Genomic DNA, 72,089 nt, shown 5'->3' with positions numbered 1-72,089 from the left:
AAAAATTGAAGTAAAAGGCAAGTACACACTTAATATGAACTACAAAAAAACAGTCTCAAGGGCTTCCATTCATAGTGGTGAAAACTGATGCAAAACCCATTCTTGGAATTAAAGCTTGTGAAAATCTGAAGCTAATCAAGAGAATAATGATTGCCACCACTGATGACATCCTGAGCGAGTATAAAGATGTGTTCCAGGGGATTGGTTGCCTAAAATGAGAACACACCATCAAGATTGACGAAACTGTGACACCCAGGAAAATATCACTAATGCTGAGAGACCGACTGAAAGCAGGGTTGGACAGAATGGAGAAACTTGCCATTATGAAGAAAATTGAAGAATCGACAAAGTGGGTTACTCCAATTGTAATTGTAGAAAAATCAGATGGGAATCTGCAAGTCTGTCTGGATCCCAGAGGCCTAAACCAGGCAGAACAAAAAGAGCATTACCGGTTGCCAACAGCAGAAAAGGTCACATGTAAGCTAGCTGATGCTAAATACTATTCAGTCTTGGATGCGAGTTCAGGCTTCTGGCAGGTCAGGCTGGATGAACGCAGTTCCTATCTCTGCACTTTCAACTCCCAGGTCAGGTGACCCCCTATTGCGTACAGAGTGCCGTATAGTATCAAACACTGAAGTCCACTACCACAATCAACTATTATCATGACACAACCTAGCAACCCCGTGTTCACTGACCTACACTGACCTAAACTTAACGTCTTGATTTTAAAATTATCTTTGTTTTCAAATCTCTCCATCAACTCGCCCTTCGCTATCTCTATAATCTCCTCCTGCCCCACAACCCTCCCAGATATCTGCACTGGTCTGGCCTCTTGAGTAGGCCTGATTTTAATTTTTCCGTGATTGGCAGCTGTGCTTTCAGCTACCTAGGTCCTAAGTTCAGAAATTCGCTCCCTAAACTCTCTCTTCTTTAAGGCATTCCTTGAAATCTACTTCTATGACCAAGCTTATGGTCATCTGACCTAAAATCTCCTTATGCTTCTCAGCTTCATATCTTGTTTCATAAAACCACTGGCTTGGGACATTTCTTTATGTGCAGGAGCTACATAAATACATGTTGTTGTTGTTCCTTCTCTCCAAGGTTTAATGGATATATTGCAAAGTTGGCACTGCAACCAGCAGGACAGAAGATTTGTTTTGATTCTTTCGTGGGAAATGAGCGTTGCTGGCTACACCAGCATATATTGCTCATCCCTAGTTGCCCTTGAGAAGGTGGTAATGAGCGACCTTCTTGAACTGCTGCAGTCCGTGTGCTGCAGGTACATAGAAACATAGAAAATAGGAGCAGGAGTAGGACATTCGGCCCTTCAAGCCAGCACTGCCATTCAATATAATCATGGCTGATCCTCTATCTCAACACCATACTCCCACTCTCTCCCATATCCCCTGATGCCTTTAGAGTCTAGAAATCTATTTCCTTCTTAAATATATTCAGTGGCTTGACCTCCACAACCTTCTATGTTAGAGAATTCCACAGGTTCGCTGCCCTCTGAGTGAAGAAATTTCTCATCTCAGTCCTAAATGGTCTACCCCGGGCCCTGACACTGTAAGACTGTACACCCACAATGCTCTTAGGGAGGGAGTTCCAGGATATTGACCCAGTGACAATGAAGGAATGGAGGTATATTTCCAAGTCAGGACAGTGTGTAGTGTGGCAGGTAACTTGCAGGTGGTGGTGTTCCCATGCATCTGCTGCCCTTGTCCTTAGAGGTGGAGGTCACATATTTGAAAGGTAGTGCTGAAGGAAGCTTGGTGAGTTGCTGCAGTGCATCTTGTATATGGTACACACTGCTGTGCGTTGAAGTGCAGGGAGTAAATGTTAAGGTGAAGGATGTAGTGTAAAGGGTTACTGTCAATATGTAAGTGAGACAGTTCACATAATCTTGGGTAAGTGATGTAAGATCACATGACTATCATGATCAGATTCTCTCCTACAGCCTGGTGGCAAGGATGAAGTCTCATTTTAATGTTATTATTCTTTGTTACGTTTTTGAATAAAGTTGATGTTAAACCCTACCTCAGAAGACTCCAATAATTGTCATCAACAACACCTCAAACATAAGAACATTGGATGGTGGCAGCAGGTAAACTGACAGCAAGAAACTGAACGGGCAGAAATCGAATAGCACGTGAACAAGCAGCAGATTAAAAAGAAGAAAAGAAATGAAAAAGGAACAGAATGGAGAAGTTATTGCCCCAACTGATTTCTTTGAGCAAGTTGCAAACCCAAACTAACCTGAAGTGCAGCTGAACTGGCGCCGAAGATTTGCAGGATACTGCACCACATTGGGACACACTACAAAGCCATGCAAGGGGAAGGTCAGTACACTTCTGCACACAATGGGTGGTTGTGCAGACAACGTCCTAGTCAGACAAGGAATTGATGAGGAAACTGCTGCATACAATGAATTAATGAAAACATTTGATGCCTACTTCAGTCTGAGGAAAAATACCATTGTTGAGCGAGCAACTGGAGTGGTTCATTTATTAATAATCTATACTGGCTGGTAGAAAGTTGTGAGAATGGCAACTTAAAGGAAGGATTAAGTTGAGATAGAATCGTTTTTGGAGTCTTAGATGAAAACTTGTCAGATCTCTTGCAGTTGAGGGATGACTTAACACTAACCAAATCCGTTCAGTTGATTAGGTTAGGAAACAGAATCGTTCAATATTTCGACTCATTTGCAAAACAGCCCTGACTCAGTGGTGCTTGTTAACTTTCAGAGTAAAAATGTGGCTGTACAGAAACAGGGGAAGCGTGAAGAGTCTGTGGCAATTGTCATAACAAAGTGTTATCAGTGTGGCCGGAAAAGGCAACATCGATGCGGAGATTGTCCTGCCAGAACTCCAGAGTGCTAAATTTATAAGAAGATGAATCATTTTAAAGCAATGTGTTATAGCAATGAGTTTACATTGCAGAAAAAAGAAAAACCCTCAAAGATTTGCAAAATCCAACAAATTGAAGACCTTAATGATGTAGAGCTGCTGTTCTTGGGTGAGATTAAAGGGTCAACGGAGGTTGCTGGGGTGCTGAAATTTAAGTTGAAGGACATAAAACATGTTTTAAACTGGACACTAGAACTGGATTTTTGGTTCTCCCCAACATTGAACCATGGTTAGAGTGGGATCTTCTTCAGCCATCAAGCGTACAACACCATGGGCCAGGAGGCAAACAACTTAAAGTCACGGGACAGATGACTGCAACATTTCAATAGAAAGAGAGGAGAATTATCTGAATCTTATAAGTAACCCAGAATTGGAATTGTTCACTTTTAAACAGAAGAGGTCGTACAGATTTACAATTGATCTTCAGAGTGGAGGAATTGGAAAACCAAGAGCATCTTAAAGATTTTCAGAGCAGGCTTTCCACAATTGCTTGAAGGAAAACAGCTTATCACATCAGCTTCGTCCCGAAGCAAAGCCGGTGCATTTGTTTACACCGAGGAAAGTTTCTCACCCACTCCTGCAGCAGGTAAAGCAGGCGATTGACTCAATATTATGACTAGGAGTAACTTCACCTGTAACAAAACCCACAAGTTGGTGTTCAGGTAAGATTCCAGTGCCAAAATCAAATGGATCACTAAGAATCTGTGTAGATCTCATGCAGTTGAATAAAAATGTTGAAAAAGAAATTCATCCAATGCTGTCTATGAATGAGAGTCTGGCAAAGCTGGGAACGAGTTCGATTTTCACTCAGCTGGACGCGAATAGTGGCTTTTGGCAATTACCCTTCTCAAGGGCAATTAAGGATGGGCAATAAATGCTAGCCTAGCCAGCGAAGCCCACATCTTGTGAATAAGCAAAAAAGAATGAGGAATCCAATTTGTTTACAACTTTTACCATACCATTTGGGAGATATTGCTTTAAGAGATTACCTTTAGGTATCACGTCTGCACCCGAGATTTTTCAGTGGACAATGACCTGTATCCTGGAAGGATTGGAGTGAGTAATTCGCCACATGGATAACGTCCACTAGAACCGAGCATGATGCCAGAGCAAGAACTGATAACACAAAGGGGGACTTACCCTGAATAACAAATGTGAGTTTTCTCAACTGGCTATTAAATTCCTAGGACATATTGTAAATGGGTCAGGAGACAGTGCAGGTCCTCAGGAAACTAGAGTGATCTAAGAATTTCCACATGCTTGAAATATCACCAAGCTCCAGTGATTTACGGGGCTGGTGGGGAAGTTCTTACTCAACTTTGCAAACATGAATGAACCGTTACGTCAGCTGCTTAGACAAGAGCAGGCTTGGTGCTGGGAAGAAGCCTAATAAATGTTGTCTGAAAGAATCAAGGAAATGTTAATATCACTGGACACGCTGGATTATTATGATCCAGTACTGCCTGTGATTGTTGCCACAGGTACATCATCGACTGGATTGGGGGTGGTACTTTTCCAGATGCAGAGAAATGGTAAACATAGACTGATGTACCATGCATCTGATGCTTTGACCGAAACAGAGCAAAGCTATGCAGTTATTGATAAAGAAATCTGAGCTGCTGCCTGGGTTCGCGAGAAGCGTGTAGACCATGTGTCTTCAATTCACCATGGGTCTTCAATTCACAATTGAGACTGAGCACCAACCTTTGGTTACTCAATTGAATGTGAAGGAATTAGCAAAGATGCTACCAAGGGTGCAAAGATTTTGTATGAGTTGATGAGATTTGATACAACTGAGTTTGTGCAAGGAAAAAAAGTCTACAGCAGATGCGTTGTCGCACATTCCTGTAGCAAGGCCTGAACAAGGGGATAGAAATTTTATTGAAGAGATGGAGACCTTTACTTCACTAATGACCAAATATCTACCAGCTACAACACAATGCTTAAATGAGGTGAAAAGTGCACAAATATCAGAAGAGGAATGAGATCAAATTCATGAGCACCAGATCAGAAGATGGCTGGAATAAACACCACAAAATCCTATTCTGAGGCAATATTTTAAGCAAAGAAGACACCTCAGTGTTGTGGATAACTTGCTGATTTACGATGAGAGACTGATTATTCCTAGAGCCCTATGACTTGATATACTTCAGAGGTCACTTTGATATCACGAAATGTCGCGCTAGAGGGAGAAATTCTGTGTGGTGGCCAAGGCTCTCCAAATCATTAGAAGAGTTGATATCCAATCGCATCATGTGCGCTATCCATTGGCAGGAGCAGAGGGAACCACTGATGCTATCCTCATTTCTATGCAGACCATGGGAACGTCTGAGGGTGGATCTTCTTGAGCTCAAAGGGTGATAGTGGTTGACTACTATTTAAGGTGGATAGAGGTAAAAGGTCTATGTGTCATACATCTGAGGCTGTCATTGTATTGTTGAAAGATTTTTTTGCCACACATGGGATTCCAAGCCTCATCATTTTGGACAACAGCCCAACAGCTCCCAGTTTGCTAGTGAATACTTCAGAGAGTTCACTGAATCTTATGGGTTTGCCCACATGACTAGTTCACCAAGATACCTGCAAGTTAATGGTGAGGCTGAAAGGGGAGTGTGGACAGTAAAGGCTTTATTAAAAATGAATGATGACATTAACCTGGCACTGCTAAGTTTTCATTCTACCCCACTCCAGAATGGTCTGGCTCCATGTGAGCTTTCAATGGGAAGGAGGCTGAGGACTCAGCTTCCTGCTCTTCTGCACACACTTATGCCGTGTCTGACAGCAGCAAATTTGGACAAGGTGAGGGAGAAGGAGGATGAGTACCATTCCAGTCAAATGCGGAACTAAGTAATCAGCACAGAGTACACAAACTACCAGATCTCCAGCCTAGAGATTCAGTGTGGATTCATGAACAAACTCATCAAGGCCAAGTTCTTGAGAAAGTGCCACATCTGTGATCCTATCTTGTGGAGACAGAGGATATAGTGTAGTATAGGTATAGTGCAAAGGAACAGGAGTGCCCTAATTTCTACAAGGAGGTGACCTTCTACAGAGTTGACCAGTTCTTCAGGTGACCTGGAAGATAGCCTGATTGGTGAACTTTATTCCTCTGACAATTCTTATACTGCCCAACTGAGACCGAGAGAATGCATAGAGGCCTCAAGTTCGCAATCCTTTCTGAGAGAGCTGAGAACTCAGTCAGGTAGACTGGTCAAACAGCCATAGCGTTTGCCTCTGTGAATCAGAGATGATGCCCAAGTCTTGGCCGGGGGTGGGGGGGTGGGGGGGGGGGGGGGGAGATGAATGTAAAGGGTTAATGTGAATATGTAAATAAGACAGTTCACATCAACTTTGGTAAGTGATGTAAGATCACATGACTATCGTGAGTGGGTTCTCTCCTGCAGTCTGGTGGCAAGGGTGAAGTCTCATTCTAGATGTTATTTTTAAATAAAGATGATGTTAAGCCCTATCACGGAAGACTCCAACAATAGTCATTAACAACACCATGAACACAAGAACATTAGAGTGGATGGAATGCCAATCAAGTCGGCTGATTTGTCCTGAATGGCATTGAGCATCTTGAATGTAGTGGGAGCTACACTCATCCAGGCAAGTGGAGACTATTCCATCATACTCCTGACTTGTGCCTTGTAGATGGTGGACAAGCTTTGGGGAGTCAAGAGGTGAGTTACTCACAAGATTCCTAGTTTCTGACCTGCTCTTATAGTCACAGTATTTATATGGCTGGTCCAGTTCAGTTTATGGTCAATGGTAACCCCCAGGAAGTTGTGGATTCAGTGATGGTAATGCTATTGAATGTCAAAGGGCAATGGTTAAATTTTCTGTTGTCGGAGATGGTCATTGCCTGGCACTTATGTAGCACAAATGGCACTTGCCACTTAACAGCCCGAGCCTAAATATTGTCTGGGTCTTGCTACATGTGGACACAGACTGCTTCAGTATCTAAGGAGTCATGAATGGCACTAAACACTGTGCAATTATTGGTGAACACCCCCACTTCTGACCTTATGATGGAGGGAAGGTCATTGATGAAACAGCTGAAGATGATTGGGCCTAGGACACTACCCTGAGGAACTCCTACAGTGATGTCCTGGAACTGAGATGACTGACCTCCAGAAACCACAACCATCTTCCTTTGTGCTAGGTATGAATCCAACCAGTGGAGAATTTTCCCCCCGATTCCCATAGATTCCAGTTTTGCTAGGACTCCTTGACACACTCAGTCAAATGCAGCCTTGATGTCAAGGGCAGTCACTCTCACATCACCTCTGGTGTTCAGCTCTTTTGCCCATGTTTGAACCAAGGTTGTAATGAGGTCAAGAGTTGAGTGACTCTGGCGGAACCCAAACTGAGCATCAGTGAGCAGGTTACTGCTGAGTAAGCAGTGCCACTTGATAGCACCATCGATGACCCCTTCCGTCACTTTGCAGGTGATTAAGAGTAGACTGAAGGGATGATAATTGGCTGGTTTGGATTTGTCCTGCTTTTTGTGTACAGGACATACCTGGGCAATTTTCCACATTGCCGGGTAGATGCCAGTGTTGTAGCTGTACTGAAACAGCTTGGCTAGGGGCATGGCAAGTTCTGTAGCACAAGTCTTCAGTGCTATTGCTGGAATATTGTCAGGGCCCATAGCCTTTGCAGTATCCAGTGCCTTTAGCCATTTCTTGATATCATGCAGAATGAATTGAATTGGCTGAAGACTGACATCTGTGTTGCCAGGAGGCTGAGATAAATAATCAACTTGGTACTTCTTGCTAAATATGTTTACTTCAGCCTTGCCAAGCTGCCTCAGCATTGTAAATGAGGGTTGTCATGGAACCTCCTCCTCCAGTGAGTTGCTTAACCACTATTCATGGCTGGATATGGCAAAGTTTTGACCTGATCCATTTGTTGTGGGATTCCTTAACCCTGTCTATTGCATTCTGATTTCACTATTTCAGCATGCAAGTAGGCCCATGTTGTAGCTTCAATACGTTTCTTTTTAATTCATTCATGGGATGTGGGTGTTACTGGCTAGTTCAGCAATTATTGCCCATCTCTATTTGCCCTTTAAGGGTCAACCACATTGCTGTGGGTCTGTAGGCCAAGTTAAGGACAGCAGCAGATTTCCTTCCCTAAAGGGCATTGGTCATCCTAAGATGGGTTTTTATAGTAATCAGCAAAGGAGACAATCTAGATTTTTATTGAATTCAAGTTTCACCATTTGCCATGGTGAGATTTGAACTTGGGTCCTCAGAGCATTACCCTGAGTCTCTAGAATATTTGTCCAGTGTCAATACCACTATGCCACCACCTATGTTGGCATCTCATTTTTAGGTATGGCTGGTTCTGCTTCTGGTCATGCCCTTCTGCATTCCATTGAACCAGAGTTGTTCCCCTGGCTTTGTAGTAATGGTACAGTCGAGGATCTACTGGGTCATGGAGTTATAGACTGGGTTCCAAATAATTCTGTTGCTGTTGATGCCCAACAGTGCCTCATGGATACCCGGTTTTGAGTTGCTGGATCTGTTTTGAATCTATCCCATTTAGCACGGTGGTAGTACCATAAAAAATGATGGAGGGTATCCTCAATGTGAAGATGGGACTTCTTCTCTAGAAGGACTGTGTGGTGGTCACTCCCACCAATACTGTCATGGCCAGGTGCATCTGTGACAGGTAAGGTTGGTTAGGGTGAGGTTTCTCCCTCTTGCAGGTTCCCTCACCTCCTGCTGTAGACCCAGTCAAGCATTATATCCCTCAGAATTCAGCCAACTCAATCAGTAGTGGTGCGACAAAGCCAGACTTGGTGATGGACATTGAAGTGCCCCACCTAAAGTACATTCTGTGCCCTTGACACCCTTAGTGCTAGGTAATTTCAGAGGGCACTTAAGAGTCAACCACATTGCTGTTGATCTTGAATCACATATAGGTCAGACTGGGTAAGGATGGCAGATTTCTGTCCCTACAGGCATTAGTGAAACAGATGGGTTTTTATAACAGTCCAGGAGTTTTATGGTCACCATTACTAAGACTAACTATTGTCCCTAAAACATGAAAGAGATCATAAACGGTTTAAATCAAATCTTACACTTTTGCTTATTTAAAAAATGAACTTTGCTGAACCAAAATATGGCTGCTGCAGGTCACATGATTCACAAATTGGCTACAGTTTCTGGAAATTTTCATAGCAATTACAGAACAAAAGCTCACCCCACATCCTTGCGGAATCTCACACCTCTTATTGTGAGGGCATGTTACAATCAATGAAACCAGGGACAAGCAGATGGTCTGTCTCACCAGCCTGGTCCTAGAATAAAGGGACAGCCATCAAAACTCGTTATACCTGCAGAGGCACCAATAGCCACCATCTATCTCCTAAGGTGAACAATGGACCAAGGGCATAGGAACTGCTTGTTAGCCTGCAACTAACTCATTAATGGGCAACAACACATGGCCTAAGCTTCTGGCCTTTGGGAAGTTTTAACATTACATTTCTAGACTTGCAACTCAGTCTGCTGTTTAACCTCCAGCCTACAAATATCAAAGCAGGTCTCCAGGCTGACCATTAAGTCTAAGCCTCCTCAAAGCCTATTTCTCTATATTTCTCCGGAAGATTCCTGCCATCACCTGCCAAGCAGACCAAGTCTCTGGTATACCAACCTCATCTCATTGCATTACCATCAACTTTAAAGGATTTCCGCAACTCCTGGTTCAGTTAGCTGAACCCGCCTGAACTGTAACTCCTCTGTGAAGGAACCCTCAATGCACTCTGACTTTCTGGCAATCACATGAACTGATATCCATATCTATGATGCTTTATCTTTTAAGTTGTTCATAGTCATAAATTTCTTTCCTATTGTGCTTGTGTGTGTATGAAATTGTGACCAACCCCCAGGGTTGAATGTATGAATAAACAATACTTCTGATTTAGCTCTAAAGAGGGTTTGTTACGAGTCACTTTAAGAATTGACCTCAAAAACTGAGGATCTGGGGAAACAAACCACAATCTATTTCAAAAATTAAAATTCCTCTGCCTACAGACGGACAGTGAGAAAATAAAGGAGTTCATGTATGCCTCTCTTCTCTGTCCATAACACAATTAATTTCAGATTTATTGATTAATTGAATTTTAACTCCGCTAAAGAGTTAATTGGGGTGTCTGGATTATTATTTCAGTGATATTATATCACTATGCCGTCATCCTCATCGCATGATGCCCTTCCTTGCACATCCCACAACCACCACCACCAACCCCTCCAGCTCTGGTTATAAGGAACAGATGCCCCTCCACAGGAAAACTGATGGACTTCTTGAACTGGTACGAACTGAACAGCACTAAACCACACACCTGTTTCCGGGTGATAACATGACAGTGAAGAGATGAAACCCTTCTCCCACATAGAGCTGGATGTGCAAACTGGATGTAGAAAGTGTATTATAAGATAGGAAAATAATATAACATTGACTAAAATAGTCTTTGATTCGCTTCTGAAATGCGTTGATCCAACTCTTCCCCAGAAGAGGTTAAATTACTGTATGCCTGTAAAGGGGGTGCTGTTGCATAATGGCATTGTCAGTAGTAATATAGTAGGCCCAGAGTAATGGTCTGGGGACCCAGGTTCAAATCCCATCATAGCAGATGGTAAAACTTGATTTCAATTGAACAAAAAAATCTGGAATTAAAAGTCTGATGATGACCACAAAACCATTGTCATAAAGACCCCCCTGAACAAGGGCAATTAGGGATGGGTAATAAATGCTGGCCTAGCCAATGATACCCACATTCCACAAATAAAAGAAATTGGATAAGCTCCACTAGTTGACAGATAAAATATAGAACAGGGAATTGGAAAGGTTTTTATATTTAGCAGAGGGAAGGATTATGAATGACAGGAAACAGTATTTGAGGTATCAGTGGAGGAGAGAGTTGTCAGCTCCCGGGCCGTCAAAGGAGTAAAGAGAATGGTGGAATTTGTAGAAACGAGTATAGCGTGTAAATGCAAAGAGGTCATTTTCAACAAACAGGACATCACCACACGCCGCCATTTCCCCATAAGACCATCTCCCCATATTAGAAATGTCCCAAGGGAATATTGTGGATCGGTGGGCACGATGGGCTGAAGGCCTTCTCCTGCCTTGTTACTCTGCTGTCATATATTTTCCACTAAGAACCGAACAGTATTTTTAAAAAAAAAAATCTCTTAATAACATTTGGCCATGTTAATTCCATTTATTTTGAGTGCATTTTCCTGCTGCTTTCTCCATTCTGAGGGTTCCAGCTTTCAGATCAGGAGCATTGTTGCCCCAAGATCACTGTAGTCACAGCTATTAGAACAACAACCCAAACTCTTTGCTCCACCATAGATACTCCTTGAGCTGTAGTGGGCGCCGTTGTTGTTTCAGGATTTCTGGATGTGCCTTCTGGTTCTGCTGCACTGTTTCTACGTGTGAATAAATAAGGTGCCTCCTAGAGGGAATATGAAAAGCAAATAAAAGTGATTTGGATAACTCATGACATTTATTTTTGGATTTGAGTTATTGCTTATATTGATTGCAATATTGAGCAATCCTAATTAAGGTGAATGTCAGATTAAAGGCTTCTGTTTTAGATGGAGCACAGATTCTCGGTGTGAAAATTAAAATAAATATGCAAATAAAAATTTGTATACTTTATATCTTGGTTTGTCTGGATAGGAAGGTTGCACATGCACTTATCTACCTAATTTGCATAACAACTACTGTATTAGAATCAGAATTTTGAAATCCATCATTCACCCTTTAGTGCACTTCAAATATTTTATAATTAATTAGAATGAATGAAAGTACTCACCCATTTTAGGAAAGGTTTTTTTCCATTTTACACTGAAGTTTTCTATGGTGTTTTAGGATAAAATGAATGCTATGGCCTTAAATAAGGCTTCTTTCATTATAACATCACAGATTATGCAAGGAGATAGACACATTTAAAACAATGAAAGTGTTGTATAGGGTATATAGAAGCTGACTGTTTCCATGTGGATGAGGGATCCAGAATGAGGAGCCACGGATACAAGATTAGAATGTAAGGGACTTAGAACAGAGAGCAGGAATAACTTCTCATGGAGAATTCAGAGGCAATGCATTTCACTTCGGGGATAGTGGTTGAGGCAGAAATTATGTCAATGTTCAGGATTGGATTAGATAGGTGGATGAAGGAGAAAGGGATAATTGGGTATGGGGACAGGGTGATTTGTGGAGTATATGCCCTCGTTGGCGGGAGTGGGGGGGGGGGGGCACGCATCAACAATGGACCAATTGGGCAGAATGGCCTGTTTCTGTGCTGTAACTCTGAAGTAGTATACCACATATTCATACTGAAGTGAATTTGGTTTAACTGGAAAGTAGTTAGCAATCACTTTAATCAGTCAAAGAGCTGTAACTTGCTCTTGGGGTTCAGATCACAACCCAAGGACTGGGAATGAAGCACAAAAGACTCCTGAAAGTCATCTGAACCGCTGATACAACCCTGTGTTACAACTGTCTAGCATGTTTAGTTCTAAGGTGTAGGAAGAGCACCAAATTGAAGGCAAATGAGTGCTTTTTGTGGTGAGTTGTTGCACACTTTGGCTGGAATTTTATCAGCAGCAGGGGCCCTGACAACAGGGACAACGTTCCCTTGGTCATTCATGGGACATCCAGCTGAATTTTTCAGTGGTCCGGCAACTAATTAGATGCTGTTGGGGCTCCTGTCCCTTTAAGGGACGTGTACCCGCTCCCTATTAAGAGCTGCTGGCCAATTGGCTCACCGACAGGTCAGCAGTCTTAGCAGTGCCACTGGGAGTGATGGCAACTTCTGGGACTGCAACTGGAAGAGCAGGATGCCATTGAAGGACATGCCTTCCCAACAAGGTAAGTGGGGCTTGGGGGCACCCAAGCCAGTAAGGTAGGCCCTGGTGAGGGCAGGAGGTGCCATTGCCTGAGGGATGGACAATGCAGCCAGGCACAGCCCCTCTGTGGGCCACAGAGTGCCTGAATAGGTGGTTCCCCCCCCCCTAGCTTCACCAGGCAGTCTCCCCTGGTAATGGGTCCACCTGTCCTTGGTAAAATGCCAGTGGCAGTGAGAAGAAGCCATTAGTTGGCCATTTAAGTGCCTCAATTAGCCCCTGGGTGGGAGTAGCATCCTCCACCACACGCACCATTCTGAAAATATCTTGGCTGCAGGAAGGCGATGGGCTTTCCACCCTACAGCTTCCCTCTCCATTTTAGGGGCCACCCATGCCTCCCTGCCTATCCCTAGGCCGCTGGTAAAGCCCCACCTTAAGTGTGAACTAGAAGCAGTTGAGGACTGTTACAAGTAGTACAGCTATAAGTGGTTGCCAATAATGTTTATTACGCCACTATATGAAAGCTCTTTACTTACGGAACTAGGACACTTCAACTTGATTCGGTCATGGGTGAAATTGTTGTAATTTTGCTTGTACCCAATTTGTTCCAGCTGCAGAAAGTGGAATAAAGAACATTTAGTAAATAGAATTCTCTACATGTGTCTGACTGAGAATGGGGAGAGAGACAGGTGTTAAAAAAAACATTGAGACAGGTTCATTTGTATTGCGAGTTAAATAACTGCTATTTTTTTCTTAAAAACAAGCAGTGCAGGTCCAGTTCCCGAAGCTTGTAAAATCTGAAGGTCAGCAGCCTGAGAGCTCCATTGGTGGAATATGAACATTTAACTAGAGTAGGGGGTCTGCAACCTGCAGCTGAGTCGCATTAACATGAGAAAAACTTTGTAAAAAGTTGCGTTTGCTGCCAACACTGTGCGTTTAAAAAAAAAAATTCAGTCATAGGATGTGGGTGCTGCTGGTTAGGCCAGCATTTATTGCCCATCCCTAATTGCCCTTGTTTAGAGGGCATTTAAGAGTCAACCATGTTGCTGTGGGTCTGGAGTCACAAGTAGGCCAGACCAGGTAAGGATGGCAGATTTCCTTCCCTAAATGAAAGAAATTAGTGAACCAGATGGGTTTTTATATTCATCATTTCATGGTCATCTTCAGACTTTTCATTCCAGATTTTTATTGAATTCAAAAATTTCACCATCTGCCGTGGTGGGATTTGAACCCAAGTCCCCCAGAGCATGACTCTAGGTCTCTGGAATACTGGTCAGCAAAAATACCACCATACCACCATGCCACCACCTCCCTTAAGTGCAACTATTGATATGGCCGCCATCTTTATAGGGAGCAATGTGCAACAGAGCACATGTGCGTCTGTCATCTTTATAGAATCACAGAATTTTAACGGCACAGAAGCAGGCCATTCGGCCCATCATGTCTGCACCAGCTCTCCAATGAGCATTATGACCTATTGACATTGCCCTGCCTTTTCCCCGTATCCCTGCACACTGTTTCTATTCAAATAATCATCTAATGCCCTCTTGAATGCCTCGATTGAACCTGCCTCCACCACACTTCCAGGCAGTGCATTCCAGACCCGAACCACTCGTTGTGTGAAAAAGTTTTTTCTCACGTCACATTTGCTTCTTTTGCAAATCACTTTAGATCTGTGCCCTCTTGTTCTTGATCCTTTTACGAGCAGGAACACCTTCCTAGGGGGCAATACGCAGCAGGGCACATGCATTGCCATCACTGGCTATGGAATTGCAAATATTACAGCACCGGCAGCATCAAGTTAACATCTCTTACTGAAGGGAAATAATCTCTTTATAATGCTTGCAACTTTGGCCTCCCCGCAGTTTCTGAATCTCCCGCTCCGGAGTCTCTTCCCCTTAATCCAGATCTGTCACTGGGAACAAACCCTGGAGCTGCAAACAGAATTGTGGCCATCACCAGGTGGATCAGAAGCCTCCCCTTCCTCCCCATCCTGATCCCAGGGAACTGCGGGGAGGTCAAGACCCAACTGTCCGCCTCAGGAACTGGGTGAACGGCTTCAGGATCCAAATAAGATCTAATGGGCACTGTGTCTCCTGCAAATGACACCATTAAATTCTGTGCGTGTGCACTTGACAGGTAACGGTGGTCATCTTGCATTGGCAGGAGACACAGTGTGAAAAAAATTAAATCAAGAAAAGTAAGCCGTCTTTATATTGCAGGGGGAAAAGGCTGATCATTATGCTGCACTTTACAGTTTCAAATGATAATTTAAATGAAAATCATCATGCTCTAAATAACCTGTTTGAGTGGTATAGCTACACCACGGTTATGGATAATGCCTTTGGTTTGAAGAACAGGCTTTAAGGTCATGACCAGTATTGTTTCTAATGTGGCTCAGACAATAAGTTATTCTGAACCTGCTATTAGAAACTATTTTTTCTTCACGAGAATCAAAAGCCAAAATGTTATCTTAATTCTACACATTTTAAGTTAAAGTTTGTTTTAAAGGTGACTTTACTGACAAAATTATAGTGGAACAAAACGTCAAAAATTGTGATATTTAGAGTTAGGTTTGTTTAAATTTTAACTTTTTTCAATTGATACAGAAATGCCGGATTTTTGTCCTGCAGCTCCCAATGACTTTTATTTTAGGCAATTTTTTTTTTAAAAAGGCTCTTCAAATGAACAAAATTGCAGACCCCTGAACTCAAGGAAGGGAAATTAAAATCGTAACCCCAGTCAGTAAATAGTCAGATACTGTGATAGAGGATGGGCAGGGGGAAATAGTTGTCTCTGCTAGCACCCCACCCTGGTTCACCGCTTTCCCCTACCACCACCACCACCATCACCACGTAGACTAGTGTCTTAGAATCTGAACCACAGCAAGATTAATATAATGTAGCCATTGCTTCTATGAAGCAAACAGGCACACACGCTTGACTGGAACTGCAGGCCAGAGCAGTGAAGCTACAGTCCTGTAACTATCTAGGATCACAGGAACAGAAGTTGGCCATTCAGCCCCTGTTTTGCCATTCAATCAGATCATGCCTGATCTGTATTATTTACCTGCCTCTGCTCCATGTCCTTTGATAACCATGTTTAACAAAAATCTACTGATCTAAGTCTCAAAAACTCCAATTTTCCCAGTATCCACAGCCATATGTCTTAAGGAGCATGTTAAAGGAGGAAAGAGAGATTTAGAAGTGTAGAGTGGGAATTCCAGAGTAGGTCCGAGGCAGCTGCTGGCATGGCTTCCAAAGGTGGAGTGATTAAAGTCGGGAATGATCAAGAGGCTGGAATCATAGGGCAGGACATTGTGCTCATCGGGCAGGCGCGCTCCTGACCCAAACGAGCATAAAATGACATGCGATGATGTCAGGCGTGTGTCCTGATGTCATAGCGCACACACATGATGTTCCAGCTGGTGGGCGAGCGCAGGAGGTGGCAGCACGCCTGCTGACAATTAACAGGTCTATGAAGGCCAGTAAAGTTCTAATTAAATGAAATTTTTTGCTGTCCATCCAACCTTATGGTTGGCGGGCAGGCGAAAAGGCCAGGCGGCCTTTGGACTTTTTTGCAAAACCTCATCCACGGGCGGGATGAGGTTTCGACCAGTGGTTAAAAAAAAAAGAATTTTCAAACTGATTTGCAACACGTCCCTGTTCATGTGGCAGAGTCACGTGAGGGGACATGTTGTTAACATCTTAAAATTCTTTATTTTTTACATTTTAAAAGCTTCAGCTCCCTCAGGGAGCTTTTACTGCCCGCATGTGCGAACTTCAGTGCTCACCCTATTCCCTCCCTCCACACAGGCAGCGCTGAGCACTGCAGTGCGCAATTCACACTGGCTGGCCCTGAATCACACACAGCGTGAAAGATAGAGCTGTGAGTGCAGGGGGTTAGAGTTGTGAGATTGGGAGGAGAGCTGTGAGAACTGAGGAGGGGGAGGGGGGGGCAGGAGGATAGAGCTGTTTGAGCAGGGCAGGGGGTGAGTTGTGAGAGCAGACTGTTGAAGAACTAGGCAGTGGTATTTTCTTCGCCTACCGTTTTGCAGGCTCTGATGGAGGCAGTGATCAGGCCTCAGATGAATTGACAGGGCCCTCAACTGTGTCTGCGCATCCGCCCTCACACCTTCCTCTCTCTCCCAGAACCATGATAGGGTCCCCCTTGTCCTCACTTATCACCCCACCAGCCTCAGCATTCAAAGGATCATCCTCCGCCATTTCCGCCAACTCCAGCATGATGCCACCACCAAACACATCTTCCCTTCACCTCCCCGGCGGCATTCAGTAGGGATCGTTCCCTCCGGGACACCCTGGTCCACTCCTCCATCACCCCCTACACCTCAGCCCCCTCCCACAGCACCTTCCCATGCAACTGCAGAAGGTGCAACACCTGCCCCTTCACTTGCCCTCTCCTCACCGTCCAAGGGCCCAAACGCTCCTTTCAAGTGACGCAGCATTTTACTTGCACTTCCCTCAATTTAGTCTACTGCATTCGTTGCTCCCAATGCGGTTTCCTCTACATTGGAGAGACCAAACGCAGACTGGGTGACCGCTTTGCAGTACGCCTTTGGTCTGTCCGCAAGAATGACCCAGACTCCCTGTCGCTTGCCATTTCAACACTCCACCCTGCTCTCATGCCCACATGTCTGTCCTTGGCTTGCTGCAATGTTCCAGTGAAGCTCAACGCAAACTGGAGGAACAGCACCTCATCTTCCGAATAGGCACTTTACAGTCTTCTGGACTGAATATCGAGTTCAACAATTTTAGATCACGAACTCTCTCCTCCATCCCCACCCCTTTCCGATCCCCCTTTTTTCCAATAATTTATATAGACTTTTCTTTTCCCACCTATTTCCATTATTTTTAAATGTAGTTCCATCCATTGTTTTATCTCTGCCCTTTAGCCTATTTCAATCCCTTCCCCCCACCCTAACCCCACTTGGGCTATCTGTACCTTGCTCGTCCTGCTTTTTACCATTAATGTCAGCTATTACCACATTCCTTAGATAATATCACCACTGTCAACACCTCTTTGTCCTTTTGTCTATGACATCTTTTGGCTATCTCCACCTATCACTGGTCCTCTATGCAATGTCCACGCCCCCCCCCCAGCCAGCTTATATTTCACCTCTTTTCTATTTTTCCTTAGTTCTGTTGAAGAGTCATACGGACTTGAAACATTAACAGTGCTCCTCTCCGCAGATGCTATCAGACCTGCTGACTTTTTCCAGGTATTTTTATTTTTGTTTTAAAATTGCCCCCAATATTTATGACCAGTGAATTAGATAACAAGCGAACTTAGCATTAGTGCTCAAAGCAGGAAAGGTACACACAAATGGTTTCATTATTCAGGGGAGACGGTGGAGTAGTGGTATTGTCACTGAACTGGCAATCCAGAGACCCAGGCTAATGCTCTGGAGACATGGGTCGGGATCTTATGGGACCCACCGTGGGCGCGAGTGGAAAATTGGAGAGCCAACCAGAAGTCTAATGGCTTTCGGTGGCACCGGAAAGTCCCAGCCACGGGCAGGGCTGGAAAATCCAGGCCATAGCTTCAAACCCCACCACAGCAAATTCAATTAATAAATCTGGGATATAGAGTTAGTTTCCGTCATGATGACCTTGAAACAATCATTGATTGTCGTAAAAACCCATCGGGTTCACTCATGCCCTTTAGGGAAGGAAATCTGCTGTCCTTACCTGGTCTGGCCTGCATGTGACTGACTCCAGACCCACGGCAATGTGGTTGACTCTTAACTGCCCTCTGAAATGGCCTAGCAAGCCACTCAGTCCAAGGGCATTTAGGGATGGGTAACAAGCGCTGGACTTGCCAGTGACATCCACACCCCTTGAAAGAATAATAATTTTAAAGAACAGCTTTATTGGCATTTGGAATGTATTGCCAGCAGCTGCTTTTGAAATTGCAGCATTTAAGAGGTAGTTAGTTAAGCACTTGAAGAAGTCGGAAAAAATTAAAGGGGACAGTGAAGTGGGATTAGACTAGATTAGCCCAATGTGGGGCAAGCATCAGGGCAGGCTCAGTGGACGCTGACCTCCTTCTATGCTGAAATCTGTACAATTCTCTAATTAATTCTAAATCAGCAGTCTGGAATCCATTACTTGGTAATCCAAATTCAGATTCTCATCAACCCAAAACTCTCCATGTGAATGACGAATTTCACAAAAAGACACGCTACCATGAGTGGGAAGAAGCTCATGTGGAGCCTAAGGGTCGGCATAGGCCAGTTAGACCGGTGGCCTGCTCCTGTGCTGCGTACCCAAATGTAACTATTTGTAATCCAAAGTTAGGAAGCAACATTCAGTTCAAATATTAAGGGACTTAAGTTGCTCTGCTTAATCTTTTTACGTGAGATAATAAGGGAGTTGTTAAATCTTTTAAAAATACAGGTTAAAATAACACAAAATGAATGTTTCACAAATGGGTTAAGCAGGTACTGCCTGAGCAAGTGAAACCCGACTGCTGTGTCTGCATTGTGCATTAAATGCCACATGGATACAAAAGCCTTTGATGAAAATCAGCATACAACAGCAATAATGACAATAATGGCACTGCCCAGGGGCACTTAAATTACTAAATTGTTCAAGACACACTTACAACAGAGCTAGATAACTCTTTCAGTAAGTTGCAATTGACAGATTTACTGCAGTAGACAGAACACCAGTGTAACTGATGGAAAAAAGCTTCTGCCACATAAAATATGATTTTTTTCATTGGCCATGTTATGCATGAACAGAAATATCAAAATTACAAAGTTACAAAGTATTTGCAGCACAGAAACAGGCCATTCAACCCAACTGACCCATGCTGCTCTTTATTTCTTCAGCCCTTCATCATCTAATCTCATAAACATATCCTATTTCCTTCTCCCTCATGTGCTTATGCATCTATTCAACTTGCTTCAGCTACTTCCTGTGGTAATGAGTTCCACGTTCGAACCACTAGGTTATGAAGTTTCTCCTGAATTCCTGGTTTTGTACATTAGTCACTATTGTATGTTTGTGACCCCTAGTTCACCCACAAGTGGAAACATCTTCTCTACATGTATCCTATCAAACATTTCCATAGTCTTAAAGACCTCTGTCAGGCCACACCTCCATTTTCTCTTTTCTCGAGAAAAGAACTGCAGCTCGCTGAATCTTTCCCAAATGGTGTAATCTCTCAGTTCTGGTATCATTCCAGTAAATCATTTTTGCGCCTTCTTCAATGCCTCAATATCATTTTTATAATATGGAGACAAGGACAGTGCACAGTACTCCAATGTGGTCTAACTAATGTTCAATGCAGTTTATTATAACTTCTCTGCTTTTTAATTCTTTCCCTCTTGCCAATGAGCTTTGAGGTGCTGGGGCAGCCATTTTTACCATGTGACACATTTTGACCTGTAAACGCTATTATCCACTTCCCTAAAAGGAAGGAAACAGAAACTGTTTTCGTATGTGCTTCTGGGAAAAACGCTGGGCCTCAATTGCCATTGGCGTGATCTTGGTGATCAGTAGCTGACCAAGAGTGGTGAAATTTGGATGGTCATCTTTGAGCTGCTGAATCAGGGATCACTGGTACAAAATCTAATTCACAGCCTTTGGAGTGACAGGCTGTTACAAGATTCTCTGTTAACAACGTGCCAGAATGTTACAGTTAAGGAGGAAGTAATACCATGTTGTTCCACAAGCCAATGGCCATCTCGGCTTGTCCTCGTTCTCTTAAATGGAAACAATCGACTGTAAAGAAGCTCAGGTCCGGCTGACCGGTCTGGAAAAAGAGAAGGGCAGACTAATAAATGATGAAGTAATTGGTTTACTGAACTGAAATAATGTAGTGTCTCTAAACCACGTATAAATAGATGATAACTTCCAGGGGCTTTTGTGATTTTTTTCCAACCCCACAAACAACCATCAAGCTCACTAGCATTAGGTCACAAGTGGCAGAAACAATTGCTAGTGGCAAGAGACTTATTGATTGGGATATAGTTAGTGTGATTGTAGTCCGGCATTGTATACTATCTTGCTTGTGTTATAATGTCAGACATCAAAGAACATACAGGCTTACTTTTGGACATAGTTCATGTGTGAAGTAGAGTTCAGATGTCCTTTTAAAAAGCAATTGGATAGTAGCTTACAAAAGATTCATGCCAGTACCTTTCCTTTTCCTTCCCCAGCAACACAGCGATCATACCCCTGCTGAATGAGGATACTTGGAGCCCCAGCCGCTGACCTGTTCTTTCGTTTTGCCTCATACCAAGCAGTAATTGACTGCAAAGACAGGATCAGGTGCATCTGTGTCCTAGCCTAAGTTCTGGCCCTGCCAGCTGCCAGCAGCAGGATTTGCAATGGGTGTGCTCTAGAAAGGGCCCTAGATATTTTGGGGCTCCATCCTGAACGGTATCAAGCAACCTTGGACCGAGCTATTAGAAAACTGTTGAGAAATGTACATCTATCAATTTGCTGCATGCGGGCAGTAGTAAGGGAAATGACTGAAAAAAAGCTGTTCTCTTCCACATCCAAATTTGCACCAACTCTCTTGCAGTGTGAAGAAACATATGATACTAAATAATTATTACCATTAACAATGAACTCCTGGGATTGTTCCAGTTCCTAGTATATCGGGTTGGGATGGAGCAATGCAGTTGGCCATGCAACAAAAGAAAGGAAATACTTGCATTTCAATAGAGCCTGGCATGACCTCGGGATGCCCCAAAGTGCTTTACAGGCAAAGGAGTGCTTTTGAAGAACAGACGTGTAAAGTTGGCCATAATGTAAAACCTGCACCAAGAGTGGCTGAGAGATATATGGCAATTGTCAAAATTCATACCTCCAGGCCTGAGTGTCAAAACGTAACCAACAAAATTAAACTTACACTGTTTAATGGAACAATTGTGTTGGACAAATAGGGTTGTAACACAATGGTGAAGTCCTCATGTGTGTCATATTTTCCACTGTAAATCAATGCAGTCAATTTGGTCTGAATAAAGAAAACAAATGGCAGTTTACTTTATTTAGCAAAGGGACAAATGATACTCTGCTTCTATGGTCACTCTAATAAAATGATTGAAAGGACTAGATGAAGCCGTTTCAAACTCAATCCACATATCACCTCATCAGTCTCCAGAGGCGCAAGGATCATAGTTGAATCAACTGAGCACTTTTTAATTTTAAAACGTAAATAAATTATTTTTCCCCAACTGTCTCTGTGATGCTCTATTACAAGCACTGTTCACTGACCAGAAGCAAGGAGTGATGTGTTTCCAGCTTACATGAGCAGATACTTGGGAACAATGGTTTGTGCCTCTTGTGGTCAAGGAGCAGTGTGCAGTTTGGAAATTCTAAAACTGGCAAAGAGACGCATGAAATAGGGGCTTGTGATAAAATTCTAAATTAATGGCAATATGAAAGAATTTACATTTCAAAAATCAGATCAAATCAAAGAGCAAGGAATTAGGTAGTAGCAAATGTATTAATATTTATCTTGCGAACCTGCTAAGTGATTAAAACAATGATTAAATAAAGAGGAGCTCACTCTATTTGTTTAAACATTAACAACATTGCGCACATACCTGATAGTCTTTGTTAATTCTCATAGTCTCAGCCAACTCAGGAGAGGTTTCTCTCAGTTTTAAAAAGCAGGGACACATGTTTCTGTGTAATATGATGACACAAGAACAAATATCAATGTTTCCAGAAAAGAGCTCAACCAGTGTTGGGAGGAGGATTGAGGCAAGTTTTCAAACTTTATCTATTGGGAGGAGCAATACATATCAAAATTGTACATCCGGCTCTGATAATTCAGGACATGATTCCGAACATTTCTATTGATCATGAATCTCCAACTTGCTGCATGGAATAATGTCCAATCACAATTAAGAAATGTGACTGTTGATGTTGGGTTAGCCAGTGGCCAACCTGGAAATGTGCTCCGAATATAGTAACCTCACTGAGCAGCCGTGGAAACTGACAATGTTGCAGACAGCAGGAAATGTGAAGGGTCAGTGAAAGGATATTATCAAGTATGGAATCTAACAATTGCTCAGCTCTTCTGAACACAGCAAGATAGTTTCGCTCAATTTTTGTTTTCCTCCTCATTGTTACCCTCTCCTATCTTATTTCACTCATGCCTGATGTTCTCTATCACTTTCACTGTCTTTCTTCTCATGCTATTTTGTAACATGCTTCTCCCAATTTGTCTCAGTCTGCTGGTCCATCTTTCCTGTCTCTGCTACTTATGCTCCCTACATTCTCCTGGCTTGTCTCCCTCATTGCTGCAATCCAAATTAATGACTTAGACAAAGAGACAGAGAGTAATGTATCTAAATTTGCTGATAATGCAAAGTTAGGTGGGAATGCAAGCTGTGAGGAGGACACAAAGAGGCTGCAAAGAGATAGAGACAGGTTAAGTGATTGGCAACAAGGTGATAGATGGAGTATAATGTAGGGAAGTGTGAGGTTATTTATTTTGATAGCAAGAATAGAAAAGCAGAACATTTTTTGAAAGGCCTGAACTGGTAAGTGTTGATATTCAGAAAGACTTGTACAACGAACACAGAAAGTTAGCATGCAGGTTCAGCAAGCAATTGGGAAGGCAAATGGCATGTTGGCCTTTTTTGCATGGAGTTGAAGTACAAGAATAAAGAAATCTTACTACAATTGTACAGGCTTTGTTGATACCACACTTGGAATACTCTGTGTGGTTTTAAGGATTTAAGGAAGGATACACTTGCATTGGAGGTAGTACAGTGAAGATTCATTAGATTTTTTTCCTGGGATTAGACTGTTGTCCATGATGAGAGGCTGAGTAAATTTGGCCTCTACTGTCTGGAGTTTAGAAGAATGAGACGTGATCTCATTGAAACATTCAAGATTATGAAGAGACTTAACAGGATAGATACAGAGAGATTCTATTTCCCAGCCTGGGGAATCTAGAACTCAGGGGGCGCAGTCTCAGGATAAGGGTCATTTAAGACTGAATGAGAAGAAATTTCTTCATTCAAAGAGTTTGTGAATCTTTGGTGTTCCCTACCCCAGAGGGCTGTGGATGCGCCATCATTAAACAACACTGAGATAGATATATTTTTGATGTCTCAGGGAATCAAGGAATATGGAGAGCAGGAGGGAAAGCAGAGTTGAAGCCAAAGATCAGCCATGATTGTATTGAATGGCGGAGCAAGTTTGATGGGCCATATGGTCTACTCCTGCCCTTATTTCTTATCTTATCTAATCTTATCTCCTTTCCATTTCTCACTTTATATTGCACTTTTTCATCTCTTTCTAACTTGCCCTTCACCTTTGCCTCTCTCGCACTCTCCCACTTTCATTGTTACTGTTCTGCCTCTCTGTCTTCAATGTCATTCCTGCGCAGCGATATGAATGATCAGCTGTATGGCTCTAAGCTGTAACATTGTCTCAACTGACAACATACTTCAATAGTACTAATGTAATCAACCAACACCATCCTGTTTTAATGTAAATTTGGTGTGTACCTAAAAAGCAAAATGGTTTGTGGTCTTAAAAAAATAGATGCCCATAGATTTATTTAATTGCAATTGTCTTCAAAGCCAGTGCTATTGGAAAGCTGATTGGTTGCCTGATGAATTTCTGCATTCTTGCTGGTAATCATGTGGGCTGTTTGAGTCATTACCATAACTACTCAATGCCTTATTCTTGTAGCAGTGCTTAAACAGTACCCGATTCAGGTTAAAGTAAATTGCCACTTACTTCTGAAGCAATGCACAACCGATTGTATTCTTTTTTATCCTTCGAAGACCACTCAGCTCAAGTATTTGCACCATGTTAATAAAAGCTCTCGGCACCTAGTTGAATGAATATTTAAAGGAGAAGAAGTTCAGAGGACAAATGAAGTGTTTTAAAAATCACAGAGCTTCTTACAGTGAACTGATGGCAGTTGCTTTTTACCCTAAAAATTAGATCGTCACATGACCTCAGGTCATGACTGTCATCACCGAGCGTTAATGTCATTGTTGTATTTAATGCAGGCTCCCACCATTGGAGGAGCAGGTTGCTGTAATATAATCTATTATGTTGTGTTTCCTGGAAGTCATGTAGCCAGTGGTCAGTCTGGTCAGTAGGTCTTAGAGGTGACCGCAATGGGCTAACTCGCCATGCCAGACTTCAACCTTCAACACAGTGACTTCATGGTCTTCCTCCCTTGGGATGTTCACATATCAGAAAATGCTTAAACAGAATTTAAAGCAGAGTGACAGACAAGGTCGTTGCTTCCCAGATAAACAACACCTTGATTTTAAAATTCTCTTTGTTTTTAAATCTCTCATGGCTTCCCCTCTCCCTATCTCTCTAATCTCCAGCCCCACAACCCCCTGAGATATCTGTGCTCTTCTAATTCTGGCCTCTTGCGCATCAGCTGATTTTAATGGCCCTACCATTACTTGCCATGTCTTCAGCTGCTTGGGCCTTAAACTGTGGGATTTCCTCTCTACACCTCCTCTCCATCTCTCTACACTTTTCTCCTTTAAAGCACTCCTAACACCTTCCTCTTTGACCACGCTTTTAGACATCTGCCCTAACAGACCCTTTAAGTGGGTCAGTGTCCTCTTTTGTTTTATAATGCTCCAGTGAAATAACCTTGAATTGTTTAATTATGTTAAAGGGGCTGTATAGAAAGTAGTAGTTGTTGTAAAAGGAGTGAGGCACCCTGGAATGCACTGTATTGAACCAAATTGATTTGTGTTGCATGTGTACTCCCACATGTCATTGTATCGTAATGCACTTTTACAAATTCTATAAAGCATATTTATGGGGAAAAGTATATGTTGCAAGAAGAAATTGTAAAACAAAAATATGTTTACAGAGAATAAACAATGTCCATTCCTGCCAGGACCTGCGAATGATCAATCAGGATTTAAAAAGGGAAAAATAACATCTCTGGTATAAAACAAGATCAAATGGAATGCAGGGACAGTCAAATCTGTCTGCTTTTGTTCGAGGAGATCTTAAAAGCATGCAGAATGTAACACATCACATAGATTAATACTAACTGAAAAAATGTATCTTTAAGATGGTTTTTCTACATTTTACTTGAGATAGTCTGCAGCCTGCAACACTTGGGAGATATTATCAAAAGCATTTTTCACTGCCATTTGCTGATGTCAGGACTGAAATCTTGCAGAGTCAGTAATATCGGTCTCCAGCGCTGAGAAACAATCCATCACACACTGGACATTAGCATGGATCAGGAGCTGCATGCAATATCCCAGGCCGCCTGCTCAGGCCCTTCTCGGCATATGGACAGAAGTCCGAAGCACCGTGTTTAAAAAATGTCTCACGTTGTTTAGATGGTATTTAACTATGGGGTGAGGCAGGGCGGGGATGGGCGTGGTGGGTGAGGGGGAAGTGGTGGTGGGATGGGAGTAAATGTTTCATAACAAAAGGGGCGCGTGGAGTTCAACAGATTTTAAGGGGCCATGTTATCGTTTGGACGAGATTGTCAAATAGTATAATTAGGTCCTTGAACTATCAGTTGCAAGACAACATTAACATCTGAGGTCCCCAGCGTCGGACATGGGGGGTACCCCAAAGATGCACTGGGGAGTCCCTCTGGGAAGTTTCCAGATAAGGATTTGCAAGGCAATTGCCCAGAAGTGCACAATTCCTCTGGGAACCATCTGAAAATGCAACTCAAATTGCAAACTTCAGTTGGTTCCGCCAGCGATACCAATAGTTACCCAGAAAAAGTTAGAAGTATTAAAACTTCTTCTAATTTCTGGGGAATTATGTAAAGACCCAGACCAATCCGCCCTTGGGACTGTCCCCACAGCCCTGACTCCCCCAGGGACTCCCTCACCCCTGACTAACAACCCGCCGACGGTATTTCTCCACCTTCCGAAACATCATGGGACTCCCCCCACCCGCACGGGACTTCTCACCCGAAACCTGGGGCCCGATTTCTACCCCCCGACCCGAACCCACTCTCTCTCCATGTCCGACTCACACACCCCCAAAATTCCAACCCCCTAGCACCCCATAATATCTGACACACCATCCCCTCCCAATATCCAACCTCCCCCAGCCCCCCAACCCCTCGAATGTCTGGCTGATTCCAACCTGCCCGATGCCCAACACCCCCAGTCCCTCCCAATAGCCGACTCCCCACCACACCACCCCCCTCCCCCAATCCCCACCCAACCTCTGAACACCCCCACCCCTCAAATCCTTTCCATTTACCTTAGGCACTTAACTTCTCCCTGGCCTATCAATTTCAATGGGACCTTTAAACAGAGCTGCTTTTTAAAAAATCCATTCATGGACTTCGCTGGCTGGGCCAGCATGTATTGCCCATCCCTTGCTGCTCTTGACAAGTTGGCGGTGAGCTGCCTTCTTGAGCTGCTGCAGTCCATGTGGTGTAGGTACACTCACAGTACTGTTAGGGAGGGAGTTCCACGATTTTGAAAAGGGGGCATGTTCTGCTCCAATTCGACTGTGCTGGACCTCGACGCTGGACTTCAGAGACAGCTGCGCTGCCTGGATCTCACCCTGGCCTGAGTTGGAAGGTCGGGCAAGACAGGCACGGAAGAAACTTGGTATAGATGAGTAGGCATGGCGTGGCAATCTGACGCTGATTGCCACTCCGAGGGAGTTATGGCCCTATATTTGCCTTTCAGGTAAAGGTTAACCAGCGGCACAACGCCATAGCACATTGGCATCCTATGCCAATAAATTGGCAGGGTATATGCTATGATTTCCACTCTGCCTATAGGTGTTCAGCGGGGGAAATATCAGAGACAGGGTTAATTCAGTCCATTTCTTCACATATGTGGCTCCTTTAGAGCAGCAAAGATCTTTGGTCAAATCTCATCCCAATGTTTACCTGTTTGTGCAGCATATCCAATGCCTCCTCAATATGCTTCACGTAATTATCTGCAGAATACGTTTCCTGCAAGAGATAAAAGAAAGGAATTACTGCCTCTTTCCTGTCACGAAGATGAGAATAAATCTGGACCCGGGAATCAAACTGGCACAAACATGTGTCTTTTATCAAATTTGACTGAAAGCTGGAACAAAACAGAAAGTGCTGGCAAAACTCAGCAGGTCTGACAGCATCTGTGGAGAGACAACAGAGTTAATGGTTCGAGTCCTTATGACCCTTCTTCAGAGCTAAAGAGAAGTAGAAATGTGATGGAATTAATACCGTTTAAGGGGGTGGAGCAGGTGAAGCTGGAGAGGTCAGTGATAGTTGGGGGCTAAAGTGGGATTGACAAAGATGTCAAGGACACAAGGCAAAGGGAGTGTTAATGGTGGTGGTAAGTACTGAAGTATGGCATAAAGGTAAGAAAGCAGAATGTGTGAATAGCAGAACAAGGGTAAGCACTCTGTGAAAGAACAACATGGAACAAGTTACAGATCACCCTTTTGTGGAGGGGTGGTGAGGGTGAGGGGGTGGGGCGAGGGACGGTGGTTGGGGAAAAAGGGTGGAAAAAGGGATTAAAAAAGAGATAAATCAATGGGATTAAAATTGAGGGGAAGATAGAGGAGACAGTTCGTGGTCTGAGGTTTTTGAACTCAATGTGAAGTCCGGAAGGCTGTAAAGTGCTTAACTGAGAGCTGAAAACTGAAACCTGATTGAAAGCTGATTTGTACTTTGAAAGTTCAACAGTTGTGTTTTGAATAGGTTTGCTTAGCTTTTAGTTGTCATTCTTCAAGGAAAGGGCACACTATGCCCTCTATGCACGCTCTCAGCATGCGAAGCTCTGTACTGGAGGTTACTGAGGATGAAAATTTCCCCATTTGTTCTTCTGCCTTCAAAGCGAAATATTTCAGATAAAAAGCCTGTCAGCTCCAGCTTTGAGGTCCCATTCCTGCAGTTCTCGTCACCTAAAGCTAAGTATAGAATTGCATGGATACTAATTTCTAGCAGATAACACACTTCCAAATTATGGAAAGAAAGCATTTGCATTTATATAGTGCTGCTCACATTCTTAGGACATCCCAAAGCATTTCACAGCTAATTAATTACTTTTGAATTGTGGTCCCTATTATTCTGTGGGTGAATGTGGCAGGTGATTTGTGCCTAGCAAAGTCCCATAGACACAAAAGAGATGAGTGGCCAGTTAATTTATTTTAATAAAAGCAAAATACTGCGGATGCTGAGGAAATCTGAAATAAAAACAGAGATTGCTGGAAAAACTGAGCAGGTCTGGCAGCATCTGTGGAGAGAGAAACAGAGTTAATGTTTTGGGTCCAATATCGCTCTTCTTCCGAAGAAGAGTCATATTGGACTCACAACATTAACTCTGTTTCACTCCACATAATTTATCTTTAACGCTGTTGGTTGAGAGACCAAGAGAAATCTGTTTTACCCATATTTTAACCAATCCTGGTTGGGTTTTCATAATGGGACTTTATCAAGTAGCACTGCCAGTTCTTTCACATCCACCTGAGAAAGGAGTCGGGCCTCATTCAAAAGACAGAACTTTCAACGATGTAGCACCCCCTCAATACCGCACTGAAATATCAAGTCTAAATCATGCACCCAATTCCTAGAATGGAGTTTAAACCCATAGGCTGGAATTTTCCAGTCCGTTCCCCCACCCCCCCAACATGGCAGGTTTACCCGTGGCAGAGCTGGTGAGCCATTGAAATAGTCGTTCACATCAGCAGGATGGGAAGATCCGGCCGGCATGAGGGGCTGAAAAATTCCGGCCGTAATCTCCTGATGCAGAGACACGAGGGTTATCACTTAATCAAAGCTGATGCTATAGGTTACAATATACTTAATCCCAAAGTTGATTTTGTGCAAAAGGATAATTGAATTAATGAGGGGAAAATTTTCACTCAAGAGAGTTGCCACGATGGGCATGTTCTATTTGAAAAGGTGATGGAAGCTGATACCATAAGTAACTTTAGGAGGTGTTCTGCAAGCACTTGAGGATGAGTAACTTAAAGGGTTGCAGACAAAAAGCAGGGCTGTGGGATGAAACATGATTAGTCTTTCAAAGGGGCAGCACAGGCAGGCCTTCTTTTGCGCTGTAGCTTTCTGTGAATAATTCAATATTTTTCTTAATTGGTCAACTTTGAATTAGACGTGTAGGCTGTGTTTACCCTGCTGAATCAATAACCAAGGATCGCTAAAAGTTCGATTAAAAACATTCAATTGCAGCTTAGCTGATTTATGCAAAATTACCCTGGCTTCAATGAATATTGTTTGCAGATAATCAGGAGAGGGCTAATTAGGTTCCACTGTAAACCTGAATGTCATTTCAGCGCAGTTTAAGAAATGTCACACTAAGAAATCATATCCAGGACAGGCATGAAGTAAAGGTAAAGCAGATTGAATTGAGTTCATGGAAGCTGTTCGTTATAATTGTGCTTCATAATGCCAATTTTGATATATATAGATACAAAGCGAAGATTCATGGAAAATACCATTTCAAACTCCATTCACAATCCTTTCCCACTGTCTGGAGCTGGAGCTGTAGCTTTTCCACCCAGGCTTGGTATATTTCTACATCCTAGCACCCAATATCAACTCTCCATGTTTTTGGTGATATTATTATAATATTTCCTTTTAACCATCACTGGGATCAATTTTTGAGAGACATCTTTTCCTCATTACATTTGCATCAGGTTTAATTCTTTTCTTTTGTCACTAGGGATTGAAATTTCTCTGATCGATAAGCGTACTGAAAAGGTTGACAGGGAGCCCTGATTTTTATTTTGCTCATGTTAACATTTTCGCTTAAAGGGTAGGAATTTCATTCAACTTCTCCCTCCCACCTCTCTCCATCTTTTGAGTGAGAAGAGTCCTATATGAAGAAGCATGTGGTTTGTATACCTGTTTCAGGAAAGCCAATTAATAGGTCAGTTCCTCACAAAAGGTTTCTTTAACAATGATGTGGTTTTAGAAGTTACAGGTACCTTGTAACTGTACATTAAATGCTGTAACTGTACATTAAATGCTATTAGTTATGAGCCCATTTGCACTTCAAAAGGTCAAGTAATAGTCAAATTCAAAACAGCTTTGCAATAAGAGTTCATGCCAATGGGAGGAGGTGGCATTGTCACTGGACTAGGAATCAGAGACCCAGGGTAATGCTCTGGGGATCTGGGTTTGAATCCCACCACAGCAAATGGTGAAATTTGAATCCAATAAAAATCTGGAATAAGTTTAATGATGACCATCGTAAAAACCCCTTTGCTTCACTAATGTCCTTTAGAGAAGGAAATCTGCCATCCTTACCTGGTCCAGACCCAACTCTTAACTGCCCTCTGAAATGGCCTAGCAAGCCACTCCGCTGTATCAAATGATGGCACCGACCACGAGAAACAACAATGGCCCTGTCGACCTCCTTACTAACATCTGGGGGCTTGTGCCAAAATTGGGAGATCTGTCTCACAGACTAGTCAAGCAACAGCCTGACAGTCATGGAATCATACCTTACAATGTCCTAGACACCACCATCACCATCCGTGGGCATGTCCTGTCTCACCTGCAGGTGGCAGCACAGTGGTATATAGTTGGAAGGGAGTTATCTTGGGAGTCCTCAACATCGAGTCTGGATCACATGAGGTTCATGGCATCAGGTCAAACATGGGCAAGGAAACCTCCTGTCGATTACCATATACTGCCACACCCCAACCCCTGCCAGCTCAGCTGATGAATCAGTACTCCTCCATGTTAAACACCACTTGGAGAAAGCACTGTGGGTGGCAAGGGTGCAGAATGTACTCTGGGTGGGGGACTTCAATGTGCATCACCAAGAGTGGTTTGGAAGCACCACTACTGACTGAGCTGGCCAAATCCTTAAAGGACATATTTGCTAGACTGGGTCTGCAGCAGATGGTGAGGGAACCAACAAGAGGGAAAAACATACTTGAACTCATCCTCACCAATCTGCCTGCCGCTGATGCATCTGTCCATGACAGCATCGGTAGGAGTGAGCACCGCACAGTCCTTGTGGAGATGAAGTCCCATCTTCACACTGAGGACAACCTCCATCATGTTGTGTTACCACCACCATGCTAATTCAAACAGGTTCAGCAATTCAAGACTGGGCAACCATGAGGCGCTGAGGGCCATCAGCAGCAGCAGAATTGTACTCAAACACAACCTGTAACCTCATGGCCGACATATACCCCACTCTACCATCACCACCAAGCCAGAGAATCAACTCTGGTTCAATGAAGAGTGCAGGAAGACATGCCAGGAGCAGCACTAGGCATGCCTAAAAATGAGGTGGCAACCTGGTGAAGCTACAACACAGGAATACTTGCGCACCAAACATAGGCAGCAAGCGATAGACAGAATTAAGCGATTCCACAACCAATGGATCAGACCTAAGCACTGCAGCGCTGTCACATCCAGTCTTGAATGGAGGGGGATAATTAAACAACTCACTGGTGGAGGAGACTGCACAAATATTCCCATCCTCAATGATGGGGGAGTCCAGCACTTCAGTACAAAAGATAAGTTTGAAGCATTTGCTACAATCTTCAGCCAGAAGTACCAAGTGGATGATCCATCTCAGCCTCCTCCGGAGGTCCCCAGCATCACAGTTACCAGTCTTCACCCAATTTGATTCACTCCATGTGATATCAAGAAATGGCTGAAAGGCACTGGATACTGCAAAGGCTATGGGCCCTGACAATATTCCGGCAATAGTACTGAAGACTTGTGCTCCAGAACTTGCTGTGCCCCTAACCAAGCTGTTCCAGTACAGCTACAACACTGGCATATACCTGGCAATATAGAAAATTGCCCAGATATGTCCTGTATATAAAAAGCAGGACAAATCCAACCTGGCCAATTACAGCACATCAGTCTACTCTCAATCAGTAAAGTGATGGAAGGGACCATCAACAGTGCTATCAAGTGGCACTTGTTTAGCAATAACCTGCTAACTGAGGCTCAATTTGGGTTCCGTTAGGGCCACTCAGCTCCTGAACTCATTACAGCCTTGGTTCAAACATGGACAATAGAGCTGAACTCCATAAGTGAGGTGAGAGTGGCTGCCTTTGACTTAAAGGCAGCTTTTGACCGAGTGTGGCATCAAGGAGTCCTAGCAAAACTGGAGTCAATGGGAATCGGGGGGAAAAGTCTCTGCTAGCTGGGGTCATACCTAGCACAAAGGAAGATGGCTGTGGTTTTTGGAGGCCAATCATCTCAGCTCCAGGACCTCACTGCAGGAGTTCCTCAGGGTAGTGTCCGAGGCCCAACCATCTTCAGCTGCTTCATCAATGATCTTCCTTCCATCATAAGGCCAGAAGTGGAGATGTTCACTGATGATTGCACAATGTTCAGCACCATTCACGACTCCGCAGATACTGAAGCAGTCCATGTACAAATGTAGCAAGACCTGGACAATACCCAGGCTTGGGCTGACAAGTGGCAAGTAACAATTGCGCCACACAAGTGACAGACAATGACCATTTCCAAAAAGTGAGAATCTAACCATCGTCCCTTGACATACAATAGCATTACCATTGCTAAACCTCCCACGATCATCATCCTGGGGGTTACCATTGACCAGAAACTGAACTGGTCTAGCCATAAAATCCTGTGTCTACAAATATCAGAGATGGTAATGCCATTGAATGTGATGATTAGGTTCTGTCTTGTTGGAGATGGTCATTGCCTGGCACTTCTGTGGTGCAAATGACATTTGCTACTTGACAGCCAAGCTGAATATTATCTAGGTCTTGCTACAGAGACTAGGAATCCTGCGGCAAGTAACTCACCTCCTGACTCCCCAAAGCCTGTTTATCATCAACAAGGCACAAGTCAGGAGAGTAATGGAATATTCTCCACTTGCCTGGATGAGTGCAGCTCCAACAACACTCAAAAAGCTTGATGCCATCCAGGGCAAAGCAACCAACTTGATTGGCACCCCATCCACAAACATTCACTCCCTCCACCACCAACACACAGCGTCAGCCATGTGTGCCATCTATAAGAGGCATTGCAGGAATTCATCAAGACTCCTTTGACAGCACCTTCCAAACTCATGACTGCTACCATCCAGAAGGACAAGGATAGCAGACACATGGGAACACCACCACCTGGAAGTTCCCCTCCAAGCCACTCACCATCCTGACTCGGAAATATATCACCGTTCCTTCACTGTAACTACACCATATGGACTGCAGCGGTTCAAGAAGGCAGCTCACCACCGCCTTCTCAAGGGCAATTAGGGATGGGCAATAAATTTTGGCCTAGCCAGCAAAGCCCACATCCTGCGAATGAATTTAAAAAAAATTCTGAACAGTAAATTTGAATAGAGACCTGGACTTCCTTCAGAAAAATTAGATACTACAAGGGAATGATGGGGAGCTGATATTCTGGAAGGGTGACATCAAATGGTTCGAAGGGCCTTCTTCACCTGTGATCTGAAATATTCGAACAGAAGGAAGAAGAGATAAGCTATTCCATCTTTCCATTGGGAAAGAAGGAACGCTTGTGAAGTTCTTGTGTACCCCCAGCTGCCATCTTGGGACATCCCGAGGCCCCTTCGCCCATCTCAGGTGGAATCTTAAGGAACCCATGGCAATATTTTGAAGAACAGGTGAGTTCCCCCCAGTATCCTGGTCAATATTTATCCCTCAACCAACAGCTAAAAAAAAATTACCTGATTATTTATCAGATTGCTTTCTGTGGGACTTTGGTGAGTGCAAATGGGTTACTGTGTTTCTACATCACAACAGTGTTACTTCTTCTTCTTAAGTAGTCACTCTGGACCAAGGATACTTTCTCCCACTCGGGCGTTGTGGGTCCTGAGGTGACTAAAAGGGTCCAATGCAGGATCCGCGCACACTGCCACAGATGGGGCGGGTAGTGTTTGATGAGGTGGGTGGGTGTGATATTGGATTTTGGTATGGTCTTTCTGTTTGTGCTTGGCCACCACCTGGGCCTGTTGGAGACATTTGAAATGATTGGCATCCTCACAGATGCTACTTCTCCACTTTGGACGATCTCAAGCAAGAGATTCCCACAAATTGGTGGGGATTGTGCGTTTTTTTCAGGAAGGCTTTTGGACATCCCTGAAACGTTTCCTTTGCCCTCCTTGTAACCACTTGCTGTGACGAAGCTTGGAGTAGAGAGCTTGTTTTGGGAGTCTTGTGTCAGGCATATGGATGATGTGGCCCACCCAATATAGCTGATTAGCCATAACCAGTGTCTCAATACTGGGGATGTTGGCCTGAGAGAGGACACTGATATTGGAACGCCTGTTCTGCCTTTGAAGTTGCAGGATTTCGCTGAGGCATCACTGGTGATATTTCTCCAGGAATTTAAGGTGTCCGCTGTATGTTGTCCATGTCTCTGATGCACAGAGGAGGTCAGGTAGCACTGCAGCCCTGTAGACGGTGAGCTTTTTGCCTGGTTTGGAGTATTTGGCATCAAACATTCTTTTCCTCAGATGGTTTACTGAAAGTGATGTTGAGTTTCATCGTCGATGTCTGCCCTTGCTGAGAGGAGGCTCCCAAGTTATGAGAAATGATCAACATTGTCCAGTGGTTCGCTGTGGATCTTGATGTTTGGGGTCAATGTATGCAGCGGGAGCAGGCTGGTAAAGGACCTTTGTCTTCCCGATGTGTAGCCTAAGGCCCATTTTTTCATACGCCTCCGTGAATGTGTTGATAGTCTGGAGTTCGACTTCTGAGTGTGCGCATACATAAGCATTGTCAGCGTGCTGCTGTATGATGACAGAGGTTGGGTGATCCTGGTTCTGGAATGGAGGCTTCGTAGGTTTGAGTAGTTTCCTGCTTGTCCTGAAGAGTAGCTCCACTCCGGCGTGGATTCTCATGGAGATGGGATGGAGTGTTGTAGTGAGGAAGATGGAAAAGAGCATTTATGCAATGATGCAGCCCTGTTTGACTCAAATTTGCACTCGTATTGAGTCAGTGGCAGATCCGTTGGTAAGGATTATGGCTTGCATGCCATCCTGCAACAGGCACAATGGTGGCAGATTTCTTTAGGCAGCAAAATTTGAGGAGGATGCTCCACAGTCTATCCCGATTGATAGAGCCAAAGGCCTTTGTGAGGTCAAAGGCGGCCATGACTAGAGGTTGCTGCTGCTCTCTGCATTCCTCTTGGACTTATCTTGCTGTGATGGTCATGCCCACTGTGCCTCTCAATGGACGGAATCTGCATAGGAGCTCTTCAGCCATGGGGAGAAGGTGATTGGGGACTCTTGCAATGACCTTCCCTGTGGTGGTCAGCAGAGATACCCATCCATAGTTATTGTAGTCAGTTTTACCTCCTTTTTTGAAGATGGTCACAAATACAGTGTCTTGTAGATCCCCTGGAGTGCTCTCCTCCTTCCAGATGAGGGAGATGAGGGCATGTATTCGTGTTGAGTACTTCTGCACCGAATTTTAGTATTTCAATGGGATTCCATCAGTGCTGGCGGCCTTGTTGGTTCCTAGTTATCAGGCTGAGATTGTGCTGAGGTGGTGGTGGGGTAGCATTGCTGTGGGATATGATTGAGGCACTCAGGTTAAGGACTGAGTCTCGGTTGAGGAGATCCTTGAAGTGCTCCTTCCAACATGTGCTGACTGCCTCTCTGTCCTTGATGAGTGTCACTCCATTCTTAGCTCTCAGTTCGATAGGTCCTTGGGTGCTTGGGCTGTAAACGGTCTTGACTGCACTGAAGAAACTATGCATGTTGTGGCTGCCAGGAGTTGCTGTATTTCCTGCACTCTTTCCACCTACCACCAGTAACTTAGGTCACGGGTTTTTTGTTGGACCTCGGCCATCATTTGTCTGTAGACCTGCCATCTTTCCAGCGCATGCCAACTGGAGTAGGCAGAGCCAGGGAGAAGCGGGGGAGAGTGGTGAGAGCAAGAAGCGAGTGCTGGGAGAAGCACAGAGAGCCAGAAGTGTGGGGAGAGCTGCGGAGATCATGGGGGAGAAATGTGGGAGAGCCAGAGCAAGTGGGAAAGATGCGGGATAAAGCTACAGAGAAGTCAGGGCCTGACTCAACACTGCACTAGCAAACAGGAATGCCAGGATGCGTCAGAGGGTTAGTGGATGAGGGTTGAGTGCGTGAGTGAGGGTTGAGTGAGCGAGTGATGGTTGAGTGTTGAATGAGTGAGTGAGTTGCTATCATCCTGAAGCCCATGCGGGAATGGCGCCACAGTAGGGCAGGTTCGGACTCGGATTCTCTTCCCCTCGAACTCGACCCACAAGCTAGCTGGACTACAGGCCCCCAGGATAGAGGGGTTGGGACAACAGTGTGTGTGTGTGTGTGTGTGTGTGTTTGTGGTAGCTGCTGTGCAATGGCCACCCCATGTTAAAAGAATCCACGCATGGACAACCCCAGCAGAGAGAGACCAGAATGTCGCACTGCTATTGTGTCCCAGGAATTCCAGCGCTACAAGATCGCTGGTCTGAGTGAGACACGGCGGGCAGGAGAAGGCCAACTCAAGGGACAAGGAGGTGGATACACCTTCTTCTGGAAAGATAAATCAGAAGCAGAACAGTGACTCCCCAGGATTGGCCTCAACATAAAAGACAAATTGTTGACTGTCTTAGTGAGACCCCTTGTGGGATAAACAAATGTCTCATGTCCCTTCGGCTCACCCTAGCCCGGAAACAGTACACCACAGTCATCAGCGCATACGCCCCAACCCTAGAAGCAACAGATGAGGCCAAAGAGGAATTCTACTCCAGCCTTGATCACTTTTGTCCAGTATCCCAAAGGGAGACAAGCTGATTCTCTTCAGTGATTTCAATGCCAGAGTTGGGAGGGCCACAAACTTTTGGAAAGGTGTGATTGGCAACGAAGGTGTAGGGAAAGGTAACACCAATGGAGTTCTCCTTCTGACAAAATGCCTAGAACATAGTCTGATCAGAATGAACACCCTTCTTCATCAGAGAGACAAACACAAGACATCATGGCAATGCCCTCGCTCCAAACATTGGCACCTGCTTGACTACGTCATTGTCTGAGCGAGGGACGGCAAGGGTGTTTGTATCACCCGTGCCATGACAGGAGCTGACCACTGCTGGACAGGCCATCGCTTAATCTGGACTACTATCTCCATCAGCCCAGTCCAAAAAAAACTGCTGCACAAGAAAATCAATGTTGATGGACTCAAGGACTCTGCGAAGAAAGACCTACTCAGACAGCACCTCACAAGCAAGCTGGCAATGCTCAATGAAAAGGAACCACAGAATGTCCTTAGTACCTGGTCTGCCCTTAGATCCACAAAATCAGCATGTGCAAGGATGCTCGTGGTCTCTCCATCAGGAAACATCAAGACTGGTTTGATGAGAACAATCAGGAGATCCAGGAGCTATTAAATCACAAGCACAAGGCTTTCGTGGACTGGAAGCACCACCAAAGCTTGAGGGCAATAAAGCAGGTCCACAGACCGAGGTCCAACAAAAAACCCATCACCTAAACAACAGATGGTGGGTGGAAAGAGCAGAAGGAAATACAGCAACTCACAGCTCACAACAGTAACAACATTTTAAATGTACTTCATTGGTGATGAAGTGTTTTGGGACATTCTGGGGTCATGAAAGGCACAACAAAAATGCAAGCCTTTCTTTCTTGAAAATTAAATTGGTGGAGGTCTAGAGCTGATTATTTGCTCTGCTGACAGCTAGGTTACAGTGTGGGGCATTTCCGAAAAAAAGGTAAGGAGAAAATATAAAACAACTTATAACGTGAGAGTAACAACAAATTTGCACAATCCTGATAGCCTCTTGGGGCTTAAATCAAATGGTCCAGTTATAAACAGGGGAGGCACGGAAGTGGAGCAAAGAGCTTAGACAAAAACAAAAATCATAGGAAAACGAGCAGAATGAAGCAAATAAACTGAGGGAACCATTAGAAATTATTTTCCATAAAGATCTAGTGTTAACAGCATTAACAGAAACCTGGCCACAAACAGGAGAACATTGGAAAATGAACATTTTCAGTTATATTTAAGAGGAATAGATAAGGTCAGAAAGGCAGCAGAGCGGCATTAATGGGAAAAGGGGGAATACATACTGAATAGAGGGTTGATGCAGAAAAGGAAAGGTAAAGGCACTCAAAACGGTTGGAACTCAAATGTAAAAAGAGTTTATTCCATTGGCTATGGGTGTATTACAGACCTTCAAATTGTGGGGAAGGAAAAGGAAAAGGAAACCTGCAGACAGAGCGGAAATACAAGTAGGAATAATAAAGTGATGGTTTTGGGCGATTTTATTTTATCCATTTATCAACAGGGTCAAGATTGAAGAAAATAGAACTTACTAAAGGCAAGACTCAAGGCTTTACAAGGGAATATGTTTAAACATGTGCATGTGCTGCTATGGCATGATGTAAAGGACAAGTTTGAGATGATTTCTTTTCAATCATTGGAAAAGCAGAATTGAGTAACAATTTTACTCTCTAATGAGTACCAATGGGTTTAACTCCCTCTGTGCTCTAGTTTGTCAATATGTTTTGTTACGGACAGGAGAGGGACAGTTCAACCAAACTGACTTCCTCTTACCACCTGTCCATAAGCAGAAGGTCCTTTAAATTATTGAAAATACTAAGTGGTGACATGTGTTCCCAATCCCTCGTGTTTTGTGATCTAATTGTACTAATAATCCACAGCAAAATCGAAGTAGGGTTAACTCAGAAGGTTAGTTTGTTTAAACATTCAAAACCCCAAAAAAAGGAATGTTTGCCACTTCCCACTCTGCACATTCACGCAGTAAAAGGAGGAAAGAGAAAAGGAGCTTTGCAGTTTAAAGACCACAGTAAAATGAATATTAGTTCTTGTGAGTCCCAGGGTCAAAAGTCAGAGTCCAGAGGGTGTTTCCTTTGTGGTGGGGTTCCATTCCGCTGTGTTTCTATGAACATACAAATTAGGAGCAGGAGTAGGCCACTGGGCCCCTCGAGCCTGCTCCACCAGTCAATAAGATCATGGCTGATCTGATTGTAATCTGAACTCCACATTCCTGCCTAACGCCAATAACTTTTCATGCCCCCTGTTAATCAAGAATCTATCTAGCTCTGCCTTAAAAATATTCAAAGACTCTGCTTCCACCGCCTTTTGAGAAAGAGAGTTCCAAAGACTCATGACCCTCTGAGAGAAAAAAATTTTCCGTCTTAAATGAGTGACCCCTTATTTTTAAAGAGTAACCCCTAGTTCTGGATTCTCCTATAGGAGGAAACATCCTTTCCACATCCACCCTGCCAAGACCCCTCAGGATGTTTCAATCAAGTCGCCTTTTACTCTTCTTTGAACTGCTTCCAATGCATTTCCATCCTTTCTTAAATAAGGAGACCAGTGCTGTACACAAAACTCCAGATGTGGTCTCACCAGTGCCCTGTACAACTGAAGCATAGTCTCCCTACTTCTGTAATCAATTTCCCTCACAATAAACGATAAGATTCCTTACAATAGCTTTCCTAATTACCTGCTGTACCTGCATACTAGCCTTTTGCGATTCATACACTAGGACACCCAGGTCCCTCTGAATCTCAGAACTCTACAATCTCTCACCATTTACATAATAAGCTTCTTTTTTATTCTTCCTGCTAAAAGTAAGATTTTCATATTTTCCCACATTATACTCCATTTGCCAGATCTTTTCCCTCTCACCTAACGTATCTATATTCTTCTGTAACCTCTTTATGTCTTCTTCACGATTTACTTTCCTACCTATCCTTGTGTCATCAGAAAATTTAGCAACCCCACCTTTGGTCCCTTCATCCAAGTCATTTATATAAACTGTAAACAGTTGAGACCCCAGCCCCTGTGTCACACTACTTGTTACATCCTGACAGTCAGAGAAAGACCCATTTATGCCTACTCTCTGTTTCCTGTTAGCTAGCCAATCTTCTATTCATGCCAATATGTCACCCCATATGTTTCTGGCTGGTTAAGCAATACGAAAATCCTTTAAATGAACAATGCTGCTGCACGATGGTCTTTTTTGTGTTTTGACCACTCGACAGACCTTGATCAGGGACTTTTAGAATCAAGCAAGGCTTTGTGGAGTTCAGATTGCTCACCCAACCTGGCTGCTGCAGTCCTGTTCAGTTGATGTTAAGAAGCAATCTGGCTGTGAAGACCAGAGATATAATATTAAACTGCCCAAAAGGCCAGAGGCTTGTGACATAGCCTAATAAGGGCTAATTGCAGCTTTACAATTAATTAGTTTGGCTCCTGGCCAAGATCCATTGTTCCTCTTTAGGAGAGAGATGACTTGGGATTGGCTTCTCGAGGTTCGATTCTCCTCCTTTGTGATAGCTCAAGGTGGGGGAGCCAGTTTTTCTGTACCCCCTCTCCCTCTGTTGATTACAAGGGGCTTTACAATGAAATGTGAAATTCCAGAAACTGAGAAAATAATTATTTTGCCCTTGAAACTTGTGGGGATATGTCCCAGAGGGCCAACCCCTGTGATCAGGTGACTTGTAGCAGCCATCTTAATTTTCTTTGTCCAGCAGAAAAAGACCAATTTAAAAAAATAAATAGCAATAAGGATAAAGTTTTTAAATATATGGTGGCGGGTTTCTTTCCATGTCCTAGGAACCCAGCAGCTTGCATGATTTCCTGTCTGTGCTATTCTAATGTAGATGTTAATATGTTTTATTTAACTATCGTGTTAACGGCTGCGTATCAGACAGATGCATGATACACAAACATGGCAAAAAGCAACAGACAGAGAACGCGCAACCCCAAGTTACCCACAGGAGCCATTAAACCATCGCCACGCCTATGGATGTGTAGCAGAAAATGGTACATAAGGTGCTGCCGAGATCTTAGGGATGTCAACAAAGCCTGTCCATTGTGTTCTGTCCTGTGGGAAGGTCTAAACTCGAGCCTCTCACATGAGATTCTGGAGCCTCTCACCAACCGAGAAAGTTTCCCATCGTCTTCCTGATGGTTTTGGTCTTTGGAGTGTCTTCTTCTTGAGGGGCTGCAAACAAGGGTAAGAGCCCCATGTATTCAATACAGTGGGAGAGGGGAGGAGAGGCAGCCACACCCTTCAGGCACAACTGGGCATCAACCCTGTATTTCAAACCAACACTCACCAGGGCTGTCAGGAGTGGGGCCTAAAGCCAACCCTCCTGACTCGGAGCTGGGGATATTACCGCTGAGCCGTGTGAACACGAGTATCCTGCTGCATGTCAACCTCAGTAATTACAGGCCGTACTCTAGGCTCCATTTGTCTGACCCAGAAATGAATCCAAAAACAACTCTTCCGGCAAGGAGAGTTGTCTCGTGGATGGTTTTAAATATAAACTGAAACCAGTCATTATGCCGAATAAAAATCGAAAAGTGAATAAAAAGCTCTACCTTATCCATACAGTACTCGCAGAGATCATTGGCTCCAATGAAAAGGGTGATAACTTTCCAGTCCTGCTTGAAGTTGATTTCCTAAATGGAAAAATAAAGTACAGTTTTTATTGAAGTGTTCATTTTCTCTCCCACCGGGAGAGAAGGAAACAGTTCTTCTTCTTCAACTGTTTTCTCTCTTCTCTCAAAAATGGTGTCTCTTTACAGGTGCAATCCGGCCTACCTTTTACAACATCCTGGATTTTCATGGTGGCAGCAGGAAGGTTGAGGCAGGAAAGTCGAGGCAGGAACTTCCTGTCCTGGCAGACCCCCACCACCGCCCCCCTCCCCCACCACCACCCGCTCTCCCCCCCCCACCCCCACCACCTCCCCCACCACCCCACCCCCTCCCGTCGCCCCGTCAAATTTTTGTTCTGTGGAGGTGGAGGTAGTGACAGGGGAGGAATGGAGTTGAGTCCGCCACCTCCAGAGGCAGTTCAGAGATGGCCACAGAGGCAGATGAGCACCGGGGAGGCCTGGTTAGATCCCGCCTCAGTTTTCTGGGACTTGGGTCCAGTTGTACTAAAGCCTGTTGGGCCCTCCAGCCCTCACCCCTCACACATCCCTCCACCGCAACTCAGCAGGGGGTCTGGTTAGACAGCTTGAGGGAGGGCGAGTGTTGGCATGGAGGATATGAGGGCACCTGGGCAAGGCCTGTTAAACCTGCCTGTCGAAAGGTCCCCGAATCCACACGATGGCTCACGAAGCCTCTGAGGAGCCATGAACCATGGATATCTGCAAGGAACTGACCAGACTCCACAAAAATTGCAATGGGGTATGAGATGCCTACCCCTGCAATGGAACCGGCCAGGATGGGAGTGCAGGGTGTGGGTAGTGAGCCCCCACCCTTACCCCATGCCAGTGAAAATTGCAGAAAACAGGAATGGGGGCGGGAATCCGTGAATCGGGTCCCGCCTGCCGTTTCTATAGGCCTCCAGAGTCAGCGTGATCTTGCAAAAATCCAAGCCCACGTGACCAGTCTTCTTATGCAAGCATCACCAGCTGGCGGTCAATGACCTATTCACCCGGTGGGAGGAGGGGGAGGTGGGAATGGGGTAGGGCGGGGGATCGTGTTGGGGTCACAGTGTACTTTGATCCAGTTTTTGAAAATTCACTCATTGGATGTGGATGTCACTGGCTGCGCCAGCAGTTATTGCCCATCCTTAATCACCCTTGAGAAGGTGGTGGTGAGCTGCATTCTTGAACCACTGCAGTCCATGTGGTGCAGGTACACCCACCGTGCTGTTTGGGTTGGAGTTCCAGGATTTTGACCCAGCGACAGTGAAGGAACGACGATATATTTCCAAGTCAGGATGGTGAATGCCTTGGAGGGGAACTTCCAGGTGATAGTGTTCCTATGTGTCTGCTGCCCTTGTCCTTCTAAATGATAGTGGTCATGGGTTTGGAAGGTGATGTCTAAGGAGTCTTGGTGAGTTCAGTCCTCAGTGAATGTCCATACAAGGGCCACAGATTCAGGGAAGTGTTCAAAAATTACTTTCAAAAGAGAACTTGGTAAATAATAAAAAATTCAGAGCTATGGGGAAAGGGTAGGTGTGCAGGACTAATTGGATAGCTCTTTCTCTGAGTTGGTACAGATAAGATGGGCCAAATGGCATCCTTCTGTGCTATATTTCTAAAAGTGGGGCATGTCAGCAGTTTCTGAGCATTAGAAACCAGAAGAATTCAGAACAGACATCCAAACCTGAATTGGTTCATATTGGGTAACATTTTGGATTAGGGAAACTTAAAGTGGGTTGACTGTGGTTGTCATCCCAGTGTTACAGCCCTTCTCAGACACTCCTTGAGATAACATTGTTTGCTATTGTAAACAAAAACAGAATTACCTGGAAAAACTCAGCAGGTCTGGCAGCATCGGCGGAGAAGAAAAGAGTTGACGTTTCAAGTCCTCATGACCCTTCCACAGAACTGAGCGAATATAAGGAGAGGGGTGAAATATAAGCTGGTTTAAGGTGGTGTGGGTGGGGTGGGGGGGGGGATGAATTTGTGGGGGGGGGTGGAGTTGGGGGATTGTGTAGTTGTAGGGACAAGCAAGCAGTGATAGGAGCAGATAATCAAAAGATGTCACAGACAAAAGAACAAAAGAACACAGAGGTGTTGAAGGTAGTGATATTATCTAAATGAATGTGCTAATTAAGAATGGATGGTAGGGCACTCAAGGTAGCTCTAGTGGGGGTGGGGTGGAAAGACTAGCAGGGCATAAAAGATTTAAAAATAATGGAAATAGGTGGGAAAAGAAAAATCTATATAAATTATTGGAAAAAACAAAAGGAAGGGGGAAGAAACAGAAAGGGGGTGGGGATGGAGGAGGGAGTTCAAGATCTAAAGTTGTTGAATTCAATATTCAGTCTGGAAGGCTGTAAAGTGCCTAGTCGGAAGATGAGGTGCTTTTCCTCCAGTTTGCGTTGGGCTTCACTGGAACAATGCAGCAAGCCAAGGACAGACATGTGGGCAAGAGAGCAGGGTGGAGTGTTAAAATGGCAAGTGACAGGGAGGTTTGGGTCATTCTTGCGGACAGACCGCAGGTGTTCTGCAAAGCGGTCGCCCAGTTTACATTTGGTCTCTCCAACATAGAGGATACCGCATTGGGAGCAACGAATGCAGTAGACTAAGTTGGGGGAAATACAAGTGAAATGCTGCTTCACTTGAAAGGAGTGTTTGGGCCCTTGGACGGTGAGGAGAGAGGAAGTGAAGGGGCAGGTGTTGCATCTTTTGCGTGGGCATGGGGAGGTGCCATAGGTGGGGGTTGAGGAGTAGGGGGTGATGGAGGAATGGACCAGGGTGTCCCGGAGGGAACCATCCCTACGGAATGCCGCCAGTGTGGGTGAAGGGAAGATGTGTTTGGTGGTGGCATCATGCTGGAGTTGGCGGAAATGGCGGAGGATGATCCTTTGAATGTGGAGGCTGGTGGGGTGATAAGTGAGGACAAGGGGGACCCTATCATGTTTCTGGGATGGAGGAGAAGGCATGAGGGTGGATGCTATTGCTATTGTGATCAGTCTGCAGTCCTCTAGGTGGCAGCACTGTACAGGAGAAAGCACATTCCTATATCTCACAAGAGAACACTTACTGAACTGTTCTTCATGAGCTGAATCAGGGTCTGAGCCTGTTTAGGCATATTGCTGCAGAAAGGGGAAAAATGTTGTAAAATCACCATTTTAAAATGCATCACTTTTCAATTTATATTCTGGGTCAGCTAGTCAGGTTGATGTCTGCTATAGCAAGGAATATCAAGGCTGGAATTTTAAATTATAAATTTAAATATTGATTTAAAAATTCTCATTCTCGTTTTCAAATCCCTTTATGGACTTGACCCTCTCTATCTCTGTATGTCCTCCAGCCCCACAACCCTCTGAAAAACCCGAGCTGATTTAATTCTGCTCTTTTACGCATCCCTGATTTTAATCGCTCCACTATTTATGGCTGTGCCTTCATCTGTCAGGACTTAAGCTCTGGAATGACCTCCCTACACCTCTCAATCTCTCTACTTCACTTTCCTCGTTTAAGACTGTGCTTAAAATGTGCCTCTGTAACCAATCTTTTGGTCCTAATATCCCCTTCTGCGAGTTGGTTTCAAACTTTTCTCGATAACTCTCCCTATGAATCACCTTGGGACGTTTTACTACATTGAAGGTGCTTTACAAATACGAGTTGTTGTTTCAACTCCATGACCCTTTGATAGCACTCACACTGTATCACTGGCAGGAATTCAGTGAAAGAGCTGAAAATTAGGGCGGGGGATGGATACGCTACATTCTAGCCTCGCTCGGCAGTTTTAAATGGACCGCGAAAGGTTGGAGCCCTGGCTGTTCCAAACAAAGCCAGAGGTGAAGGGGAGAGTGTGGCTATAGATGGCAGACTCCGAGGTTGCGTGTTCTCAAATCTCTTGGCTGGTTCGTCAAATGAAAGGAGGAATACGAACCTCTGCTGAAGAGCAGATTTGGAGCTTGTCTGGAGTCCAGGCCTGTGGCAAGAACAGCAAAGAAAAGCCCTTGGCCTCCTTCTGTTCGGTGGGGGGGCGGGGGGGGCGGGGGGGCGCGGTGGAATCTTGAACCCCAATTTTAATGTACATGTTGGATCAAGTGGGACTGGGCATTGACCAGCTGTCGGCCCTTGAGCAGATGCTGCAGATTGTTGCTGAACGAGGCGAGAGCTTAAAATGGCTCATCCTTCAACTGTGGCTTTGGGCAAATGTGGTGAGCGCATCACTTGCTTAACCCCCATTATGGGCCGAAGTTGAAACCACCCAATGTGTACTCACTTGGCCTTCGAACCTGGGACAGCCACGTTGAATTTACTATTCTGTTCTCCTGTTCCGGTGGAAAAGCCACGGATATTTGGATTAAACTTTTTCAATATATCTGAAAAAGGGAAGAAAAAGACAAAATCAGATGTGGGCATTGCTGGCAAGGCCAGCATTTGTTGCCCATTCTTAATTTCCCTTAAACAGAATGGCTTGCCACACCATTTCAGAGGGCAGTTAAGAGTCAACCATATTGCTGTGGGTGTGGAGTCACATGTAGGCCAGACCAGGTAAAAATGGCTTATTTCCTTCCTTCAAGGGCACTAGTGAACCAGATGGGTTTTAAAGTGATCAACAATGGCTTCATGGTCACCATTATTGGCAGTAGCTTTTCAATTCAAGATAACTAATTGAATTTAAATTCCACCCACTGCTGTGGTGGGATTTGAACTCTTGCACACAGAACATTAACTTGGGCCTCAGGGTCACTAGCCCACTGACATTGCCCCTACGCCACCATCTCTCTAAGTTTTAGCCTGTTTGTTATAACTCTTCAGCTACCATTGTCTGCTGGCCATGCTAATTGAGCAAAATGGAGGCTCGTTTTCCACACAGCAGAAAGAACTGGAAGATGGCAGGAGTTGACATCCCAAGGAGCTTTACAGCCAATGAACTGCTTCTTACACCATTGTGTCCCCATGGAGATTTGATCATCTTAGTCGTGTACAGTGCAACAAGACTAGGCTAAAAAAGCCAATCACAATGAGAGATCCAAGCTCAAAACTTACTCGGAAAAGTAGTCACAGTCTCCAGTGATTTGTCACCACCAATGCTACAAAAGAAGAGAAATGAATTAATGTTGGTATTATTCTGTTATGACTATGGAGTCATGATTATTGAGTCATTCGAAGTTGAACCTAAATAAGTTGGTTTATTTGAATTTAAAATTAGTTTTGCTTTAATTTGAAAGGGCACATGATGAGGCAGCCTCACTCTTTGTTTTTAATGTGAATTTGTTGTAACAGAACCTTTACAGATTCTCACCTCCATGAAATGCCTTGATATTGAGTTCGCAATCCAAATAAAGTATTTGCCTTGGCTCCAAACGCAACCTAAACATCAGAAATAAATAAGATTCTCCAACGACTATGACTTCAAGTACATTGTTTGAGCTAAACCTTGAAGCAAAAGTGACATACTGTTCAATCTACAGGATATTTTGTACAGTAACCATAACACAGCACTAACAATGGAAGTTGAAAGTATGCCTGACAAAGACTTCAGGTTATTTTAAACTGAATGTTAAGATTGATGTCATAACTTTCTCTAATACAACAGCTTCATGTTGCGTCACTGTGAAAAATGACCTTTTACCAGCAAACCAGCCAAGGACTATGGGCTGCTGTAGTCAGTGCTCCTGCATCACAGGGAGTTGGATTGGGTTGACATTGCTCAAGTGGGCTTCACGTAAGAGTTGTCAAAGCCAACTGGTAAAAGGAAGCCATCATTCTGTTGGTCTAGATTAGGTTTTAGGCCAGGTTCTAGAGGTGAAGGCAAATTGTGCTAACCAACCTTGACAAGCCTGTTTCAGTTTCTCATTCAAGATCTGTGCTGTTCCATATTACAGCCCAACAATTGTGCCTCTTTTTGACAGTCAACCCATTGTGAGCTGTACTAAGCAGCAGTCCCATTCTTTAGCAGTATTATAGCTTGACTAAATGTCAGACTTATTAGAAACCATAATAGAAATTTAACAAACTGCGAGTCTTCGTCTGTAAATCTGACTTATTTACTAATAGCTAAGATCAGTGGTCTGATTCTCTTGAAAACAAAAAGTAATGTTGACAGAATTTATATTTCAATAACTACTTTAATAGCATTTTCTTTTTTCTCCATGTTCCAGATCTCTTTATTCAAGTAGCTTGTTTCACTAAATTACCACATCTAAGTACAAAAGCAAATTACTAGAAATATGCTGGAAATAGAAAAACAGAAGCAGGAGTAGATCATTCGGCCCTTTGAGCCTGCTCTGCCATTCAATACAATCATGGTTGATCTTCTATCTCAATACCATACTCCCACTCTCTCCTGTATCCCTTGATGCCTTTAGAGTCTAGAAATCTATCTATTTCCTTCTTAAATATATTCAGTGACTTGGCCTCCACAGTCTCCTGTGGTAGAGAATTCCACAGGCTCACCACCCTCTGAATGAAGTAATTTCTCATCTCAAACCTAAATGACCTACCTCATATCCTGAGACTGTGACCCCTTGTTCTAGACCCCCCAGCCAGAGGAAACATCATCGCTGCACCCAGTCTGTTCAGCCCTGTCAAATTTTATATGTTTCAATGAGATCCCCTCTCGTTCTTCTAAACTCCAGTGAATACAGGCCTAGTCAACCCAATCTCTCCTCATACAACAATCCTGCCATCCCAGGAATCAGTCAGATGAACCTTCTCTGCACTCCCTCTATGGCAAGTGTATCCTTTATTAGGTAAGGAGACCAAAACTTCACACAATACTCCAGGTGTGGTCTTGCCAAGGCTCTGTACAGCTGCAGTAAGATATCCTTGCTCCTGTACTCAAGTCCTCTTGCAATGAAGGCCAGCATACCATTTGCCTTCTTAACTGCTAGTTGCACCTGCAAGCTTGCTTTCAGTGATTGGTGTTCAAGGAAACCCAGGTCCCTTTGTACATCAACATTTCCCAATCTATCACCTTTTAAATAATACTCTGCCATTCCGGTTTTCGCACCAAAGTGGCTAACTTCACACTTGTTCGTGTTGTACTGCATCTGCCATGTGTTTGCCCACTCACTCAACCTATCTAAATCATCTGGAAGCCTCTTAACACCCTCCTCACTACTCACATTCCCGCTACCTCTGTCAGGGATGTGACCAAGATCCAACCGTAAATGAGCTGCAATTTTCCTCTATTTAAATGTCAAGCATATGGAAGCCAATGTCTTTGGTCCTTGCCACAAACTCTTATCACCCTCAGCACCAATTCCATCCCTCCCTTGGCTGGGAGGTTGAACTAGTGGCAATGGCGATGTCCAATTCAACAAGAGCTGAGCTTCCAAATTCATCTCCTTCCTAGAACAAAGAGTGCCCCCTTCCTACTAACATTGCCTGACTCCACTCCTGCCTTAGCCCATCAGCTGATGAAACCCTCTTCCATAACATTGTCACCTCCAGTCTTAACTATTCCAATACCCTCCGTGCCAGCCTCCCATCCATTACATCCTTTGAGTTCTGGCCTATATAAAACTCTGCCGTGCTACACATCAAGTCCCTCTCACCCATCATTCATTCATCATCAGAGGCATGGCTGCAGGGGGACATGGATTGGGACCTGAATATTGAAGGGTACAGGACATTTAAGAATGACAGGCAGTGAGGAAAAGGCAGAAGGATGGCTCTGTTAGTTAATGGTGGTATTAGCACAATAGAGAAGGATGACCTAAATTCAGGAAACCAGGATTTGGAAATGGTTTGGATAGAGACGAGAAATGGTAAAGGCAAGAAGTCACTTGTGGGAGTCATGTACAGGCCCCCTCATAGTAACCAGATGATAGGATGGAGCATAGAGGAAGAAATAATGGGAGCTTTCAGAAAGGCATGATGATGATTGTGGAAGATTTTAATCTACATATAGACTGGAAAAGTCAGATGGGAAAAGGTAGCATAGGCAAGGAGTTCATAGGATATTTTTGGGATAGCTTCTTAGATTAGCATGTTCTGGAACTAACCAGAGGGCAGGCTATACTAGACCTGGTATTGTGCAATGAGATGGGAGTAATTAATGATCTCATAGTGAATGCGCCCCTCGGTAGCAGCGACTATAACATGATTGAATTTTACATTCAGTTTGAGGGAGAGAGGAGTGGGTCCGAGGCTATGTTTTTAAACTTAAATAAGAGCAATTATGAGGGCATGAAAGCAGAGCTGGCTAAAGTGAATTAGAAAAATAGGTTAAGGGATAGGTGAATGGAGATACAGTGGCAAACATTTAAGGGGATATTTCAGAATACACAGACAAGATACATTCCAACAAGTAAGAAAAGGTCCAAGGGATGGACACACCATCTGTGGTTAACTAGAAAGGTTAAAGATAATATCAAACTTTAAAGCCAAGCATATAACTGTGCAAAGGTAGGTGGGAGGTCAGAAGATTAGACAGAATATAAAGAACAGCAAAGCATGACTAAAAGATTAATAAGGGGGTAAAAATAAGAGTACAAGAGAAAGCTAGCCAGAAATATAAAAACAGATAGTAAGAGTTTCCATAAATATTTTAAAAAGAAACAAGTTAACAAAGTGAATGTTAGTCCTTTAGAAAGTGAGTCTAGAGAATTGATAATGGAAAACAAGGAGATAGCAGATGTATTGAACAGGTATTTTGCATCAGTCTTCACTATAGAGGATACAAGTAACATCCCAGAAGCAGCTATTAATCAGGAAATGGAAGGGAGGGAGGAACTCAGGAAAATTACAATCACCAGAGAAGTGGAGAACTGAGTAAATTGTTGGAGTTGCCCAGGTCCTGGTGGATTTCATCCTAGGGTCTCAAAAGAAGTGAGTAGTGAGATAGTTGATGCATTGGTTTTAATTTTCCAAAACTCCTTAGATTTGGGGATGGCCCCATTCGATTGGAAGATAGGAAATGTAACTCCATATTCAACAAGGGAGGGAGACAGAAAGCAGGAAACTACAGGATAGTTAGTTTAACATCTGTTATAGGGAAAATGATAGAAGCTATTATTAAAGAGGCTATAGCATGGTACGTGCATATGTTCAAGGTAATCAGGCAGAGTTTTGTGAAAGGGAAATCGTGTTTAACCAACTTATTGGAGTTCTTTGAGGAAGTAACAAGTGCTGTGGATAAAGGGGAATGTAGTGTACTTAGATTTCCAGAAGGCATTTGATAAAGTGCCACATCAGAGGTTATTGCATAAAATAAAAGCTCATGATGTAGGGTGTAACATTGGCATAGATAAAGATTGGCTGGCTAACAGGAAGCAGACAGTAGGCATAAATGGGTCTTTTTCGGGTTGGCAAGATGTAACAGGTGATGTGCCACAGGGATCAGTGCTGGGATCTCAACTATTTACAATTTATATAAATGACTGATGAAGTGATGCAGAACATTTCCTAGATGGTAAGAGATTAGAAAGTGTAGATGTATGGAGGGACCTGGGTGTCCTTGTCCATACGTCACTGAAAGCTGACACACAGATGCAGCAGGCAATTAGGAGGGCTGATGGAATGTTAGCTTTTATTGCAAGAGGATTTGAGTACAGGTGTAGTGAAGTCTTACTTCAATTGTATAGAAATTTGGTTAGACCACACCTGGAGTACTATGTGTAGTTTTTGTCCCCTTACCTCAGAAAAGATATTACTGCCGTAGAGGGAGTGCAACGAATGTTCACCAGACTTGTTCCAGGGATGGTGGGACTGTCTTATGAAGAGAGACTGGGCAAACTGGGCCTGTATTATCTAGAGTTTCGAAGAATGAGAGATGATCTCATTGAAACCTACAAAATGCTTATAGATATAGACAGGGTAGTTGCATGTATGATATTTCCCCTGGTTGAGGAATCTAGAACGAGGGAACACAATTTCAAAATAAAGGGGAAGGCGCTTAGGCCTGAGGTGAGGAGAAATTTCTTTACTCAGAGGGTTGTGAATCTTTGGAATTCTCTACCCCAGAGGTAGTGGAAGCTCAGTCATTGAGTGTGTTTAAGATTGAGATTGATAGATTTCTGATTAGCAACGACATAAAGGGTTATGGGGATAGTGTGGGTAAAAGGCATTGAAGTGCTTGATCAGCCATGATCGATTTGAATGACAGAGCAGGCTCGATGGGATGAATGGCCTTCTCCTGTTCCTATGTTCCAGTGGATGGATGGTTGCCAAATTTGCTGATGACTCAAAGATAGGTAGAAAAGTAAGTTGTGAAGAGGACATAAGGAAACTACAAAAAGATATAGATAGGTTAAGTGAGTGGGCAAAAATTTGGCAAATGGACTACAATTTGGGGAAATGTGAAATTTTCCATTTGGGCAGGAAGAATAAAAGAGAAGCATATTATCTAAATGGTGAGAGATTGCAGAGCTCTGAGATGCAGAGGGATCTGGGTATCCCTAGTGCATGAATCACAGAAGGTTAGAATGCAGATACAGCAAGTAATTAGGAAAGCTACTAGAATGTCATCACTTATTGCGAGGGGAATTGAATCCAAAAGTAGGGAGGTTATGCTTCAGTTATACAGAGCACTAGTGAGACCACATTTGGAGTATTGTGTACAGTATTGGTCACCTTATTTAAGGAAGGATGTAAATGCGTTGGAAGCAGTTCAGAGAAGGCTTACCAAACTAATACCTGGAATGGGCGGATTGTCCTATGAGGAAAGGCCAGGCTTGTACCCACTGGAATTTAGAAGATAAGAGGCGACTTAACTGAAACATATAGGATCCTGAGGGTTCTTGACAGGGTGGATGTGGAGAGGATGTTTCCTTTGTGGGAGAATCTAGAACAAGGGGTCACTGGTTAAAAATAAGTGGTTGCTCATTTAAAATGGAGATGAGGAGAAATTTTTTCTCTCAGAGGGTCGTGAGTCTTGAAAAGGCGGTGGAAGCAGAGTCTTTGAATATTTTTAAGGTGGAGGTGGATAGATTCTTGGTAAGCAAGGGGGTGATTTGCTGTCGGGCGTAGGCAGGATGCAGATTTGAGGTTACTATCAGATCAGCCATGATCTTATTGAATGGTGGAGCAGGCTCAAAGGACCGAATGGCCTACTTCTGTTCTATGTTCGCATGTTCGTATCATGCTTAATTAGCTTGAGCCTCAAGTTCTGGGGTTCTCTTCTTAAATTCTTATTCATCTCCCTCTCCTCCATTACAATCTTGCTTAAAACTCAGCTCCCTGACCAAATGTTTAACTGTGTCTCTTAATATTTCATTCTTTGACTCAGCTTCCATTATGATTGGGCCTCTGCAAAGTGCTTTGGAATGTTTCGCTACCCTTACGGTGCTATATAAATGAAAAGTGTTGTTGTTATAAGCTTGGTGTCTTGGCTGAGAAGCTACGAGTCCTATTGCACTTGTTACAGGCACTTGCAATCCTACAGCATTTTTGATGCAGGAAAAATGTCCCAAGGCACTAGGAGAATCTTAAACAAAACTGCAGAGCCCAATGACCCAGTCAGCTGTGAGGTCCCTATGAATAGAGCAGAAAAATAATTAATTCATATCTCTCAAAATAAATACAGAGAAGGTCATACAGTCCAAAGGAGGTTCGTATTGAGAGCAACCTATAGACTCATCACAGATGCAGCCACTATCCCTTCAATGGCTGCAGGTTTTTCTTGTTGCCTCAATTGCCCTACATGGGGCTTTGCAAAATTTATACTTACAGTCAAAGAATCTCCCATTGCTGCAACAACTTTAATGTCAGCAGGCCGAAGCCTGTGAACTGCAGGGCAAAAAACAAAGGCAGAAATAAATGAACAGATGGTGGAAAAACAAAACAGAAGATTTCAACTGCAAATACATGCTATCTGTTACTGTTTTTACACGTGGTGAAAGAGCAGGCTGAAAGTATGTGATGGTGACATAAAATAGTTAACATGATACTGACAAAGACTTCTTGAAAGCAAAGGCTGGAATATCTTCACTTACTTCAGACTATTCAGTATCTATTGCTTTCAAAGCAAATACTTATGTGCAATAAGATGAGGCTCTTCATGACTTTATTGGAAGAGGCTTCAATGTTACCAGGGCCTGAATTTTGCGCTCGTCGGCCGCGTCTGATCGGTGGGCCCCAGGGGGGATGGGAAATGGTCCCCCAACAGCGATCTGCCCCCGACCACCATTGTGAAATGTGCCCGGAGAAAGGCTCAGCACTGCCGGTGGGGGCGGAGAGAAGGCGGGCACCAGTGTCACCGTGGGCACTGGGTGGGCACTTCTACTGAGCTCGCTGAAGGCCGATAGTTGCCTTAGGGAGCTGCAGACTTCCAAATAATAAGAGAAAGCACAAAAATGCTGCAAAGAAAAATGTCCATGCAGCACAATCAAGCACCTGAAAGCATACCTCATAAAAATGTTGTCCCCAGATTATTTCTTTTTATTTTAAATTCTAATGGAGATTTCACCCCGCCCTTGGATGAGGTTTCATCAAAAATCTAAAGCCGGCCTGGCTCGTTGTCTTGTCTGCCATGGGAGTTTAATCGCTCGCTTAATTGTCATTGGGCGCTCTTCCGACTTTTGCCTGCGCCCACCTAGTGAAATATTGCGTGCATGATGACGTCGGGATGCTCGTCCGATGTCATCTTGCACGAATTCATGCCCGTTCAGCTCGGGCATGTGCCCACTTGTGGGACATAAGATTCCGGCCCAGGAGTTCTTTGGTGAACCCATCTCAAACCCTTGATTAGATTCCAGATTGAAGCCAATGTCTTCAGTCCTTGCCACTAACTCCAGTCCCTTACCATCCAAGCGGCTCACCTCCCTGGTTATTGTTCAGATTGTACCAACTCACACTTGGTACCAAGATGAGCTTTAAAACCCATCCCCTCTCTATCACAAAGAGCATCCACTTCCAACTAACATCACTCATCTCCCCTCCTGCCCCATCGACCTATATACTGCTGAAACACATCCTCCAGTCTGTAATCACTTCCAGGTATCCATTATTTTATATATAAACCATCTGAACTCGTTGATTAGATTCCAGGCTGTAATCACTCCCAGGTATCCATTATTCTATATATAAACCATCTGAGCTCCTTGACTAGATTCCAGTCTGTAATCACTCCCAGGTATCCATTATTCTATATATAAACCATCTGAACTCCTTGACTAGATTCCAGTCTGTAATCGCTACCAGATGTCCATTATTCTATATATAAACCATCCCAATTTTTCAATTAGGTTGTTCTTATGTCATCACACCAGAATATCCATTATCCCCTAGTTAGTCCAATCAGTGTGAAAGGCAATTGAATTTTAACTTCATAGATGTGAAGGCCAATACAAAAAGCAGGGGCCCAAAATAGGTAAATATGGAATAAGATAACTAAATCAGCTTTTACTGACCTGATGTTGGTACAGTTTCTGATGGTAGAGTTTCTGAACAAGAAAGATCACTGCCCCAATTCTGAAAGAAAATGTATCACCAACTCAGAGGATCTAGGCCAGAATATCCAATGATTCAGATATTATGCAGTTGCTAAAGTCATGCAATAGGCTCAACAGACCTTGTCATTCACTGGTCAAAATCAACGTCTTTTGTGGAGTTGGTTGCAAGAATATATCCTAACAAAGGTCACAATTCCAGTGCATTTTGTTCTTTCATGGGATGTGGGTTTTGCTAGCTAGGCCAGCATTTATTGCCCATCCATAGTTGCCCTTGAGAAGATGGTGGTGAGCTGCCTTCTTGAACGGCTGCAGTCCATGTGGTGTAGGTACACCCACAGTGCTGTTCGGAAGGGAGTTCCAGGATTTTGACCCACCGACAGTAAAGGAATGGTGATATAGTTCCAAGTTAGGATGGTGTGTGACTTGGGGCGAACTTGCAGGTGGTGATGTTACCATACAGCATCTGTCCTTGTCCTTCTTGGTAGAGGTCATGGGTTTGGAAGGTGCTGTCGAAGGAGCCTTGATGTGTTGCTGCGATGCATCCATGCACACAGTTGCCACAGTACGTTGGTGGTGGAGAGAGTGAATGTTGAAGGTGGTGAATAGGATGCTAGGCAAGTGGGCTGTTTTGACCTGGATGGTGTCAGCCTTCTTGGGTGTTGTTAGAACAGCACTCATCCAGGCATGTGGAGCATATTCCATCACACTCCTGACTTGTCTTGTAGATGGTGGAGAGATTTTGGGGATTCAGGAGGTGAGTTACTCTCTGCAGAATTCCTAGCCTCTGACCTGCTCTTGTAGCCACAGTATTTATATGGATGGTCCAGGTCAGCTTCTGGTCAATGGCAACACCCAGGATGTTGAAAGTTAATATAGCCTCTGTGAAATTAATATCAAGACAGTACTATTCAAAGTGGAATACTTTGGAAGAGTGTAACTCGGGAAGAGGAGCTATCCACTGGTATAATGTATTCGATTTTTCAGGAGGTTTTTGATAAAATTCCACATGTGAGACTTTTAAAAACAGTTCAGGTTCAGAATTAGTGGCATAGTAGTATTGACACTGGACTAGTATTCCAGCAACTCAGAGTGCTCTGGGGACCCGGATTCAAATTTGAATTCAATAAAAATCTGGAATTAGAAGTCTAATGATGTCCATGAAACCATTGCCAGTTATTGTGACGACCCATCTGGTTCAGTAACGGCCTTTAGGGAAGGAAATCTGCTGCCCTTACCTGGTCTAGCCTATTAATGACTCCAGACCCACAGCAATGTGGTTGACTCTTAAATGCCCTCTGAACAAGGGCAGTTAGGGGTGGGCAATAAATGCTGGTCCAGACAGTGATGCCCTCATCCCGTGAACAAAGAAGAAAAGATTAAACTCTTCAATTTAAATGCTGTCTTTGATATAAAATGCTTACATTTGAGTCAGTAATTAGATGTTCTTAGCCATCTGGTACAACTAAATAATATGGAAAGGATAATTCTGACAGTATCTGCTGACCGTGCTTTTTGTTTATTATGGATTTTAATGGTAATTGTTAAATAGTTTCTGTATTCTCTCATCCACCCCACAATAGTTAATTGATTACAATGACAGTTTATTGCAAAATGTACAGCCATTTAATGGTGAGATTACCTCAGGGGGTTTGACGATTGGATCCGGATCTTGGTAAGTATAGTTGCTGTTCTTGAATGTTCTAAGAAAGGGTTGATCCTATAATTGAATAAAGAAGTACAAACAGCCTCAGGAATCCTTTTAACTACAAAAATATATGTAACAGAACATAATTCATATGCACTTGGTGATAGGCCTCTCATTATAAGAAATGAAGTTTCCCCTTCTCCTGGAGATTCCTTCCTTACACTTACTTCCATGTTAAAACTTTGGTTCTTTGGTATCTTATATAAGAAATATATTTTTGGATTACTTTCACAAAACTCATTCACGTACTCTAATAAAGTCCTTGGGGGTAATTTTAACTTTTCACCATGGTGCAAAATGAACAATCTCAACCACAACCACCCATTGTACAAAAGATGGCTTTCCTTTCCCTACATTACAGGGGCTAACTCAGTATCATCCATCGTGCACCATTGACCCTCTTTGGGCTGAATTTTTACTGGACTGACCTGCAGAGTTTGGTTAGAATGTTGGTTGGCAGTTGTGGTGGGGGGGGGGGTGGGGTTGTTGTTGGGAATCCACAGTTTGAGAATTTTAACTCTACAATGCGATTCTGATATAACAGATCGGTTGCCTAGGCAAAGGCCAGCCTGATTGACAGCTGGGCCTCCGGTCGGACAGGGAGCTGGTCATTGTCGGCTGTAGCAGCAGGTAAGTCTGCACCAGGAATGGGTGGTTGACCATATAAGGTGGGGTCAATGGGAGGGAAGGTGATTCTGGGGTTGGTTGAGTACCTGAGAGGGGTGGGGTCAGCGACCACATAGTGGGGGCAGGGGGCCAAGGTAGGGGGGTGGGGGGGGAAGATGGAATCAGAGACCTCGGTGAGAAGAGATGGAGGCCTTTGTGAGGATTGGGGCCTGATGGAGGCAGGGCGGCAGAAGGCCTCACTGAGGAGGTGGGGAGGTTAGAGGCCTCAGGGCTGGCGTATGGGGTGGAGAAAGGCTGTTTAGGTGGCCTCAATCGTAAAGGCTCTCAAACAGGAACCTCGATCGAGGAGGTAGGTGTGAAGGCTTTTACTCCTGAATCCACCTCATCATCATCTAGTGTCAGCCAAGATGCAGTTGGTAGCACAGAAACACAAGGTCCTGGGTTCAAGTCCTACACCAGGGCTTAAGCACAAAAATCAATGCTGAACTTTCCAGTGCAGGACTAAGGAAGTGCTGTACTGTCAGAGGGGTTGTCTTTGGGATGAGGCAGGAAACCAAGGCCCCATCTGCCTGCTTGGGTAGATGCAAAGAATCCCATGGTACTTTTTGAAGAAGAGCAAGGGAGTTGTCCCAAGTGTCCTGGCCAATATTTATCCTTCATACAACATCACAAAAGCAGGTTATCTGGTCATTACCACATTGCTGTTTGTGAGAGTTTGCTGATCATAAATTAGCTACCGTATTTCCTACATTACAACTGTGATTCCACTTTAAAAACTATTTCATTGGTTGTAAAGCACTTTGAGATGTCTGGTGGTCATGAAAAGCACTCTATAAGTGCAAGCCTTTCTTTCTCTTTAAGGGAGTTGCTGGGTTCTCCAGCTCTCGGAGACCCATCAGCCAGCTGATATGTTTCAAATGCTCAATGTCAATGAAGCTGCCTCATTATCATATTTAAAGTTGCACCTCAACACCTTGGATCAGATTCAGCATCCGTCTTCCCTCCAGCCTCAGTTAAAGCTAAAAATGGACGGTTTGGAGGCTGGTTTGCATCTGCCAAAAACAGATTTTGAAACTTTAAGCACACACTCGGCCCAAACCTGTCCTATCTTTTAAGTTAAAATTCAGCCCTTTCAGTCAATGGTTCATGTTTTGCTGAAGGGAGGAATCTGGATGCTAGATATTTGAAATAAAAACACAAAATACTGGGAACGCTCAGCAGATCAGACTACCCATGTGAAGAGGGAGAAACAACTAATGCTTCAGGCTAATACCATTTCATCAGAAATAATGGGTTGTATTTTACAGGGGTTGGGGTGTGGTGCAGACAGCTCACTTCACCTAACTCACTCCATGCAAGCCTGCCCCACAGCCATAACACAGCTAAGCCGGTGGACAATGGGACAGCTGCCCCTCACTAGTGCTGAAGTCCCACCCTTGGGAGTTGTCGGCCAATCTGAGAGCTCAGTAGTAGCTGCTGCCAGGACTGAAACCAGCCCCAAAAGAAGGCCCAATGGATGCCGGAGTGAGCTAAGTCCGGGGCTTTGGGCGGAGGGGGCTTGAGCAGCTTATGGAGGGGGATGGGGGGTGGGGTGGTGGAAGTCTGGGTTTTGGAGAGCAGGCGGGTAGGAAGGAAGATGGGGTACTATCTTAGTAGGGGCTACATGTTATTATAGTGCTATAATCACCAATTGCTCCAAGGGATTGGGTAAACACATTCTGGTATCACTTATTAAGGCTGGGCACATGAGAACATTTATACATTGGTATAAAGCTTGAAGACATCAGAGCTGTGTGTGTGTGTGTGTGTGTGTGTGTGTGCGTGCGTGCGTGCGTGCGTGTGTGTGTGTGTGTGTGTTCTGCTCAAAGCAAAAGTGAAGCTAAAATCAGATCACAGGCACATTTCCCTTCTAGTGATGTCATGCTGCCCTCCTTTAAGGCACATTACCAACAAGGGCTGCTCCCGATGTGCAAAGGACACTCCCCCCCTCCCAACACCCACCTTCCCAGCGCTTTAAAATCTATTTTTATGAAATCAGGCTTCTCACTCCCACCAGTCTGCCCACACCAACCATTTTATGGTGTAGTACAGCACAATATTGGCTTGTTAACTAGCTCCTTTGACGCTTAATTATTTATTTACATATGGCAGGTGGGCTGCCGATTCAGCAACCTTGTTGTAGGGGTGAGTTCAGGCATGGATGTAAAGGTGGTGGGCTGGGCACCTGCCCTATTTTATGAAAACACACCCCATGGGGGCACATTAAATCCAACCCAATGAGTGTTTCCAGCATCCTATGTCCTTGTTTTCTGTCTGCTTGGCTGAGATCCTTTAGGAGAATCCAATTACAGTTACCCAGTAATATCTTTGCATTCATTTACATGCTGCCCTTTGACACTACCCATAAGGATGGAGTCAGCTTCAGAATGTGTTTTGTTCATCAATAACCTACAATGTTCCAAAGATCAACATTAAGTCTACAGCCACTGTCTTTGGCTCTTGACAATAAGTCTCCTACTAAATCCCGCTTCCCAGCTCTTCACTCACGTTAAGCCCAAGAGTGGACAACTTCAGGGACTTTCCTGTAACTGAGCTGAGTCTTAAACCATGACCACCCCCATGTGTCCATAAAAAACAGAAAGTGCTGGAAAGACTCAGCAGCTCTGTGAGAGAGAGAAATAGAGTTAATGTTTTGAGTCAAATATAACTCTACTTTGGAACTGATAAAGTCTCCATAACCTAGCCAGTTCAACCCTGCCCAAACTCCAACTCTGCTGTCCAAACTTTACCCTGTCCTGCTCATCCATGACTCAGCCCCCACCAATCTCCATCCATTTCTTTCCCTATTTTATTTATTTCAAAATCCTCGTTCTTATTGAAAAGTCTAATCAAGACCTTGCTCCATCCAACCTCCCCAGTTCCTCTTATTTTTATTCCCCAGCATGTACCAGTCCAGTATTGCTGACGAAAGAGACAGGCTGTCAAAGCTTATTGTTTTGCATTCATCTGGACAAATGCAAGAATGCCAAATTTCAAAGGGAACAACAATTTATACTGCATGAGAAAAAGGGTGCTGACTGGTTGGCAAGTCTGCTCTGATTGGTCGAGAAGTTTCCATAGTGAGTTGACAAGGAAGTTATTGCCCCCCAATGCTTTTGTTTATTCAAAAACTGTGCAATGTCTGGACATGTTCCTTTTGCCTGCAGTGGACAGATCCCTACATAAGGTTACAAGTGAGCAATGTTTTGATTGCAATTGTCACTGTATATAGCAACAGCCTAAATGTACCCATGAGGATTTCCTGGGACAGATCTTTCCAGAAAAATTCACAAGCACATTCTTTTTGAACATGAAGTGCCAAACAGAAGAAATATTCCTTAAGAGATTCAAAATGTTGCTACAAAGGGCTACTCTTTCCCCCCACAGCAGCATGTACAGTTCTTACCTGGGATGGGCAACTCAGGGGGATATTTGCTGTAACATCTTGAAAATCAGATTTTTCACCAACAGGCTGCAACTGAGGGGGGAAAAAAAGCAGTTACTTTCATTTTGCTCAACATGAATTTGATTTTCTTTCTCTTCTTTTTAAATCTCCCTGTGTCACACAGAACAAGATGGCAGTCCAATGAGTTCAGTGGTGGCATTAGCTTTAGCCATCTGCCAATTTGGCAGGGTGTGGGGGAAAATTCGAGCTCATGATATGGTAGGAAGGAGGTTGAGCTGGGACTTGGAGAAGGCTGATGTGCTTAATCTAAAGGCCATGCCGAGGACCCACAGCAACATGTAGGCCCAACCCACAGAAAGAAGCCTGGCCACAGAGGTTCCTGGGAGTGAAATGAAGGCAGTCCTCTAAAGCATTGCTGACTAACCTCAAATGATTGGAGGGATTATGACACTGTCACATTTTTCCAATGCATTCTTGAGATGTCTGCATTGTTGGCAAGGTAAGTACTAACTGCCCATCCATAATTGCCCTCGTGAAATTGGTGGTGAGTCATCTTCTTGAACCTTTGCAGTCCATGTGCTGTAGTGACACCCACAGAGTCTTCCTCTTGTAGCAATTTGATACAACAAGCTGGGCCATTTCTGAGTCAACCACAATGGAGTCAAAACCCAGGTCAGGAAGGCAGATTTCCTCCCCTGAAGGACATCAGTGAACCAGATGTGTAGTTTCATGATCATTATTAATGAGGATAGCAATTTATTTCAGGCCTATTATTTGTGTTTACACTCACCCAGTTGCCATGATGGGATTTGATCTCATGTCTCCACAGGATTACTAGTGCAGTAACATTACCACTATGCTATTATCCATTGCTCAGTTCATCAGAAAGGTGGCATCTCAGACAATGCAGCATTCCATTAGTACTGCACTGAAATGCCACTCCGGATTATGTGCTCAGATCATGGAGTGGGATTCAAACCCACATCGATGTGGGAACAGATTGGTCTCTGCTGAGGTTGGCACTGTGCATGACCCCTGTGGTCTTGGTTAAAATCTGTGTTGGGTTCTGAATGATAACTTAGCACGGCTCTGCTAGTTCAAAAGGTGGGAATGTGTGACAAATGGGGGTTAGATACCGCTGACCACCATGGGCGTACTCTCATCTCTGAGGCAGGAGCTTGTGGGCTCAGGTCCACTCCAGAAACTTGAGCACTTGGGTACAGTACTGAAGACGTGCTGCGTTGTTGAAGGTATTAATACAGAATTATATCAGCTTTCTTTTCTAATGTGAGGCTGTGCCAATCCAAAGTTTGGGTGGCACCAGGTTTGATTAAGAAAATTCATGTTCGGATCATCTGGATTTATATCCGAATCTGAATTTCTCTTTGTAAGCGGGACAAGGAAATTTGGATTTCCTTCCTCCACAATTATTTATTACGACTTGTTGTGTCAGCTGACACTGCGATGTCTCACTCGCTGCAAAATGTACTGCAAAACCCTGAGCCCCTTCCAAGCATGAAAGGCTGGGCGACCACCTCAGGATTGAGATAACCTGTTACTTGCTGTGCCTGTTTACTTGTAACACTAAGACATGTTTGTTAATCTGTTGTAATATTTGTTGTGTCTGTTGTAATATTTGTTCCCTTGTGTTACCGGTGCTAATAACTCCCATTACCATGCTAATAATTCAATCTCAGGACCACTTACACCTATGGAAAACAAATAGCTCAGGATCTTGTCACTTGGGTATGTTGTCATGGATCCCATGTCATTGAATAACTACTGAGAGGCTCATTATTGATTATTTAGCATGGAATTGTCAACAGGATGCTGACATGTTCATGGATGGTGTGTGTAATTTATATTAAATTTGGTCTTTGATATTCTAAAGACGAGAGAGAGAGCCTTGTTTCAAAGTATAGATGTCCTTCACAGTTATAAACGAGCCAATCCAAGTAGCAATAAGTTAAAATACAATGGTTATACATATGGTATAGTAATATAAGAGATACAATTTGTCAACATCTACAAGGCTTCGAGGTGATCGATTACTAATAGCTTGGTGAGAACATTCTATAAATCTATACTTTACGTCTGCCTTATATACGCTAAATCACTCATTAAATTGTGGGGACTTCAACCTGCTTTTGTGCCTGTATAATAATAGATTTCATTGTTTCCCCAAGTCAAGCAGCTTCCTAAAATCTCCTGTGTAGGAACGTAGGGACAGGAGTAAGCCATTTAGCTTAAGTCCATTCCACCATTTGGTGAAATAGTGGCTGATCAGAGACCTAACTCTATGTGCCTGTGGTTATTATCTTTGATTTATTATTCTTAGATTTAAAAGTATCAATTGACCCATCATCAAATGTCATTTAGGGAAGTGAGTTCCACCCTTTGCATGGGCAAGTGTTTCCTAATATCACTCCTGAAAGGCATGGCTTGAACTTTTAGTCTCGTGTCCACTAGTCCTAAATTCCCCAACTAACTATCTATCCTATCAGTTCCCCTTAATATCTTATAAATTTCAACCAAATCACCCTTTAATCTTCTAAACTCCAGCATAAGAACATAACAAATAGGAGGAGTAAACCATATGGCTTGTCAAACCTGCTCTTCCATTCAACGTCTGATCTTGGGCTTCAACTTCATTGTCCCACCCACTCCCCATATCCCTTAAATCCCTGAGAGACCAAAAATCTGTCTATTCCAGCCTTAAATGTATTCAACGATGGAACATCCACAACCCTATGGGGTAGAGAATTCCAAAGATTCACAACCTTTTGAGTGAAGAAATTTTTCCTTATCTCAGTCCTAAATGATCGGCCCGTTATCCTGAGACTGGGTCCTCTTGTTCTAGATTCCTCCAGGCAGAGGAAACAACTTCTAAGTGTCTACCCTTTCAAGCCCGTTCTGAAGCTTGAATGTTTCAATGAGATCACCTCTCATTCTTCTAAACTCCAAAGATTTTAATTAGCCTTTCATTGTAGGAAAACCCTCTCATCCCAGAGACCAATCTAGTGAACCTTTGCTGTACCGCCTCCAATGCAAGTATATCCTTCCTTAAATATGGAGACCAAAACTGGACCCGATATTCTAGGTGTGATCTCACCAAAGCCCTGTACAATTGTAGCAAGATTTCTTCACTTGTGTACTCCTATCCCCCTGCAACAATAGTTTGTGTAATGTCCCTGTTAATTAATTCCTGGAGTCCTGGTATCATTCTAGTAAAACTGCTTTGCACTTTCAAGGTCATTGCATCCTTCCTAAGATCGGGTGCCCAGTATGGCCTAACCAGGGCTTTGGATAAGCTAAAGTATGACGTCTATCCCCTTGTATTTTAATCCTTTAGATATAGAGACCAGATTGTGATTACACATTCCAAAATAAACAAAAACAATAACAAATGGTTCCTATGTTATGATCCTATCAACATGAAATTAAGTAGATTAAATGTTTTCTGATGAGGCAGCCAGATAAACTGCTGATGATAATAGCTTGGAATCTTAAAGGTCTATTTCTACTGAAAGACCAGTAATTCTTTTCTCACTGTTTGCAATCAAAAATACAGCTAAAATTCAAGGTTTAACTTCTTTTGTTCAAATATTCCATCTCTTAATTATTACTCCTCTTCTTGTGTCAGCTGTGGTTCATTACCTCAGAGTTGGTAGGCTGTGGGTTCAAGAATCATTCCCGACACTCAAGCACAAATATCTAGGCTGATACTCCAGTGCAGTACAGAGGGAGTGCTGCACTGTTGTAGGTGCCATCATTTGGGTGAAATATTAAATCAAGGTACCCTCTGTCCTCTCAGGCAAATGCAACAGACCTCATGATACCATTTCAAAGAAGACCAAGGGTGTTATCTCTGGTGTCCTGGTGAATATGTGTCTCTTAACCACTGAAAAAACAGGTTATCTATGTGTTTTCTACATATTGACCACTTTTGACTCAATTTCCTATTTTGTTTATGTTTGTCTTCGGTCTCCTGCATTCTTTCAGTTTTCCATTTTCCCCAATTTGTTACAGAGAGCGAATCCTGAAATTATTCACTCTCTGCCAATCTTTATTATTTATATCTAGCCATTGCTCATAGATTCCTGACTTCTGGTAGGAGATGAACTCATCTACAGCTACAGTTACAATGATTCATTACATACTCTTAAATATCTTCTGTGCCTGAAATCGCACTTGGCACTTCCTTAAGCATTATGCCAGGAGTGATATCTAGCCCACGCTATCATGACACTCTATCGAGTGCCAGTTGGCCACCAAAGGCAGGCTCCAAAGTGAATTAGATATGTCCTGCAGAGTATCAACAATGGCAACTTTCATTTACATGGCATCTTAAAAGTAGTAAACCATCTGAAGATCCCCCAAGGAGTGCTATCAAAGAATATTTGACACCAAGCCACACAAGGGGCTATTAGGACAGACGACCAAAAGCTTGGTTAAAGAGGTAGATTTTAAGGAACATCAAAAAGAAGGAAAGAGAGTTAGAGAGGCAGAGAAGTTTAAGGAGGGAGATCCAAAGTTTGGGCCCTATGCAGCTAAAAGTACAGCTGGCAATGGTGAACCAATTAAATAAAGGACACTCAAGAGTTCAGAATTGGAGGAGTGCAAGGATCTCAGAGGCTTGTAGGGCTGAAGGAGGTTCAGAGATAGTGAATGGCAAGACAACAGAGAAATTTGAAAACAAGGATGAGAATTTAAAAAATTGGGGCAGTGCCAGAATAGGTGTCTATACAGGTCAGTGAATATACTTACCATGTTATTCCAGAGAGCTCTTGACATCTGCGTGTGGAACTTCCTGCTTAAATGGAAACAGTCTGGGGCAAAGAACGAGACATCTGGGTGTCCGTTCTGAAATTTAAAAGGAAAAATATATTAAGAGTGTGCGACAGAGCAGACCAGGCTGGGGGCAGTGAAGGAATATCATCCTGTATTAAAGAGACATGAAAACATTACCACTTACTTCTAAAACTGGGATTTCCATATGGCGAAAGAAAGGCTGTAACACGACTGTGAAGTCTTCTCGAGTATCGTACTTGCCTGATTCAACAAGTTTCTGAATGCTGTGCTGAGGTGGGAAGGGAACAAGAATTACATGAATAAATGCCATTTGCATATAGAGTAAACTAATCCTATGAGGAAAATTTGTTCTGTGCACTATTTATTGTGGACTCATATTTGTGAGTAAAAAGACAATCAGTGGAACTCTTCCTTCCCTATTTTATACTCACAGATACTTACCTTGAAATAAATTTAAAGTTAAAACCTCAGCCCTAACAATATCTTAAATATAACCCTTCATGCATTTCTTCTGGCATATTTGCTGAATGATGCCTGGAGCTAAAAAAATTACTTCCTTTTTGTCTAATTTGTTTCTCTGAGTGAGGACATAGGTCAAACTCTGCATTCAAAGTGGAGGCAGGATTCATCACCACTGCCAGCTGAACATCAACTCCAGCAATAACACCAGCACCAACACCAACACCAGCACATCAGCACCTTCTCCAACATCAGCATTAACACCTACACCAGCACCAACATTAATACTGCACCGACATCACAACATCATCACTAGCACTAACATCAGCACCAACAGTAATACCACACCAACACCAGCACCAGCACAATATCAGCACCAAAACCAACACAGCAGCAGCAACTCCAGCATCGACATTAGCACTTACACTATCACCAACACTAATACCGCACCAACATCAACACATCATCACCAGCACCAACTCCAACACTAATACCAGCACCAACACCAGCACCAACACCAACACCAACACTAACACCAGCACAGCAACATCATTGAACCAACACCAACACCAACACCAACACAGGACCAACACAACACCAGAACAGCACCAAAACAATACCAACACAACATCAACACCAATGTACCACCAACACTAACACAACACAACACCAAAGGCACAACACCAACCCAAACACAAACACACCATCACAAAATTAGCACAACACCAAGACGACACCAACACAATACCAGCATAACACCAGCACACCAACACAACACCAACACGTGCAATGCCAACACACCTTATCCCTGTAATCTTGCACATTCCCTCTTTGCAGATAGCAATCCAATTCCTTTTTGAATATCTCGATCGAATCTGCCTCCACCACCCTCTTAAGAAGCTCGTTCCAGACTCCAACCACCCTTTTACTCCCTTTGCTAATTATTTTGAATCTGTGCCTTGTAGTTCTTGATGCTCCCTTTAGTAGGAATTGTTTCTCACTTTTTACTCTGTCCATCCCCTTAGGATCTTGAATACTTATATCAAATCTCCTCTCAGCCATCTTTGCTCCAAGGAAAGCAGCCCCAACCTCCCCAATCTATCCTCATAGCTCCAGTTTTTCATCCCTGGAATCATTCTTGTGAATCTCCTCTATACTCTTTCCAATGCCTTCACATCCTTCCTCAAGTATGACACCTAGAACTGGACGCAGTACACCAGATGAGGCCTAACTAGTGCCTTGTACAAGTTCAACATGACCTTCTTACTCATATCCTCAATGCCCCTATTAATATAACCTAAGATACTATATGTTTTATTAACTGCACTCTCAACATGCCCTGCTATCTTCAATGATTTCTGTACATATACATAGAGGTCCCTCTGTTCCTGCAACTCCTTTAGAGTTTCTCTCTTTATGTTATACTGTCTCACTAGATTCTTCCTGCCAAAATGAATCACTTCACACTTCTCTGCATTAAAGTTCATCTGCCACTTGTCTCCTAATCCACCAACATGTCTATGTCCTTTTGAAGTTCAAGACTATCCCCATCACAGTTGACAATGCTTCCAACCTTTTTATTATCTGCAAATTTTGAAATCATGCCCTGCACACCACAGTCTAGATCATTAATATATATAAGGAAGAGCAAGGATCCCAATACTGATCCCTGGGGCATTCCACTACAAACCTTCCTCCAACCTGAAGAACAACCACTTATCACTACTCTCTGTTTCCTGTCACACAGCTCATTTCATTGAGTGTATTTAAGACCGAGATAGGTTCTTGATTGGTAAGGGGATCAAAGGTTATGGGGAGAAGGTGGGAGAATGGGATTGAGAAACTTATCAGCCACGATTGAATGGCGGAGCAGACTCGATGGACCGAATGGCCTAATTTCTGCTCCTATGTCTTGTGGTCTTATCCAAGTGCCTACTTTTCCTTTTATTCCATGAGCTAGAATTTTGCTCATGTGGCATTGTATCAGATGCCTTTTGAAAATCCATATATACCACATCATCAGCGTTTCCTTTATCAACCTTTTCTGTTACCTCCTCAAAATACTCCAGCAAGTCAGTTAAACATGATTTTCCCTTGATGAACCCAGGCTGGCTTTCCTTAATTATCCTGCACTTGTCTATTGGTTTTGTCCCGTACTATAGTTTTGAGAAGTTTCCCTGCCACTGAGGCCAAACTGACTGGTCTGTAGTTGACAGTTTTATCCTTGCACCCCTTTTTAAACAAGGGTGTAACATTCACAATTTTCCAGTCCTCTGGCACCACACATGTCTAAAGAAGACTGGAAGATTATTACCAGTGCCTCTGTAATTTCCACTCTCACATCCCTCGGTACTCTTGGATGCGTCTTATCCAGTCCTGGTACCTTAACAATTTTAATTAAAGACAGCCTTTCTAATACCTCCTCCTTCTCAGTTGTAAGTTCTTCCAATGTACCTCTCTCACCTTAGCCTGGGGAGCATCTTCTTCCTTTGTAAAGGTAGATGCAAAGTACTTGTTTAATACACCCACTGTTTCTCTTGCCTCCACGTGCACGTCTCCTTTTTTTTATATCTAATCAGCCCTGCTCTTTCTTTTAGCACCCTTTTATTATTTCCATGCTTATAGAAGACCTTGGGATTCCCTTTTATGTCAGCTGCCAGTCTCTTTTCATGCTCTCTCTTTGCTTTTCTTATTAGTTTTTTTTACTTCCCCTCTGGTCCCTCTTTATTCAGCCTGATTCTCCAGTGTATTTTCTATTTGACATCTGTCGTACACGTACTGCTTCCTTTTCATCTTCACCTCTATCTCTCTCGTCCAGGACACTCTGGATTTATTTGTCATGCCTTGCCCTTCAAGGGGATATATATACCTTGACATTGCCTGCAATACTTTCTCTTTGAAGTTGGCCCATTGATCAGTCACTGTCTTTTCTGCCAACATTTAATTCCTACTCACTCGACTCAGATGCATTCTCATCCCATCGAAGTTGACTTTCCCCTAATTAATTATCCCTGCTCTGGATTGTTTCTTACATCTACATGGCCAACCTAAACCCTATTTCTACTTCTCTTTAGCTCTGAAGAAGAGTTGTGCGGACTTGAAACATTAACTCTGTCTTTCTCTCTCCACAGATGCTGCCAGACCTGTTGAGTTTTTCCAGCATTTTCTATTTTTATTTCACATTTCCAGCATCTGCAGTATTTTGTTTTTATCTAAATTTTATGATACAATGGTCACTGTCCCCTAAATGCTCTCCCACTGATATTTGACCCACTTGGGCCAACTCATTCCCCAGAACCAGGTACAACAGAGCGTTCCCTCTCATTGGCCTGAAACATACTGCTGCAGAAAATTATCTTGAGTGCATTCCAGGAACTCTCGCCCCTCTTATCCCTTTGCACTATTCCAATCTCAGTCTATATTTAGATAATTGAAGTCTCCCATTATAATTACTCTTATAGTTCTTGCACCTCTTTGAAATTTCTTTGCAAGTTTGTTTCTCTACATCCCTTCCACTAGTTGGTGATCCATACACTACACCGATCGATGTTATTTCACCTTTTTCATTCCTCACCTTTAGCCAGCGAGTTCTGTCCTTGACCCCTCTGGAACATTCTCTCTCTCCAGTCCTGTAATGCCATGTTTAATCAATATTACCACATCCTCCCCCACCCCACCCTTTTCTTTCTCTCCTGTCGCTCCTAAACACCTTGTACCCAGGAATATTTAACATCCAGTCCTGCCTTTCTTTGAGCCAGGACTCTGTTATAGCAATAATATCATAGTTCCATTTGTCAACCTCTGTCTGTAGTTCACCAATCTTATTAACCACACTCCATGCATTCACATACATGCACATTAATCCTGATTTAAGCTTTTTAACGTTCCCCCTTACTCTGACTCCATCGAATGACTTAATATTGCCTACTCTAATTCTATCAAACTCTCCAAGTATTCTATCTACCTTGATACTACTCTTTGATATACCCTCCTTAACAATTAATACCCCTCTACTTCCCACTTCCAGTTTTCCTCCTCTCTTCTCAGAATTTGCCCTCAGGTTCCCATCCCTTTGCCAATCTGGTTCAAACCCTCCCTAGCAGCACTAGGAAACCTCCCCATGAGGACACTAGTCCCAGCCCTGTTAAGGTGTAACCCGTCCTTCTTTACAGATTCCACCTGCCCCAGAACCGGTCCCAATGCCTCAGAAATCTAAAGCCCTCCATCCTACTCCATTTCTCCAGTCATGTGTTGAGCTGCTCAATCTTCCTATTCTTATGCTCTCGAGCATGAGGCACTAGGAATAATCCTGAGATTACTGGTCTTGAGGTCCTGCTTTTTCATTCGCTTCCTAACTCCCAGAACCTGTTTTCAGGGCCTCATTCCTTTTCCTACCTATGTCATTGGTCCCAATGTGGACCACGACCTCTGGCTGTTCATCCTCCCTGAAAAGAAAGTCCTGCAGCTACTCTGTGACATCCTTAAACCTGGTACCAGGGAGGCAACATACCATGCTGGAGTCACATCTACAGTGGCAGGAATGCCTGTCTGCCCCACTAACTATGAAATCCCCTCCCAGCACAGCTTTTCCAACACCAGCAGAGCACAACCCCAACACCAACCCTAACACCAACCCCAACATTCACACAACACCAACCGCAACCCCAGCACAACATAATCCCAAAACCAGCATGACACCAACCCCCACGCCAGCACATCACCAACCCCAACCTCAACACAACACCAACCCCAACCCCAGCACAACCCCAACCCCAACCCCAGCACAACATCAACCCCAACCCCAGCACAACACCAACCCCAACCTCAGCACAACACCAACCCCAACCCCAGCACAACACCAACCCCAACCCCAGCACAACATCAACCCCAACCCCAGCACAACATCAACCCCAACCCCAGCACAACACCAACCCCAACCTCAGCACAACACCAACCCCAACCCCAGCACAACACCAACCCCAATCCCAGCACAACATCAACCCCAACCCCAGCACAACACCAACCCAACCTCAACACAACACCAACCCCAACCCCAGCACAACACCAACCCCAACCCCAGCACAACACCAACCCCAACCTCAACACAACACCAACCCCAACCTCAGCACAACACCAACCCCAACCCCAGCACAACATCAACCCCAACCCCAGCACAACATCAACCCCAACCCCAGCACAACACCAACCCCAACCTCAGCACAACACCAACCCCAACCCAGCACAACACCAACCCCAATCCCAGCACAACACCAACCCCAACCCCAGCATAACACATCCCAATCCCAGCACAACACCAACCCCAACCCCAACTCCTGCACAACACATCCCAACCGCAGCACATCAACCCCAACCGCAGCACAACACATCCCAACCGCAGCACAACACACCCCCAATATCAGCACAACACCAACTCCAACACCAGCACAACATCAACCCCAACACCAGCACAACATATCCACAATATCATCACACCACCAATGCCAGCAATTAGCAATGGATGAGCTACCTGATAGGCAATGTTTGCTTCAGT

At 43.7% G+C, this 72,089-nt stretch overlaps 1 long non-coding RNA gene across 1 annotated transcript; it reads right to left on the bottom strand.

The window, feature by feature from the left end:
* Positions 1–27,659: 27,659 nt before the first annotated feature.
* On the bottom strand, positions 27,660–45,207 carry LOC121277938. Its single transcript, XR_005943008.1, has 3 exons — positions 45,179–45,207; positions 42,052–42,132; positions 27,660–27,700 (listed from the first exon to the last, which is right to left on the bottom strand). It is a non-coding gene; the product is annotated as an uncharacterized LOC121277938 (long non-coding RNA).
* Between the last annotated feature and the right edge of the window lie 26,882 nt (positions 45,208–72,089).

Source organism: Carcharodon carcharias, chromosome 5 (assembly GCF_017639515.1).
Source record: "Carcharodon carcharias isolate sCarCar2 chromosome 5, sCarCar2.pri, whole genome shotgun sequence".
NCBI classification, from domain to species: Eukaryota; Metazoa; Chordata; class Chondrichthyes; order Lamniformes; family Lamnidae; genus Carcharodon; species Carcharodon carcharias.
The sequence above is the reverse complement of the archived record's forward strand: the minus strand, read 5'-3'. Positions and strand labels throughout refer to the sequence as shown.